Raw genomic sequence first — 69,527 nt, 5'->3', positions numbered from 1 at the left:
CTCTCCCGTCGATACCGGGGCCAAAAACCTTGTGTGGAGTCAGGGCCGGAACCGAGGATTCCTCTCAGGGGCTGATATGGATCTGTGGGTACTTCTGCAGTCTCCCCATGGGAGTCAGGCCTCGTCTCGAGTGGGGGCATGCACGTGCGCTTTCCTTCCAGGCTGTAGCAGCAATGTCACGCTTTCTGTCGCGTGGATCAAAGGATCTGTGGTTTTCCCTCGAGGCTTTCCCTCGAGGCTTTCCCACAGGGCTGTCCCACGTGCCACCGTGGTGTGAGTCGATCCTCGGCGTGAAAGATGAGCCAGTGCAGGGCAAAGAGCTTCCTCTGGAATGGACTGAGACATCTGGGGGACTCTTGGAATGGTCGTACGACCATGGAGTTCCTCTCGCCTTTCCTGTTGAGAGTGCCTCCTCTTGAGATGCGACGGGAACGCCGGGAATTCTTTCCCGTTGAAAGCAGGGAAAGGATCGCTCATCTCGAGCTAGGAGGGGGAAACGGGGCTCCTCTGGATGTGGGCGGGACCATCGTGCTTCCTCTAGAGTGGAGACGGGTATGGCGGTGAACTTCTTGAGTTGCAGCAAGGGTGTGAAAGACCCTTTCGTAGTTCCAGAGTTTAGGTGTCATTAGTCTCCAGACGCATCATCGGAAATAGGCCTCATCTCGCATGGAAGGGAGAACTTCCTGGATTTTCTCGAGTTGCGGCAGGTGTTCTCGAGTTACGACGGGGACCTCAGGGACCCGCCCTGGTGGCCTCAGGAGAGGCCAGTCCCCATGCGACTTGCTAGGGGGCCTCTCGGGATTCCTCTCCCGTCGATACCGGGGCCAAAAACCTTGTGTGGAGTCAGGGCCGGAACCGAGGATTCCTGTCAGGGGCTGACATGGATCTTTGGGTACTTCTGGAGTCTCCCCAGGGGAGTCAGGCCTCGTCTCGAGTCGGGGCATGCACGTGCACTTTCCTTCCAGGCTGTAGCAGCAATGTCACGCTTCCGGTGGCGTGGATCAAAGGATCTGTGGTTTTCCCTCGAGGCTTTCCCTCGAGGCTTTCCCACAGGGCTGTCCCACGTGCCACGGTGGTGTGAGTCGATCCTCGGCGTGAAAGATGAGCCAGTGCAGGGCAAAGATCTTCCTCTGGAATGGACTGAGACATCTGGGGGACTCTTGGAATGGTGGTACGACCATGGAGTTCCTCTCTCCTTTCCTGTTGAGAGTGCCTCCACTTCAGATGCGACGGGAACGCCGGGAATTCTTTCCCATTGAAAGCAGGGAAAGGATTCCTCATCTCGAGCTACGAGGGGGAAAGGGGGCTCCTCTGGATGTGGGCGGGACGATCGTGCTTCCTCTCGAGTGGAGACGGGTATGGCGGTGAACTTCTTGAGTTGCAGCAAGGGTGTGAAAGACCCTTTCGAAGTTCCAGAGGTTAGGTGTCATTAGTCTCCAGACGCCTCATCGGAAATAGGCCTCATCTCGCCTGGAAGGGAGAACTTCCTGGATTAGCTCGAGTTGCGGCAGGTGTTCTCGAGTTACGACGGGGACCTCAGGGACCCGCCCTGGTGGCCTCAGGAGAGGCCAGTCCCCATGCGAGTTGCTAGGGGGCCTCTCGGGATTCCTCTCCCGTCGATACCGGGGCCAAAAACCTTGTGTGGAGTCAGGGCCGGAACCGAGGATTCCTCTCAGTGGCTGACATGGATCTTTGGGTATTTCTGGAGTCTCCCCATGGGAGTCAGGCCTCGTCTCGAGTGGGGGCATGCACGGGCGCTTTCCTTCAAGGCTGTAGCAGCAATGTCATGCTTCCCGTGTCGTGAATCAAACGATCTGTGGTTTTCCCTCGAGGCTTTCCCTCGAGGCTTTCCCACAGGGCTGTCCCACGTGCCACCGTGGTGTGAGTCGATCCTCGGCGTGAAAGATGAGCCAGTGCAGGGCAAAGAGGTTCCTCTGGAATGGACTGAGACATCTGGGGGACTCTTGGAATGGTGGTACGACCATGGAGTTCCTCTCGCCTTTCCTTTGAGAGTGCCTCCTCTTGAGATGCGACGGGAACGCCGGGAATTCTTTCCCATTGAAAGCAGGGAAAGGATCCCTCATCTCGAGCTACGAGGGGGAAACGGGGCTCCTCTGGATGTGGGCGGGACCATCGTGCTTCCTCTCGAGTGGAGACGGGTGTGTGGGTGAACTTCTTGAGTTGCAGCAAGGGTGTGAAAGACCCTTTCGAAGTTCCAGAGGTTAGGTGTCATTAGTCTCCAGACGCCTCATCGGAAATAGGCCTCATCTCGCCTGGAAGGGGGAACTTCCTGGAATTTCTCGAGTTGTGGCAGGTGTTCTCGAGTTACTACGGGGACCTCAGGGACCCGCCCTGGTGGCCTCAGGAGAGGCCAGTCCCCATGCGAGTTGCTAGGGGGCCTCTCGGGATTCCTCTCCCGTCGATACCGGGGCCAAAAACCTTGTGTGGAGTCAGGGCCTGAACCGAGGATTGCTCTCAGGGGCTGACATGGATCTTTGGGTACTTCTGGAGTCTCCCCAGGGGAGTCAGGCCTCGTATCGAGTCGGGGCATGCACGTGCACTTTCCCTCCAGGCTGTAGCAGCAATGTCACGCTTCCCGTGGCGTGGATCAAAGGATCTGTGGTTTTCCCTCGAGGCTTTCCCTCGAGGCTTTCCCACAGGGCTGTCCCACGTGCCACCTTGGTGTGAGTCGATCCTCGGCGTGAAAGATGAGCCAGTGCAGGGCAAAGAGCTTCCTCTGGAATGGACTGAGACATCTGGGGGACTCTTGGAATGGTGGTACGACCATGGAGTTCCTCTCGCCTTTCCTGTTGAGAGTGCCTCCGCTTGAGATGCGACGGGAACGCCGGGAATTCTTTCCCATTGAAAGCAGGGAAAGGATTCCTCATCTCGAGCTACGAGGGGGAAAGGGGGCTCCTCTGGATGTGGGCGGGACGATCGTGCTTCCTCTCGAGTGGAGCCGGGTATGGCGGTGAACTTCTTGAGTTGCAGCAAGGGTGTGAAAGACCCTTTCGAAGTTCCAGAGGTTAGGTGTCATTAGTCTCCAGACGCCTCATCGGAAATAGGCCTCATCTCGCCTGGAAGGGGGAACTTCCTGGAATATCTCGAGTTGCGGCAGGTGTTCTCGAGTTAAGACGGGGACCTCAGGGACCCGCCCTGGTGGCCTCAGGAGAGGCCAGTCCCCATGCGAGTTGCTAGGGGGCCTCTCGGGATTCCTCTCCCGTCGATACCGGGGCCAAAAACCTTGTGTGGAGTCAGGGCCGGAACCGAGGATTCCTATCAGGGGCTGACATGGATCTTTGGGTACTTCTGGAGTCTCCCCAGGGGAGTCAGGCCTCGTCTCGAGTCGGGGCATGCACGTGCACTTTCCTTCCAGGCTGTAGCAGCAATGTCACGCTTCCCGTGGCGTGGATCAAAGGATCTGTGGTTTTCCCTCGAGGCTTTCCCTCGAGGCTTTCCCACAGGGCTGTCCCACGTGCCACCGTGGTGTGAGTCGATCCTCGGCGTGAAAGATGAGCCAGTGCAGGGCAAAGATCTTCCTCTGGAATGGACTGAGACATCTGGGGGACTCTTGGAATGGTGGTACGACCATGGAGTTCCTCTCTCCTTTCCTGTTGAGAGTGCCTCCGCTTCAGATGCGACGGGAACGCCGGGAATTCTTTCCCATTGAAAGCAGGGAAAGGATTCCTCATCTCGAGCTACGAGGGGGAAAGGGGGCTCCTCTGGATGTGGGCGGGACGATCGTGCTTCCTCTCGAGTGGAGACGGGTATGGCGGTGAACTTCTTGAGTTGCAGCAAGGGTGTGAAAGACCCTTTCGAAGTTCCAGGGTTTAGGTGTCATTAGTCTCCAGACGCCTCATCGGAAATAGGCCTCATCTCGCCTGGAAGGGAGAACTTCCTGGATTTGCTCGAGTTGCGGCAGGTGTTCTCGAGTTACGACGGGGACCTCAGGGACCCGCCCTGGTGGCCTCAGGAGAGGCCAGTCCCCATGCAAGTTGCTAGGGGGCCTCTCGGGATTCCTCTCCCGTCGATACCGGGGCCAAAAACCTTGTGTGGAGTCAGGGCCGGAACCGAGGATTCCTCTCAGTGGCTGACATGGATCTTTGGGTCCTTCTGGAGTCTCCCCATGGGAGTCAGGCCTCGTCTCGAGTGGGGGCATGCACGTGCGCTTTCCTTCCAGGCTGTAGCAGCAATGTCACGCTTCCCATCGCGTGGATCAAAGGATCTGTGGTTTTCCCTCGAGGCTTTCCCTCGAGGCTTTCCCACAGGGCTGTCCCACGTGCCACCGTGGTGTCAGTCGATCCTCGGAGTGAAAGATGAGCCAGTGCAGGGCAAAGAGGTTCCTCTGGAATGGACTGAGACATCTGGGGGACTCTTGGAATGGTGGTACGACCATGGAGTTCCTCTCGCCTTTCCTGTTGAGAGTGCCTCCTCTTGAGATGCGACGGGAACGCCGGGAATTCTTTCCCGTTGAAAGCAGGGAAAGGATCGCTCATCTCGAGGTAGGAGGGGGAAACGGGGCTCCTCTGGATGTGGGCGGGACCATCGTGCTTCCTCTAGAGTGGAGACGGGTATGGCGGTGAACTTCTTGAGTTGCAGCAAGGGTGTGAAAGACCCTTTCGAAGTTCCAGAGTTTAGGTGTCATTAGTCTCCAGACGCCTCATCGGAAATAGGCCTCATCTCGCCTGGAAGGGAGAACTTCCTGGATTTTCTCGAGTTGCGGCAGGTGTTCTCGAGTTACGACGGGGACCTCAGGGACCCGCCCTGGTGGCCTCAGGAGAGGCCAGTCCCCATGCGAGTTGCTAGGGGGCCTCTCGGGATTCCTCTCCCGTCGATACCGGGGCCAAAAACCTTGTGTGGAGTCAGGGCCGGAACCGAGGAATCCTCTCAGGGGCTGACATGAATCTTTGGGTACTTCTGGAGTCTCCCCATGGGAGTCAGGCCTCGTCTCGAGTGGGGGCAAGCACGTGCGCTTTCCGTCCAGGCTGTAGCAGCAATGTCACGCTTCCCGTGGCGTGGATCAAAGGATCTGTGTTTTTCCCTCGAGGCTTTCCCTCGAGGCTTTCCCACAGGGCTGTCCCACGTGCCACCGTGGTGTGAGTCGATCCTCGGCGTGAAAGATGAGCCAGTGCAGGGCAAAGAGGTTCCTCTGGAATGGACTGAGACATCTGGGGGACTCTTGGAATGGTGGTACGACCATGGAGCTCCTCTCGCCTTTCCTGTTGAGAGTGCCTCCTCTTGAGATGCGACGGGAACGCCGGGAATTCTTTCCCGTTGAAAGCAGGGAAAGGATCCCTCATCTCGAGCTACGAGGGGGAAACGGGGCTCCTCTGGATGTGGGCGGAACCATCGTGCTTCCTCTCGAGTGGAGACGGGTGTGTGGGTGAACTTCTTGAGTTGCAGCAAGGGTGTGAAAGACCCTTTCGAAGTTCCAGATGTTAGGTGTCATTAGTCTCCAGACGCCTCATCGGAAATAGGCCTCATCTCGCCTGGAAGGGGGAACTTCCTGGAATTTCTCGAGTTGTGGCAGGTGTTCTCGAGTTACTACGGGGACCTCAGGGACCCGCCCTGGTGGCCTCAGGAGAGGCCAGTCCCCATGCGAGTTGCTAGGGGTCCTCTCGGGATTCCTCTCCCGTCGATACCGGGGCCAAAAACCTTGTGTGGAGTCAGGGCCTGAACCGAGGATTGCTCTCAGGGGCTGACATGGATCTTTGGGTACTTCTGGAGTCTCCCCAGGGGAGTCAGGCCTCGTCTCGAGTCGGGGCATGCACGTGCACTTTCCTTCCAGGCTGTAGCAGCAATGTCACGCTTCCCGTGGCGTGGATCAAAGGATCTGTGGTTTTCCCTCGAGGCTTTCCCTCGAGGCTTTCCCACAGGGCTGTCCCACGTGCCACCTTGGTGTGAGTCGATCCTCGGCGTGAAAGATGAGCCAGTGCAGGGCAAAGAGCTTCCTCTGGAATGGACTGAGACATCTGGGGGACTCTTGGAATGGTGGTACGACCATGGAGTTCCTCTCGCCTTTCCTGTTGAGAGTGCCTCCGCTTGAGATGCGACGGGAACGCCGGGAATTCTTTCCCATTGAAAGCAGGGAAAGGATTCCTCATCTCGAGCTACGAGGGGGAAAGGGGGCTCCTCTGGATGTGGGCGGGACGATCGTGCTTCCTCTCGAGTGGAGCCGGGTATGGCGGTGAACTTCTTGAGTTGCAGCAAGGGTGTGAAAGACCCTTTCGAAGTTCCAGAGGTTAGGTGTCATTAGTCTCCAGACGCCTCATCGGAAATAGGCCTCATCTCGCCTGGAAGGGGGAACTTCCTGGAATATCTCGAGTTGCGGCAGGTGTTCTCGAGTTAAGACGGGGACCTCAGGGACCCGCCCTGGTGGACTCAGGAGAGGCCAGTCCCCATGCGAGTTGCTAGGGGGCCTCTCGGGATTCCTCTCCCGTCGATACCGGGGCCAAAAACCTTGTGTGGAGTCAGGGCCGTAACCGAGGATTCCTCTCAGGGGCTGACATGGATCTTTGGGTACTTCTGGAGTCTCCCCAGGGGAGTCAGGCCTCGTCTCGAGTGGGGGCATGCACGTGCGCTTTCCTTTCAGGCTGTAGCAGAAATGTCACGCTTCCCGTGGCGTGGATCAAAGGATCTGTGGTTTTCCCTCGAGGCTTTCCCTCGAGGCTTTCCCACAGGGTTGTCCCACGTGCCACCGTGGTGTGAGTCGATCCTCGGCGTGAAAGATGAGCCAGTGCAGGGCAAAGAGGTTCCTCTGGAATGGACTGAGACATCTGGGGGACTCTTGGAATGGTGGTACGACCATGGAGTTCCTCTCGCCTTTCCTTTGAGAGTGCCTCCTCTTGAGATGCGACGGGAACGCCGGGAATTCTTTCCCGTTGAAAGCAGGGAAAGGATCCCTCATCTCGAGCTACGAGGGGGAAACGGGGCTCCTCTGGATGTGGGCGGGACCATCGTGCTTCCTCTCGAGTGGAGACGGGTGTGGCGGTGAACTTCTTGAGTTGCAGCAAGGGTGTGAAAGACCCTTTCGAAGTTCCAGAGGTTAGGTGTCATTAGTCTCCAGACGCCTCATCGGAAATAGGCCTCATCTCGCCTGGAAGGGGGAACTTCCTGGAATTTCTCGAGTTGTGGCAGGTGTTCTCGAGTTACTACGGGGACCTCAGGGACCCGCCCTGGTGGCCTCAGGAGAGGCCAGTCCCCATGCGAGTTGCTAGGGGGCCTCTCGGGATTCCTCTCCCGTCGATACCGGGGCCAAAAACCTTGTGTGGAGTCAGGGCCTGAACCGAGGATTCCTCTCAGGGGCTGACATGGATCTTTGGGTACTTCTGGAGTCTCCCCAGGGGAGTCAGGCCTCGTCTCGAGTCGGGGCATGCACGAGCACTTTCCTTCCAGGCTGTAGCAGCAATGTCACGCTTCCCGTGGCGTGGATCAAAGGATCTGTGGTTTTCCCTCGAGGCTTTCCCTCGAGGCTTTCCCACAGGGTTGTCCCACGTGCCACAGTGGTGTGAGTCGATCCTCGGCGTGAAAGATGAGCCAGTGCAGGGCAAAGAGGTTCCTCTGGAATGGACTGAGACATCTGGGGGACTCTTGGAATGGTGGTACGACCATGGAGTTCCTCTCGCCTTTCCTTTGAGAGTGCCTCCTCTTGAGATGCGACGGGAACGCCGGGAATTCTTTCCCGTTGAAAGCAGGGAAAGGATCCCTCATCTCGAGCTACGAGGGGGAAACGGGGCTCCTCTGGATGTGGGCGGGACCATCGTGCTTCCTCTCGAGTGGAGACGGGTGTGGCGGTGAACTTCTTGAGTTGCAGCAAGGGTGTGAAAGACCCTTTCGAAGTTCCAGAGGTTAGGTGTCATTAGTCTCCAGACGCATCATCGGAAATAGGCCTCATCTCGCCTGGAAGGGGGAACTTCCTGGAATTTCTCGAGTTGTGGCAGGTGTTCTCGAGTTACTACGGGGACCTCAGGGACCCGCCCTGGTGGCCTCAGGAGAGGCCAGTCCCCATGCGAGTTGCTAGGGGGCCTCTCGGGATTCCTCTCCCATCGATACCGGGGCCAAAAACCTTGTGTGGAGTCAGGGCCTGAACCGAGGATTCCTCTCAGGGGCTGACATGGATCTTTGGGTACTTCTGGAGTCTCCCCAGGGGAGTCAGGCCTCGTCTCGAGTCGGGGCATGCACGTGCACTTTCCTTCCAGGCTGTAGCAGCAATGTCACGCTTCCCGTGGCGTGGATCAAAGGATCTGTGGTTTTCCCTCGAGGCTTTCCCTCGAGGCTTTCCCACAGGGCTGTCCCACGTGCCACCTTGGTGTGAGTCGATCCTCGGCGTGAAAGATGAGCCAGTGCAGGGCAAAGAGCTTCCTCTGGAATGGACTGAGACATCTGGGGGACTCTTGGAATGGTGGTACGACCATGGAGTTCCTCTCGCCTTTCCTGTTGAGAGTGCCTCCGCTTGAGATGCGACGGGAACGCCGGGAATTCTTTCCCATTGAAAGCAGGGAAAGGATTCCTCATCTCGAGCTACGAGGGGGAAAGGGGGCTCCTCTGGATGTGGGCGGGACGATCGTGCTTCCTCTCGAGTGGAGCCGGGTATGGCGGTGAACTTCTTGAGTTGCAGCAAGGGTGTGAAAGACCCTTTCGAAGTTCCAGAGGTTAGGTGTCATTAGTCTCCAGACGCCTCATCGGAAATAGGCCTCATCTCGCCTGGAAGGGGGAACTTCCTGGAATATCTCGAGTTGCGGCAGGTGTTCTCGAGTTAAGACGGGGACCTCAGGGACCCGCCCTGGTGGCCTCAGGAGAGGCCAGTCCCCATGCGAGTTGCTAGGGGGCCTCTCGGGATTCCTCTCCCGTCGATACCGGGGCCAAAAACCTTGTGTGGAGTCAGGGCCGTAACCGAGGATTCCTCTCAGGGGCTGACATGGATCTTTGGGTACTTCTGGAGTCTCCCCAGGGGAGTCAGGCCTCGTCTCGAGTGGGGGCATGCACGTGCGCTTTCCTTCCAGGCTGTAGCAGAAATGTCACGCTTCCCGTGGCGTGGATCAAAGGATCTGTGGTTTTCCCTCGAGGCTTTCCCTCGAGGCTTTCCCACAGGGTTGTCCCACGTGCCACCGTGGTGTGAGTCGATCCTCGGCGTGAAAGATGAGCCAGTGCAGGGCAAAGAGGTTCCTCTGGAATGGACTGAGACATCTGGGGGACTCTTGGAATGGTGGTACGACCATGGAGTTCCTCTCGCCTTTCCTTTGAGAGTGCCTCCTCTTGAGATGCGACGGGAACGCCGGGAATTCTTTCCCGTTGAAAGCAGGGAAAGGATCCCTCATCTCGAGCTACGAGGGTGAAACGGGGCTCCTCTGGATGTGGGCGGGACCATCGTGCTTCCTCTCGAGTGGAGACGGGTGTGGCGGTGAACTTCTTGAGTTGCAGCAAGGGTGTGAAAGACCCTTTCGAAGTTCCAGAGGTTAGGTGTCATTAGTCTCCAGAAGCCTCATCGGAAATAGGCCTCATCTCGCCTGGAAGGGGGAACTTCCTGGAATTTCTCGAGTTGTGGCAGGTGTTCTCGAGTTACTACGGGGACCTCAGGGACCCGCCCTGGTGGCCTCAGGAGAGGCCAGTCCCCATGCGAGTTTCTAGGGGGCCTCTCGGGATTCCTCTCCCGCCGATACCGGGGCCAAAAACCTTGTGTGGAGTCAGGGCCTGAACCGAGGATTCCTCTCAGGGGCTGACATGGATCTTTGGGTACTTCTGGAGTCTCCCCAGAGGAGTCAGGCCTCGTCTCGAGTCGGGGCATGCACGTGCACTTTCCTTCCAGGCTGTAGCAGCAATGTCACGCTTCCCGTGGCGTGGATCAAAGGATCTGTGGTTTTCCCTCGAGGCTTTCCCTCGAGGCTTTCCCACAGGGCTGTCCCACGTGCCACTGTGGTGTGAGTCGATCCTCGGCGTGAAAGATGAGCCAGTGCAGGGCAAAGAGGTTCCTCTGGAATGGACTGAGACATCTGGGGGACTCTTGGAATGGTGGTACGACCATGGAGTTCCTCTCGCCTTTCCTGTTGAGAGTGCCTCCGCTTGAGATGCGACGGGAACGCCGGGAATTCTTTCCCATTGAAAGCAGGGAAAGGATTCCTCATCTCGAGCTACGAGGGGGAAAGGGGGCTCCTCTGGATGTGGGCGGGACGATCGTGCTTCCTCTCGAGTGGAGCCGGGTATGGCGGTGAACTTCTTGAGTTGCAGCAAGGGTGTGAAAGACCCTTTCGAAGTTCCAGAGGTTAGGTGTCATTAGTCTCCAGACGCCTCATCGGAAATAGGCCTCATCTCGCCTGGAAGGGGGAACTTCCTGGAATATCTCGAGTTGCGGCAGGTGTTCTCGAGTTAAGACGGGGACCTCAGGGACCCGCCCTGGTGGCCTCAGGAGAGGCCAGTCCCCATGCGAGTTGCTATTGGGCCTCTCGGGATTCCTCTCCCATCGATACCGGGGCCAAAAACCTTGTGTGGAGTCAGGGCCTGAACCGAGGATTCCTCTCAGGGGCTGACATGGATCTTTGGGTACTTCTGGAGTCTCCCCAGGGGAGTCAGGCCTCGTCTCGAGTCGGGGCATGCACGTGCACTTTCCTTCCAGGCTGTAGCAGCAATGTCACACTTCCCGTGGCGTGGATCAAAGTATCTGTGGTTTTCCCTCGAAGCTTTCCCTCGAGGCTTTCCCACAGGGCTGTCCCACATGCCACCGTGGTGTGAGTCGATCCTCGGCGTGAAAGATGAGCCAGTGCAGGGCAAAGAGGTTCCTCTGGAATGGACTGAGACATCTGGGGGACTCTTGGAATGGTGGTACGACCATGGAGTTCCTCTCGCCTTTCCTGTTGAGAGTGCCTCCCCTTGAGATGCGACGGGAACGCCGGGAATTCTTTCCCATTGAAAGCAGGGAAAGGATTCCTCATCTCGAGCTATGAGGGGGAAAGGGGGCTCCTCTGGATGTGGGCGGGACGATCGTGCTTCCTCTCGAGTGGAGACGGGTATGGCGGTGAACTTCTTGAGTTACAGCAAGGGTGTGAAAGACCCTTTCGAAGTTCCAGAGGTTAGATGTCATTAGTCTCCAGACGCCTCATCGGAAATAGGCCTCATCTCGCCTGGAAGGGAGAACTTCCTGGATTTTCTCGAGTTGCGGCAGGTGTTCTCGAGTTACGACGGGGACCTCAGGGACCCGCCCTGGTGGCCTCAGGAGAGGCCAGTCCCCATGCGAGTTGCTAGGGGGCCTCTCGGGATTCCTCTCCCGTCGATACCGGGGCCAAAAACCTTGTGTGGAGTCAGGGCCGGAACCGAGGATTCCTCTCAGTGGCTGACATGTATCTTTGGGTACTTCTGGAGTCTCCCCAGGGGAGTCAGGCCTCGTCTCGAGTGGGGGCATGCACGTGTGCTTTCCTTCAAGGCTGTAGCAGCAATGTTACGCTTCCCGTGGCGTGAATCAAACGATCTGTGGTTTTCCCTCGAGGCTTTCCCTCGAGGCTTTCCCACAGGGCTGTCCCACGTGCCACCGTGGTGTGAGTCGATCCTCGGCGTGAAAGATGAGCCAGTGCAGGGCAAAGAGGTTCCTCTGGAATGGACTGAGACATCTGGGGGACTCTTGGAATGGTGGTACGACCATGGAGTTCCTCTCTCCTTTCCTGTTGAGAGTGCCTCCTCTTGAGATGCGACGGGAACGCCGGGAAATCTTTCCCGTTGAAAGCAGGGAAAGGATCCCTCATCTCGAGCTCCGAGGGGGAAACGGGGCTCCTCTGGTTGTGGGCGGGACCAACGTGCTTCCTCTCGAGTGGAGACGGGTATGGCGGTGAACTTCTTGAGTTGCAGCAAGGGTGTGAAAGACCCTTTCGAAGTTCCAGAGGTTAGGTGTCATTAGTCTCCAGACGCCTCATCGGAAATAGGCCTCATCTCGCCTGGAAGGGGGAACTTCCTGGAATTTCTCGAGTTGTGGCAGGTGTTCTCGAGTTACGACGGGGACCTCAGGGACCCGCCCTGGTGGCCTCAGGAGAGGCCAGTCCCCATGCGAGTTGCTAGGGGGCCTCTCGGGATTCCTCTCCCGTCGATACCGGGGCCAAAAACCTTGTGTGGAGTCAGGGCCTGAACCGAGGATTCCTCTAAGGGGCTGACATGAATCTTTGGGTACTTCTGGAGTCTCCCCAGGGGAGTCAGGCCTCGGCTCGAGTGGGGGCATGCACGTGCGCTTTCCTTCCAGGCTGTAGCAGCAATGTCACGCTTCCCGTCGCGTGGATCAAAGGATCTGTGGTTTTCCCTCGAGGCTTTCCCTCAAGGCTTTCCCACAGGGCTGTCCCACGTGCCACCGTGGTGTGAGTCGATCCTCGGCGTGAAAGATGAGCCAGTGTACGGCAAAGAGGTTCCTCTGGAATGGACTGAGACACCTCGGGGACTCTTGGAATGGTGGTACGACCATGGAGTTCCTCTCGCCTTTCCTGTTGAGAGTGCCTCCTCTTGAGATGTGACGGGAAGGCCGGGAATTCTTTGCGTTGAAAGCAGGGAAAGAATCCCTCATCTCGAGCTTCGAGGGGGAAACGGGGCTCCTCTCGATGTGGGCGGGACCATCGTGCTTCCTCTCGAGTGGAGACGGGTATGGCGGTGAACTTCTTGAGTTGCAGCAAGGGTGTGAAAGACCCTTTCGAAGTTCCAGAGGTTAGGTGTCATTCGTCTCCAGACGCATCATCGGAAATAGGCCTCATCTCGCCTAGAAGGGAGAACTTCCTGGATATTCTCGAGTTGTGGCAGGTGTTCTCGAGTTATGACGGGGACTTCAGGGACCCGCCCTGGTGGCCTCAGTAAAGGCCAGTCCCCATGCGAGTTGCTAGGGGGCCTCTCGGGATTCCTCTCCCGTCGATACCGGGGCCAAAAACCTTGTCTGGAGTCAGGGCCGGAACCGAGGATTCCTTTCAGTGGCTGATATGGATCTTTGGGTACTTCTGGAGTCTCGCCAGGGGAGACAGGCCTCATCTCGAGTGGGGGCATGCACGTGCGCTTTCCTTCCAGGCTGTAGCAGCAATGTCACGCTTCCCATCGCGTGGATCAAAGGATCTGTGGTTTTCCCTCGAGGCTTTCCCACAGGGCTGTCCCACGTGCCACCGTGGTGTGAGTCGATCCTCGGCGTGAAAGATGAGCCAGTGCAGGGCAAAGAGGTTCCTCTGGAATGGACTGAGACATCTGGGGGACTCTTGAAATGGTGGTACGACCATGCAGTTCCTCTCGCCTTTCTTGTTGAGAGTGCCTCCTCTTGAGATGCGACGGGAACGCCGGGAATTCTTTCCCGTTGAAAGCAGGGAAAGGATCCCTCATCTCGAGCTACGAGGGGGAAACGGGGCTCCTCTGGATGTGGGCGGGACCATCGTGCTTCCTCTCGAGTGGAGACGGGTATGGCGGTGAACTTCTTGAGTTGCAGCAAGGGTGTGAAAGACCCTTTCGAAGTTCCAGAGGTTAGGTGTCATTAGTCTCCAGACGCCTGATCGGAAATAGGACTCATCTCGCCTGGAAGGGAGAACTTCCTGGATTTTCTCGAGTTGCGGCAGGTGTTCTCGAGTTACGACGGGGACATCTGGGACCCGCCCTTGTGGCCTCAGGATAGGCCAGTCCCCAGGCGAGTTGCTAGGGGGCCTCTCGGGATTCCTCTCCCGTCGATACCGGGGCCAAAATCCTTGTGTGGAGTCAGGGCCGGAAACGAGGATTCCTCTCAGGGGCTGACATGGATCTTTGGGTACTTCTGGAGTCTCACCAGGGGAGTCAGGCCTCGTCTCGAGTGGGGCCATGCACGTGCGCTTTCCTTCCAGGCTGTAGTAGCAATGTCACGCTTCCCATCGCGTGGATCAAAGGATCTGTGGTTTTCCCTCGAGGCTTTCCCTCGAGTCTTTCCCACAGGGCTGTCCCACGTGCCACTGTGGTGTGAGTCGATCCTCGGCGTGAAAGATGAGCCAGTGCAGAGCAAAGAGGTTCCTCTGGAATGGACTGAGACATCTGGGGGACTCTTGGAATGGTGGTACGACAATGGAGTTCCTCTCGCCTTTTCTGTTGAGAGTGCCTCCTCTTGAGAAGCGACGGGAACGCCTGGAATTCTTTCCCGTTGAAAGCAGGGAAAGGATCGCTCATCTCGAGCTACGAGGGGGAAACGGGGCTCCTCTGGATGTGGGCGGGACCATCGTGCTTCCTCTAGAGTGGAGACGGGTATGGCGGTGAACTTCTTGAGTTGCAGCAAGGGTGTGAAAGACCCTTTCGAAGTTCCAGAGTTTAGGTGTCATTAGTCTCCAGACGACTCATCGGAAATAGGCCTCATCTCGCCTGGAAGGGAGAACTTCCTGGATATTCTCGAGTTGCGGCAGGTGTTCTCGAGTTACGACGGGGACCTCAGGGACCCGCCCTGGTGGCCTCAGGAGAGGCCAGTCCCCATGCGAGTTGCTAGGGGGCCTCTCGGGATTCCTCTCCCGTCGATACCGGGGCCAAAAACCTTGCGTGGAGTCAGGGCCGGAACCGAGGATTCCTCTCAGGGGCTGACATGGATCTTTGGGTACTTCTGGAGTCTCCCCAGGGGAGTCAGGCCTCGTCTCGTGTCGGGGCATGCACGTGCACTTTCCTTCCAGCCTGTAGCAGCAATGTCACGCTTCCCGTGGGGTGGATCAAAGGATCTGTGGTTTTCCCTCGAAGCTTTCCCTCGAGGCTTTCCCACAGGGCTGTCCCACGTGCCACCGTGGTGTGAGTCGATCCTCGGCGTGAAAGATGAGCCAGTGCAGGGCAAAGAGGTTCCTCTGGAATGGACTGAGACATCTGGGGGACTCTTGGAATGGTGGTACGACCATGGAGTTCCTCTCGCCTTTCCTGTTGAGAGTGCCTCCGCTTGAGATGCGACGGGAACGCCGGGAATTCTTTCCCATTGAAAGCAGGGAAAGGATTCCTCATCTCGAGCTACGAGGGGGAAAGGGGGATCCTCTGGATGTGGGCGGGACGATCGTGCTTCCTCTCGAGTGGAGACGGGTATGGCGGTGAACTTCTTGAGTTGCAGCAAGGGTGTGAAAGACCCTTTCGAAGTTCCAGAGGTTAGGTGTCATTAGTCTCCAGACGCCTCATCGGAAATAGGCCTCATCTCGCCTGGAAGGGAGAACTTCCTGGATTTTCTCGAGTTGCGGCAGGTGTTCTCGAGTTACGACGGGGACCTCAGAGACCCGCCCTGGTGGCCTCAGGAGAGGCCAGTCCCCATGCGAGTTGCTAGGGGGACTCTCGGGATTCCTCTCCCGTCGATACCCGGGCCAATAACCTTGTGTGGAGTCAGGGCCGGAACCGAGGATTCCTCTCAGGGGCTGATATGGATCTTTGGGTACTTCTGGAATCTCGCCAGGGGAGACAGGCCTTATCTCGAGTGGGTGCATGCACGTGCGCTTTCCTCCCAGGCTGTAGCAGCAATGTCACGCTTCCCGTGGCGTGGATCAAAGGATCTGTGGTTTTCCCTCGAGGCTTTCCCTCGAGGCTTTCCCACAGGGCTGTCCCACGTACCAACGTGGTGTGAGTCGATCCTCGGCGTGAAAGATGAGCCAGTGCAGGGCAAAGAGGTTCCTCTGGAATGGACTGAGACATCTCGGGGACTCTTGGAATGGTGGTACGACCATGGAGTTCCTCTCGCCTTTCCTGTTGAGAGTGCCTCCTCTTGAGATGTGACGGGAACGCTGGGAATTCTTTGCGTTGAAAGCAGGGAAAGGATCCCTCATCTCGAGCTTCGAGGGGGAAACGGGGCTCCTCTCGATGTGGGCGGGACCATCGTGCTTCCTCTCGAGTGGAGACGGGTATGGCGGTGAACTTCTTGAGTTGCAGCAAGGGTGTGAAAGACCCTTTCGAAGTTCCAGAGGTTAGGTGTCATTCGTCTCCAGACGCCTCATCGGAAATAGGCTTCATCTCGCCTGGAAGGGAGAACTTCCTGGATTTTCTCGAGTTGCGGCAGGTGTTCTCGAGTTACGACGGGGACCTCAGGGACCCGCCCTGGTGGCCTCAGGGGAGGCCAGTACCCATGCGAGTTGCTAGGGGGCCTCTCGGGATTAATCTCCCGTCGATACCGGGGCCAAAAACCTTGTGTGGAGTCAGGGCCGGAACCGAGGATTCCTCTCAGGGGCTGACATGGATCTTTGGGTAATTCTGGAGTCTCTCCAGGAGAGTCAGGCCTCGGCTCGAGTGGGGGCATGCACGTGCGATTTCATTCCAGGCTGTAGCAGCAATGTCACGCATCCCGTCGCGTGGAGTAATGGATCTGTGCTTTTCCCTCGAGGCTTTCCCACAGGGCTGTCCCACTTGCCACCGTGGTGTGAGTCGATCCTCGGCGTGAAAGATGAGCCAGTGCAGGGCAAAGAGGTTCCTCTGGAATGGACTGAGACATCTGGGGGACTCTTGGAATGGTGGTACGACCATGGAGTTCCGCTCGCCTTTCCTGTTGAGAGTGCCTCCTCTTGAGATGCGACGGGAACGCCGGGAATTCTTTCCCGTTGAAAGCAGGGAAAGGATCCCTCATCTCGAGCTACGAGGTGGAAACGGGGCTCCTCTGGATGTGGGCGGGACCATCGTGCTTATTCTCGAGTGGAGACGGGTATGGCGGTGAACTTCTTGAGTTGCAGCAAGGGTATGAAAGACCCTTTCGAAGTTCCAGAGGTTAGGTGTCATTAGTCTCCAGACGCCTCATCGGAAATAGGCCTCATCTCGCCTGGAAGGGAGAACTTCCTGGATTTTCTCGAGTTGCGGCAGGTGTTCTCGAGTTACGACGGGGACCTCAGGGACCCGCCCTGGTGGCCTCAGGAGAGGCCAGTCCCCATGCGAGTTGCTGGGAGGCCTCTCGGGATTCCTCTCCCGTCGATACCGGGGCCAAAAACCTTGTGTGGAGTCAGGGCCGGAACCGAGGATTCCTCTCAAGGGCTGACATGGATCTTTGGGTACTTCTGGAGTCTCCCCAGGGGAGTCAGGCCTCGTCTCGAGTGGGGGCATGCACGTGAGCTTTCCTTCCAGACTGTAGCAGCAATGTCCAGCTTCCCGTCGTGTGGATCAAAGGATCTGTGGTTTTCCCTGGAGACTTTCTTTCTAGGCTTTCCCACCGGGCTGTCCCACGTGCCACCGTGGTGTGAGTCGATCCTCGGCGTGAAAGATGAGCCAGTGCAGGTCAAAGAGGTTCCTCTGGAATGGACTGAGACATCTAGGGGACTCTAGGAATGGTGGTAGGACCATTGAGTTCCTCTCGCCTTTCCTGTTGAGAGTGCCTCCTCTTGAGATGCGACGGGAATGCTGGGAATTTTTTCCTGTTGAAAGCAGGGAAACGATCCCTCATCTCGAGCTACGAGGGGGAAACGGGGCTCCTCTGGATGTGGGCGGGACCATCGTGCTTCCTCTCGAGTGGAGACGGGTATGGCGGTGAACTTCTTGAGTTGCAGCAAGGGTGTGAAAGACCCTTTCGAAGTTCCAGAGGTTAGGTGTCATTAGTCTCCAGACGCCTCATCGGAAATAGGCCTCATCTCGCCTGGAAGGGAGAACTTCCTGGATTTTCTCGAGTTGCGGCAGGTGTTCTCGAGTTACGACGGGGACCTCAGGGACACGCCCTGGTGGCCTCAGGAACGGCCAGTCCCCATGCGAGTTGCTAGGGGGCCTCTCGGGATTCCTCTCCCATCAATACTGGGGCCAAAAACATTGTGTGGAGTCAGGGCCGGAACCGAGGATTCCTCTCAGGGGCTGACATGGATCTTTGGGTACTTCTGGAGTCTCCCCAGGGGAGTCAGGCCTCGTCTCGAGTGGGGGCATGCACGTGCGCTTTCCTTCCAGGCTGTAGCAGCAATGTCACGCTTTCCGTGGCGTGGATCAAAGGATCTGTGGTTTTCCCTCGAGGCTTTCCCTCGAGGCTTTCCCACAGGGCTGTCCCACGTGCCACTGTGGTGTGAGTCGATCCTCGGCGTGAAAGATTAGCCAGTGCAGGGCAAAGAGGTTCCTCTGGAATGGACTGAGACATCTGGGGGACTCTTGGAATGGTGGTACGACCATGGTGTTCCTCTCGCCTTTCCTGTTGAGAGTGCCTCCTCTTGACATGAGACGGGAACGCCAGGAATTCTTTTCCGTTGAAAGCAGGGAAAGGATCCCTCATCTCGAGCTCCGAGGGGGAAACGGGGCTCCTCTGGATGTGGGCGGGACCATCGTGCTTCCTCCCGAGTGGAGACGGGTATGGCGGTGAACTTCTTGAGTTGCAGCAAGGGTGTGAAAGACCCTTTCGAAGTTCCAGAGGTTAGGTGTCATTAGTCTCCAGACGCCTCATCGGAAATAGGCCTCATCTCGCCTGGAAGGGAGAACTTCCTGGATTTTCTCGAGTTGCGGCAGGTGTTCTCGAGTTACGACGGGGACCTCAGGGACCCGCCCTGGTGGCCTCAGGAACGGCCAGTCCCCATGCGAGTTGCTAGGGGGCCTCTCGGGATTCCTCTCCCATCAATACTGGGGCCAAAAACATTGTGTGGAGTCAGGGCCGGAACCGAGGATTCCTCTCAGGGGCTGACATGGATCTTTGGGTACTTCTGGAGTCTCCCCAGGGGAGTCAGGCCTCGTCTCGAGTGGGGGCATGCACGTGCGCTTTCCTTCCAGGCTGTAGCAGCAATGTCACGCTTTCCGTGGCGTGGATCAAAGGATCTGTGGTTTTCCCTCGAGGCTTTCCCTCGAGGCTTTCCCACAGGGCTGTCCCACGTGCCACTGTGGTGTGAGTCGATCCTCGGCGTGAAAGATTAGCCAGTGCAGGGCAAAGAGGTTCCTCTGGAATGGACTGAGACATCTGGGGGACTCTTGGAATGGTGGTACGACCATGGTGTTCCTCTCGCCTTTCCTGTTGAGAGTGCCTCCTCTTGACATGAGACGGGAACGCCAGGAATTCTTTTCCGTTGAAAGCAGGGAAAGGATCCCTCATCTCGAGCTCCGAGGGGGAAACGGGGCTCCTCTGGATGTGGGCGGGACCATCGTGCTTCCTCCCGAGTGGAGACGGGTATGGCGGTGAACTTCTTGAGTTGCAGCAAGGGTGTGAAAGACCCTTTCGAAGTTCCAGAGGTTAGGTGTCATTAGTCTCCAGACGCCTCATCGGAAATAGGCCTCATCTCGCCTGGAAGGGAGAACTTCCTGGATTTTCTCGAGTTGCGGCAGGTGTTCTCGTGTTACGACGGGGACCTCAGGGACCCGCCCTGGTGGCCTCAGGAGAGGCCAGTCCCCATGCTAGTTGCTAGGGGGCCCCTCGGGATTCCTCTCCCGTCGATACCGGGGCCAAAAACCTTGTGTGGAGTCAGGGCCAGAACCGAGGATTCCTCTCAGGGGCTGACATGGATCTTTGGGTACTTCTGGAGTCTCCCCAGGGGAGTCAGGCCTCGTCTCGAGTGGGCGCATGCACGTGCGCTTTCCTTCCAGGCTCTAGCAGCAATGTCCCGCTTCCCGTCGCGTGGATCAAAGAATCTGTGGTTTTTCCTCGAGGCTTTCCCATGAGGCTTTCCCACAGGGCTGTCCCACGTGCCACCGTGGTGTGAGTCGATCCTCGGCGTGAAAGATGAGCCAGTGCAGGGCAAAGAGGTTCCTCTGGAATGGACTGAGACATCTGGGGGACTCTTGGAATGGTGGTACGACCATGGAGTTCCTCTCGCCTTTCCTGTTGAGAGTGCCTCCTCTTGAGATGCGACGGGAACGCTGGGAATACTTTCCCGTTGAAAGCAGGGAAAGGATCCCTCATCTCGAGCTACGAGGGGGAAACGGGGCTCCTCTGGATGTGGGCGGGACCATCGTGCTTCCTCTGGAGTTAAGACGGGTATGGCGGTGAACTTCTTGAGTTGCAGCTAGGGTGTGAAAGACCCTTTCGAAGTTCCAGAGGTTAGGTGTCATTAGTCTCCAGACGCCTCATCGGAAATAGGCCTCATCTCGCCTGGAAGGGAGAACTTCCTGGATTTTCTCGAGTTGCGGCAGGTGTTCTCGAGTTACGACGGGGACCTCAGGGACCCGCCCTGGTGGCCTCAGGAGAGGCCATTCCCCATGCGAGTTGCTAGGGGGCCTCTCGGGATTCCTCTCCTGTCGATACCGGGACCAAAAACCTTGTGTGGAGTCAGGGCCGGAACCGAAGATTCCTCTCAAGGGTGACATGGATCTTTGGGTACTTCTGGAGTCTCCCTAGGGGAGTCAGGCCTCGTCTCGAGTGGGGGCATGCACGTGCGCTTTCCTTCCAGGCTGTAGCAGCAATGTCACGCTTCCCGTCGCATTTATCAAAGGATCTGTGGCTTTCCCTCGAGGCTTTCCCTCGAGGCTTTCCCACACGGCTGTCCCACGTGCCACCGTGGAGTTAGTCGATCCTCGGCGTGAAAACTGAGCCAGTGCAGGGCAAAGAGGTTCCTCTGGAATGGACTGAGACATCTAGGGGACTCTAGGAATGGTGGTACGACCATTGAGTTCCTCTCGCCTTTCCTGTTGAGAGTGCCTCCTCTTGAGATGCGACGGGAACGCCGGGAATTCTTTCCCGTTGAAAGCAGGGAAAGGATCCCTCATCTCGATCTCCGAGGGGGAAACGGGGCTCCTCTGGATGGGGGCGGGACCATCGTTCTTCCTCTCGAGTGGAGACGGGTATGGCGGTGAACTTCTTGAGTTGCAGCAAGGGTGTGAAAGACCCTTTCGAAGTTCCAGAGGTTAGGTGTCATTAGTCTCCAGACGCCTCATCGGAAATAGGCCTCATCTCGCTGGAAGGGAGAACTTCCTGGATTTTCTCGAGTTGCGGCAGGTGTTCTCGAGTTACGACGGGGACCTCAGGGACCCGCCCTGGTGGCCTCAGGAGAGGCCAGTCCCCATGCGAGTTGCTAGGGGGCCTCTCGAGATTCCTCTCCCGTCGATACCGGGGCCAAACACCTTGTGTGGAGTCAGGGCCGGAACCGAGGATTCCTCTCAGGGGCTGACATGGATGTTTGGGTACTTCTGGAGTCTCCCCAGGGGAGTCAGGCCTCGGCTCGAGTGGGGGCATGCACGTGCGCTTTCCTTCCAGGCTGTAGCAGCAATGTCAAGCTTCCCGTGGTGTGGATCAAAGGATCTGTGGTTTTCCCTCGAGGCTTTCCCTCGAGGCTTTCCCACAGGGCTGTCCCACGTGCCACCGTGGTGTGAGTCGATCCTCGGCGTGAAAGATGAGCCAGTGCAGGGCAAAGAGGTTCCTCTGGAATGGACTGAGACATCTCGGGGACTCTTGGAATGGTGGTACGACCATGGAGTTCCTCTCGCCTTTCCTGTTGAGAGTGCCTCCTCTTGAGATGTGACGGGAACGCCGGGAATTCTTTGCGTTGAAAGCAGGGAAAGGATCCCTCATCTCGAGCTACGAGGGGGAAACGGGGCTCCTCTCGATGTGGGCGTGACCATCGTGCTTCCTCTCGAGTGGAGACGGGTATGGCGGTGAACTTCTTGAGTTGCAGCAAGGGTGTGAAAGACCCTTTCGAAGTTCCAGAGGTTAGGTGTCATTTGTCTCCAGACGCCTCATCGGAAATAGGCTTCATCTCGCCTGGAAGGGAGAACTTCCTGGATTTTCTCGAGTTGCGGCAGGTGTTCTCGAGGTACGACGGGGACCTCAGGGACCCGCCCTGGTGGCCTCAGGGGAGGCCAGTACCCATGCCAGTTGCTAGGGGGCCTCTCGGGATTAATCTCCCGTCGATACCGGGGCCAAAAACCTTGTGTGGAGTCAGGGCCGGAACCGAGGATTCCTCTCAGGGGCTGACATGGATGTTTGGGTACTTCTGGAGTCTCCCCAGGGGAGTCAGGCCTCGTCTCGAGTGGGGGCATGCACGTGCGATTTCCTTCCAGGCTGTAGCAGCAATGTCACGCATCCCGTCGCGTGGAGTAATGGATCTGTGGTTTTCCATCGAGGCTTTCCCACAGGGCTGTCCCACGTGCCACCGTGGTGTGAGTCGATCCTCGGCGTGAAAGATGAGCCAGTGCAGGGCAAAGAGGTTCCTCTGGAATGGACTGAGACATCTGGGGGACTCTTGGAATGGTGGTACGACCATGGAGTTCCGCTCGCCTTTCCTGTTGAGAGTGCCTCCTCTTGAGATGCGACGGGAACGCCGGGAATTCTTTCCCGTTGAAAGCAGGGAAAGGATCCCTCATCTCGAGCTACGAGGGGGAAACGGGGCTCCTCTGGATGTGGGCGGGACCATCGTGCTTCCTCTCGAGTGGAGACGGGTATGGCGGTGAACTTCTTGAGTTGCAGCAAGGGTGTGAAAGACCCTTTCGAAGTTCCAGAGGTTAGGTGTCATTAGTCTCCAGACGCCTCATCGGAAATAGGCGTCATCTCGCCTGGAAGGGAGAACTTCCTGGATTTTCTCGAGTTGCGGCAGGTGTTCTCGAGTTACGACGGGGACCTCAGGGACCCGCCCTGGTGGCCTCAGGAGAGGCCAGTCCCCATGCGAGTTGCTAGGGGGCCTCTCGGGATTCCTCTCCCGTCGATACCGGGGCCAAAAACCTTGTGTGGAGTCAGGGCCGGAACCGAGGATTCCTCTCAGGGGCTGACATGGATCTTTGGGTACTTCTGGAGTCTCCCCAGGGGAGTCAGGCCTCGTCTCGAGTGGGGGCATGCACGTGCGCTTTCCTTCCAGGCTGTAGCCGCAATGTCACGCTTCCCGTCGCGTGGATCAAAGGTTTTGTGGTTTTCCCTCGAGGCTTTCCCTCGAGGCTTTCCCACAGGGCTGTCCCACGTGCCACCGTGTTGTGAGTCGATCCTCGGCGTGAAAGATGAGCCAGTGCAGGTCAAAGAGGTTCCTCTTGAATGGACTGAGACATCTGGGGGACTCTTGGAATGGTGGTACGACCATGGAGTTCCTCTCGGCTTTTCTGTTGAGAGTGCCTCCTCTTGAGATGCGACGGAAACGCCTGGAATTCTTTCCCGTTGAAAGCAGGGAAAGGATCCCTCATCTCGAGCTCCGAGGGGGAAACGGGGCTCCTCTGGATGTGGGCGAGACCATCGTGCTTCCTCTCGAGTGGAGACGGGTATGGCGGTGAACTTCTTGAGTTGCAGCAAGGGTGTGAAAGACCCTTTCGAAGTTCCAGAGGTTAGGTGTCATTAGTCTCCAGACGCCTCATCGGAAATAGGCCTCATCTTGCCTGGAAGGGAGAACTTCCTGGATTTTCTCGAGTTGCGGGAGGTGTTCTCGAGTTAAGACGGGGACCTCAGGGACCCGTCCTAGTGGCCTCAGCAAAGGCCAGTCCCCATGCGAGTTGCTAGGGGGCCTCTCGGGATTCCTCTCCCGTCGATACCGGGGCCAAAAACCTTGTGTGGAGTCAGGGCCGGAACCGAGGATTCCTCTCAGGGGTGACATGGTTCTTTGGGTACTTCTGGAGACTCCCCAGGGGAGTCAGGCCTCGTCTCGAGTGGGGGCATGCACGTGCGCTTTCCTTCCAGGCTGTAGCAGCAATGTCACGCTTCCCGTCGCGTGGATCAAAGGATCTGTGGTTTTCCCTCGAGGCTTTCCCTCGAGGCTTTCCCACAGGACTGTCCCACGTGCCACCGTGGTGTGAGTGGATCCTCGGCGTGAAAGATGAGCCAGTGCAGGGCAAAGAGGTTCCTCTTGAATTGACTGAGACATCGGGGGGACTCTTGGAATGGTGGTACGACCATGGAGTTCCTCTCGATTTTTCTGTTGAGAGTGCCTCCTCTTGAGATGCGACGGGAACGCTGGGAATTCTTTCCCGTTGAAAGCAGGGAAAGGATCCCTCATCTCGAGCTACGAGGGGGAAACGGGGCTCCTCTGGATGTAGGCGGGACCATCGTGCTTCCTCTAGAGTGGAGACGGGTATGGCGGTGAACTTCTTGAGTTGCAGCAAGGGTGTGAAAGACCCTTTCGACGTTCCAGAGGTTAGGTGTCATTAGTCTCCAGACGCCTCATCGGAAATAGGCCTCATCTCGCCTGGAAGGGAGAACTTCCTGGATTTTCTCGAGTTGCGGGAGGTGTTCTAGAGTTAAGACGGGGACCTCAGGGACCCGCCCTGGTGGCCTCAATAGAGAACAGTCCCCATGCGTCTTGCTAGGTGGCCTCTCGTGATTCTTCTCCCGTCGATACCGGGGCCAAAAAACTTGTGTGGAGTCAGGGCCGGAACCGAGGATTCCTCTCAGGGGCTGACATGGATCTTTGGGTACTTCTGGAGTCTCCCCAGCTGAGTCAGGCCTCGTCTCGAGTGGGGACATGCACGTGCGCTTTCCTTCGAGGCTGTAGCAGCAATGTCACGCTTCCCGTGGCGTGGATCAAAGGATCTGTGGTTTTCCCTCGAGGCTTTCCCTCGAGGCTTTCCCACAGGGCTGTCCCACGTGCCACCGTGGTGTGAGTCGATCCTCGGCGTGAAAGATGAGCCAGTGCAGGGCAAAGAGGTTCGTCTGGAATGGACTGAGACATCTGGGGGACTCTTGGAATGGTGGTACGACCATGGAGTTCCTCTCGCCTTTCCTGTTGAGAGTGCCTCCTCTTGAGATGTGACGGGAACGCCGGGAATTCTTTCCCGTTGAATGCAGGGAAAGGATCCCTCATCTCGAGCTACGAGGGGGAAACGGGGCTCCTCTGGATGTGGGCGGGACCGTCGTGCTTCCTCTCGAGTGGAGATGGGTATGGCGGTGAACTTCTTGAGTTGCAGCAAGGGTGTGAAAGACCCTTTCGAAGTTCCAGAGGTTAGGTGTCATTAGTCTCCAGACGCCTCATCGGAAATAGGCCTCATCTGGCCTGTAAGGGAGAACTTCCTGGATTTTCTTGAGTTGCGGCAGGTGTTCTCAAGTTACGACGGGGACCTCAGGGACCCGCCCTGTTGGCCTCAGGAGAGGCCAGGTCCATGCGAGTTGCTAGGTGGCCTCTCGGGATTCCTCTCCTGTCGATACCGGGGCCAAAAATCTTGTGTGGAGTCAGGGCCGGAACCGAGGATTCCTCTCAGGGTTGACATGGATCTTTGGGTACTTCTGGAGTCTCCCCAGGGGAGTCAGGCCTCGTCTCGAGCGGGGGCATGCACGTGCGCTTTCCTTCCAGGCTGTAGCAGCAATGTGACGCTTCCCGTCGCGTGGATCAAAGGATCTGTGGTTTTCCCTCGAGGCATTCCCTCCAGGCTTTCCCACAGGGCTGTCCCACGTGCCACCGTGGTGTGAGTCGATCCTCGGCGTGAAAGATGAGCCAGTGCAGGGCAAAGAGGTTCCTCTGGAATGGACTGAGATATCTGGGGGACTCTTGGAATGGTGGTACGACCATGGAGTTCCTCTCGCCTTTCCTGTTGAGAGTGCCTCCTCTTGAGATGTGACGGGAACGCTGGGAATTCTTTCCCGTTCAAAGCAGGGAAAGGATCCCTCATCTCGAGCTCCGAGGGGGAAACGGGGCTCTTCTGGATGTGGGCGAGACCATCGTGATTCCTCTCGAGTGGAGACGGTTATGGCGGTGAACTTCTTGAGTTGCAGCAAGGGTGTGAAAGACCCTTTCGAAGTTCCAGAGGTTAGGTGTCATTAGTCTCCAGACGCCTCATCGGAAATAGGCCTCATCTTGCCTGGAAGGGAGAACTTCCTGGATTTTCTCGAGTTGCGGGAGGTGTTCTCGAGTTAAGACGGGGACCTCAGGGACCCGTCCTGGTGGCCTCAGCAAAGGCCAGTCCCCATGCGAGTTGCTAGGGGGCCTCTCGGGATTCCTCTCCCGTCGATACCGGGGCCAAAAACCTTGTGTGGAGTCAGGGCCGGAACCGAGGATTCCTCTCAGGGGTGACATGGTTCTTTGGGTACTTCTGGAGACTCCCCAGGGGAGTCAGGCCTCGTTTCGAGTGGGGGCATGCACGTGCGCTTTCCTTCCAGGCTGTAGCAGCAATGTCACGCTTCCCGTCGCGTGGATCAAAGGATCTGTGGTTTTCCCTCGAGGCTTTCCCTCGAGGCTTTCCCACAGGACTGTCCCACGTGCCACCGTGGTGTGAGTCGATCCTCTGCGTGAAAGATGAGCCAGTGCAGGTCAAAGAGGTTCCTCTTGAATGGACTGAGACATCTGGGGGACTCTTGGAATGGTGGTACGACCATGGAGTTCCTCTCGCCTTTTCTGTTGAGAGTGCCTCCTCTTGAGATGCGACGGGAACGCTGGGAATTCTTTCCCGTTGAAAGCAGGGAAAGGATCCCTCATCTCGAGCTCCGAGGGGGAAACGGGGCTCCTCTGGATGTGGGCGGGACCATCGTGCTTCCTCTAGACTGGAGACGGGTATGGCGGTGAACTTCTTGAGTTGCAGCAAGGGTGTGAAAGACCCTTTCGAAGTTCCAGAGGTTAGGTGTCATTAGTCTCCAGACGCCTCATCGGAAATAGGCCTCATCTCGCCTGGAAGGGAGAACTTCCTGGATTTTCTCGAGTTGCGGGAGGTGTTCTAGAGTTAAGACGGGGACCTCAGGGACCCGCCCTGGTGGCCTCAATAGAGAACAGTCCCCATGCGTCTTGCTAGGTGGCCTCTCGTGATTCTTCTCCCGTCGATACCGGGGCCAAAAAACTTGTGTGGAGTCAGGGCCGGAACCGAGGATTCCTCTCAGGGGCTGACATGGATCTTTGGGTACTTCTGGAGTCTCCCCAGGGGAGTCAGGCCTCGTCTCGAGTGGGGGCATGCACGTGCGCTTTCCTTCCAGGCTGTAGCAGCAATGTCATTCTTCCCGTCGCATTTATGAAAGGATCTGTGGCTTTCCCTCGAGGCTTTCCCTCGAGGCTTACCCACAGGGCTGTCCCACGTGGCACCGTGGTGTGAGTCGATCCTCGGCGTGAAAGATGAGCCAGTACAGGTCAAAGAGGTTCCTCTGGAATGGACTGAGACATCTAGGGGACTCTAGGAATGGTGGTACGACCATGGAGTTCCTCTCGCCTTTCCTGTTGAGATTGCCTCCTCTTGAGATGCGACGGGAATGCCGGGAATTTTTTCCCGTTGAAAGCAGGGAAACGATCCCTCATCTCGAGCTCCGAGGGGGAAACGGGGCTCCTCTGGATGTGGGCGGGAACATCGTGCTTCCTCTCGAGTGGAGACTGGTATGGCGGTGAACTTCTTGAGTTGCAGCAAGGGTGTGAAAGACCCTTTCGAAGTTCCAGAGGTTAGGTGTCATTAGTCTCCAGACGCCTCATCGGAAATAGGCCTCATCTCGCCTGGAAGGGAGAACTTCCTGGATTTTCTCGAGTTGCGGCAGGTGTTCTCGAGTTACGACGGGGACCTCAGGGACCCGCCCTGGTGGCCTAAGGAACGGAGAGTCCCCATGCGAGTTGCTAGGGGGCCTCTCGGGATTCCTCTCCCATCGATACTGGGGCCAAAAACCTTGTGTGGAGTCAGGGCCGGAACCGAGGATTCCTCTCAGGGGCTGACATGGATCTTTGGGTACTTCTGGAGTCTCCCCAGGGGAGTCAGGCCTCGTCTCGAGTGGGGGCATGCACGTGCGCTTTCCTTCCAGGCTGTAGCAGCAATGTCACTTTTCCTGTCGCGTGGATCAAAGGATCTGTGGTTTTCCCTCGAGGCTTTCCCTCGAGGCTTTCCCACAGGGCTGTCCCACGTGCCACTGTGGTGTGAGTCAATCCTCGGCGTGAAAGATGAGCCAGTGCAGGGCAAAGAGGTTCCTCTGGAATGGACTGAGACATCTGGGGGACTCTTTGAATGGTGGTACGACCATGGAGTTCCTCTCGCCTTTCCTGTTGAGAGTGCCTCCTCTTGAGATGCGACGGGAACGCCAGGAATTCAATTCCGTTGAAAGCAGGGAAAGGATCCCTCATCTCGAGCTCCGAGGGGGAAACGGGGCTCCTCTGGATGTGGGCGGGACCATCGTGCTTCCTCCCGAGTGGAGACGGGTATGGCGGTGAAATTCTTGAGTTGCAGCAAGGTTGTGAATGACCCTTTCGAAGTTCCAGAGGTTAGGTGTTATTAGGCTCCAGACGCCTCATCGGAAATAGGCCTCATCTCGCCTGGAAGGGAGAACTTCCTGGATTTGCTCGAGTTGCGGCAGGTGTTCTCGAGTTACGACGGGGACCTCAGGGACCCGCCCTGGTGGCCTCAGGAGAGGCCAGTCCCCATGCGAGTTGCTAGGGGGCCTCTCGGGATTCCTCTCCCGTTGATACCGGGGCCAAAATCCTTCTGTGGAGTCAGGACCGGAACCGAGGATTCCTGTCAGGGGCTGACATGGATCTTTGGGTACTTCTGGAGTCTCCCCAGGGGAGTCAGACCTCGTCTCGAGTGGGGGCATGCTCGTGCGTTTTCCTTCCAGGCTGTAGCAGCAATGTCACGCTTCCCGTGGCGTGGATCAAAGGATCTGTGGTTTTCCCTCGAGGCTTTCCCTCGAGGCTTTCCCACAGGGCTGTCCCACGTGCCACCGTGGTGTGAGTCGATCCTCGGCGTGAAAGATGAGCCAGTGCAGGGCAAAGAGGTTCCTCTGGAATGGACTGAGACATCTGGGGGACTCTTGGAATGGTGGTACGACCATGGAGTTCCTCTCGCCTTTCCTGTTGAGAGTGCCTCCTCTTGAGATGCGACGGGAACGCCGGGAATTCTTTCCCGTTGAAAGCAGGGAAAGGATCCCTCATCTCGAGCTAAGAGGGGGAAACGGGACTCCTCTGGATGTGGGCGGGACCATCGTGCTTCCTCCCGAGTGGAGACGGGTATGGCGGTGAACTTCTTGAGTTGCAGCAAGGGTGTGAATGACCCTTTCGAAGTTCCAGAGGTTAGGTGTCATTAGGCTCCAGACGCCTCATCGGAAATAGGCCTCATCTCGCCTGGAAGGGAGAACTTCCTGGATTAGCTCGAGTTGCGGCAGGTGTTCTCGAGTTACGACGGGGACCTCAGGGACCCGCCCTGGTGGCCTCAGGAGAGGCCAGTCCCCATGCGAGTTGCTAGGGGGCCTCTCGGGATTCCTCTCCCGTCGATACCGGGGCCAAAAACCTTCTGTGGAGTCAGGCCCGGAACCGAGGATTCCTGTCAGGGGCTGACATGGATCTTTGGGTACTTCTGGAGTCTCCCCAGGGGAGTCAGGCCTCGACTTGAGTGGGAGCATGCACGTGCGCTTTCCTTCCAGGCTGTAGCAGCAATGTCACGCTTCCCGTGGCGTGGATCAAAGGATCTGTGGTTTTCCCTCGAGGCTTTCCCTCGAGGCTTTCCCACAGGGCTGTCCCACGTGCCACCGTGGTGTGAGTCGATCCTCGGCGTGAAAGATGAGCCAGTGCAGGGCAAAGAGGTTCCTCTGGAATGGACTGAGACATCTGGGGGACTCTTGGAATGGTGGTACGACCATGGAGTTCCGCTCGCCTTTCCTGTTGAGAGTGCCTCCTCTTGAGATGCGACGGGAACGCCGGGAATTCTTTCCCGTTGAAAGCAGGGAAAGGATCCCTCATCTCGAGCTAAGAGGGGGATACGGGGCTCCTCTGGATGTGCGCGGGATCATCGTGCTTCCTCTCGAGTGGAGATGGGTATGGCGGTGAACTTCTTGAGTTGCCGCAAGGGTGTGAAAGACCCTTTCGAATTTCCAGAGATTAGGTGTCATTAGTCTCCAGACGCCTCATCGGAAATAGGCCTCATCTCGCCTGGAAGGGGGAACTTCCTGGAATTTCTCGAGTTGCGGCAGGTGTTCTCGAGTTACGACGGGGACCTCAGGGACCCGCCCTGGTTGCCTCAGGAGAGGCCAGTCCCCATGCGAGTTGCTAGGGGGCCTCTCGGGATTCCTCTCCCGTCGATACCCGGGCCAAAAACCTTGTGTGGAGTCAGGGCCGGAACCGAGGATTTCTCTCACGGGCTGATATGGATCTTTGGGTACTTCTGGAGTCTCGCCAGGGGAGACAGGCCTCATCTCGAGTGGGGGCATGCTCGTGCGTTTTCCTTCCAGGCTGTAGCAGCAATGTCACGCTTCCCATCGCGTGGATCAAAGGATCTGTGGTTTTCCCTCGAGGCTTTCCCTCGAAGCTTTCCCACAGGGCTGTCCCACGTGCCACCGTGGTGTGAGTCGATCCTCGGCGTGAAAGATGAGCCAGTGCAGGGCAAAGAGGTTCCTCTGGAATGGACTGAGACATCTGGGGGACTCTTGGAATGGTGGTACGACCATGGAGTTACTCTCGCCTTTCCTGTTGAGAGTGCCTCCTCTTGAGATGCGAAGGGAACGCCGGGAATTCTTTCCCGTTGAAAGCAGGGAAAGGATCCCTCATCTCGAGCTAAGAGGGGGATACGGGGCTCCTCTGGATGTGCGCGGGATCATCGTGCTTCCTCTCGAGTGGAGATGGGTATGGCTGTGAACTTCTTGAGTTGCCGCAAGGGTGTGAAAGACCCTTTCGAATTTCCAGAGGTTAGGTGTCATTACTCTCCAGACGCCTCATCGGAAATTGGCCTCATCTCGCCTGTAAGGGAGAACTTCCTGGATTTTCTCGAGTTGCGGCAGGTGTTCTCGAGATACGACGGGGACATCAGGGACCCGCTCTGGTGGCCTCTGGAAAAGCCAGTCCCCATGCGAGTTGCTAGGGGGCCTCTAGGGATTCCTCTCCCGTCGATACTGGGGCCAAAAACCTTGTGTGGAGTCAGGGCTGGAACCGAGGATTCCTCTCAGGGGCTGACATGAATCTTTGGGTACTTCTGGAGTCTCCCCAGGGGAGTCAGGCCTCGTCTCGAGTGGGGGCATGGACGTGTGCTTTCCTTCCAGACTGTAGCAGCAATGTCACGCTTCCCGTCGCGTGGATCAAAGGATCTGTGGTTTTCCCTCGAGGCTTTCCCACAGGGCTGCCCCACGTGCCACCTTGGTGTGAGTCGATCCTCGGCGTGAAAGATGAGCCAGTGCAGGGCAAAGAGGTTCCTCTGGAATAGACTGAGACATCTGGGGGACTCTTGGAATGGTGGTACGACCATGGAGTTCCTCTCGCCTTTCCTGTTGAGAGTGCCTCCTCTTGAGATGCGACGGGAAAGCTGGGAATTCTTTCCCGTTGAAAGCAGGGAAAGGATCCCTCATCTCGAGCTCCGAGGGGGAAACGGGGCTCTTCTGGATGTGGGCGAGACCATCGTGATTCCTCTCGAGTGGAGACGGTTATGGCGGTGAACTTCTTGAGTTGCAGCAAGGGTGTGAAAGACCCTTTCGAAGTTCCAGAGGTTAGGTGTCATTAGTCTCCAGACGCCTCATCGGAAATAGGCCTCATCTTGCCTGGAAGGGAGAACTTCCTGGATTTTCTCGAGTTGCGGGAGGTGTTCTCGAGTTAAGACGGGGACCTCAGGGACCCGCCCTGGTGGCCTCAGCAAAGGCCAGTCCCCATGCGAGTTGCTAGGGGGCCTCTCGGGATTCCTCTCCCGTCGATACCGGGGCCAAAAACCTTGTGTGGAGTCAGGGCCGGAACCGAGGATTCCTCTCAGGGGTGACATGGTTCTTTGGGTACTTCTGGAGACTCCCCAGGGGAGTCAGGCCTCGTCTCGAGTGGGGGCATGCACGTGCGCTTTCCTTCCAGGCTGTAGCAGCAATGTCACGCTTCCCGTCGCGTGGATCAAAGGATCTGTGGTTTTCCCTCGAGGCTTTCCCTCGAGGCTTTCCCACAGGACTGTCCCACGTGCCACCGTGGTGTGAGTCGATCCTCTGCGTGAAAGATGAGCCAGTGCAGGTCAAAGAGGTTCCTCTTGAATGGACTGAGACATCTGGGGGACTCTTGGAATGGTGGTACGACCATGGAGTTCCTCTCGCCTTTTCTGTTGAGAGTGCCTCCTCTTGAGATGCGACGGGAACGCTGGGAATTCTTTCCCGTTGAAAGCAGGGAAAGGATCCCTCATCTCGAGCTCCGAGGGGGAAACGGGGCTCCTCTGGATGTGGGCGGGACCATCGTGCTTCCTCTAGACTGGAGACGGGTATGGCGGTGAACTTCTTGAGTTGCAGCAAGGGTGTGAAAGACCCTTTCGAAGTTCCAGAGGTTAGGTGTCATTAGTCTCCAGACGCCTCATCGGAAATAGGCCTCATCTCGCCTGGAAGGGAGAACTTCCTGGATTTTCTCGAGTTGCGGGAGGTGTTCTAGAGTTAAGACGGGGACCTCAGGGACCCGCCCTGGTGGCCTCAATAGAGAACAGTCCCCATGCGTCTTGCTAGGTGGCCTCTCGTGATTCTTCTCCCGTCGATACCGGGGCCAAAAAACTTGTGTGGAGTCAGGGCCGGAACCGAGGATTCCTCTCAGGGGCTGACATGGATCTTTGGGTACTTCTGGAGTCTCCCCAGGGGAGTCAGGCCTCGTCCCGAGTGGGGGCATGCACGTGCGCTTTCCTTCCAGGCTGTAGCAGCAATGTCATTCTTCCCGTCGCATTTATGAAAGGATCTGTGGCTTTCCCTCGAGGCTTTCCCTCGAGGCTTTCCCACAGGGCTGTCCCACGTGGCACCGTGGTGTGAGTCGATCCTCGGCGTGAAAGATGAGCCAGTGCAGGTCAAAGAGGTTCCTCTGGAATGGACTGAGACATCTAGGGGACTCTAGGTATGGTGGTACGACCATGGAGTTCCTCTCGCCTTTCCTGTTGAGATTGCCTCCTCTTGAGATGCGACGGGAATGCCGGGAATTTTTTCCCGTTGAAAGCAGGGAAACGATCCCTCATCTCGAGCTCCGAGGGGGAAACGGGGCTCCTCTGGATGTGGGCGGGACCATCGTGCTTCCTCTCGAGTGGAGACTGGTATGGCGGTGAACTTCTTGAGTTGCAGCAAGGGTGTGAAAGACCCTTTCGAAGTTCCAGAGGTTAGGTGTCATTAGTCTCCAGACGCCTCATCGGAAATAGGCCTCATCTCGCCTGGAAGGGAGAACTTCCTGGATTTTCTCGAGTTGCGGCAGGTGTTCTCGAGTTACGACGGGGACCTCAGGGACCCGCCCTGGTGGCCTAAGGAACGGAGAGTCCCCATGCGAGTTGCTAGGGGGCCTCTCGGGATTCCTCTCCCATCGATACTGGGGCCAAAAACCTTGTGTGGAGTCAGGGCCGGAACCGAGGATTCCTCTCAGGGGCTGACATGGATCTTTGGGTACTTCTGGAGTCTCCCCAGGGGAGTCAGTACTCGTCTCGAGTGGGGGCATGCACGTGCGCTTTCCTTCCAGGCTGTAGCAGCAATGTCACTTTTCCTGTCGCGTGGATCAAAGGATCTGTGGTTTTCCCTCGAGGCTTTCCCTCGAGGCTTTCCCACAGGGCTGTCCCACGTGCCACTGTGGTGTGAGTCAATCCTCGGCGTGAAAGATGAGCCAGTGCAGGGCAAAGAGGTTCCTCTGGAATGGACTGAGACATCTGGGGGACTCTTTGAATGGTGGTACGACCATGGAGTTCCTCTCGCCTTTCCTGTTGAGAGTGCCTCCTCTTGAGATGCGACGGGAACGCCAGGAATTCAATTCCGTTGAAAGCAGGGAAAGGATCCCTCATCTCGAGCTCCGAGGGGGAAACGGGGCTCCTCTGGATGTGGGCGGGACCATCGTGCTTCCTCCCGAGTGGAGACGGGTATGGCGGTGAAATTCTTGAGTTGCAGCAAGGTTGTGAATGACCCTTTCGAAGTTCCAGAGGTTAGGTGTTATTAGGGTCCAGACGCCTCATCGGAAATAGGCCTCATCTCGCCTGGAAGGGAGAACTTCCTGGATTTGCTCGAGTTGCGGCAGGTGTTCTCGAGTTACGACGGGGACCTCAGGGACCCGCCCTGGTGGCCTCAGGAGAGGCCAGTCCCCATGCGAGTTGCTAGGGGGCCTCTCGGGATTCCTCTCCCGTTGATACCGGGGCCAAAATCCTTCTGTGGAGTCAGGCCCGGAACCGAGGATTCCTGTCAGGGGCTGACATGGATCTTTGGGTACTTCTGGAGTCTCCCCAGGGGAGTCAGACCTCGTCTCGAGTGGGGGCATGCTCGTGCGTTTTCCTTCCAGGCTGTAGCAGCAATGTCACGCTTCCCGTGGCGTGGATCAAAGGATCTGTGGTTTTCCCTCGAGGCTTTCCCTCGAGGCTTTCCCACAGGGCTGTCCCACGTGCCACCGTGGTGTGAGTCGATCCTCGGCGTGAAAGATGAGCCAGTGCAGGGCAATGAGCTTCCTCTCGAATGGACTGAGACATCTGGGGGACTCTTGGAATGGTGGTACGACCATGGAGTTCCTCTCGCCTTTCCTGTTGAGAGTGCCTCCTCTTGAGATGCGACGGGAACGCCGGGAATTCTTTCCCGTTGAAAGCAGGGAAAGGATCCCTCATCTCGAGCTAAGAGGGGGAAACGGGACTCCTCTGGATGTGGGCGGGACCATCGTGCTTCCTCCCGAGTGGAGACGGGTATGGCGGTGAACTTCTTGAGTTGCAGCAAGGGTGTGAATGACCCTTTCGAAGTTCCAGAGGTTAGGTGTCATTAGGCTCCAGACGCCTCATCGGAAATAGGCCTCATCTCGCCTGGAAGGGAGAACTTCCTGGATTTTCTCGAGTTGCGGCAGGTGTTCTCGAGTTACGACGGGGACCTCAGGGACCCGCCCTGGTGGCCTCAGGAGAGGCCAGTCCCCATGCGAGTTGCTAGGGGGCCTCTCGGGATTCCTCTCCCGTCGATACCGGGGCCAAAAACCTTCTGTGGAGTCAGGCCCGGAACCGAGGATTCCTGTCAGGGGCTGACATGGATCTTTGGGTACTTCTGGAGTCTCCCCAGGGGAGTCAGGCCTCGACTTGAGTGGGAGCATGCACGTGCGCTTTCCTTCCAGGCTGTAGCAGCAATGTCACGCTTCCCGTGGCGTGGATCAAAGGATCTGTGGTTTTCCCTCGAGGCTTTCCCTCGAGGCTTTCCCACAGGGCTGTCCCACGTGCCACCGTGGTGTGAGTCGATCCTCGGCGTGAAAGATGAGCCAGTGCAGGGCAAAGAGGTTCCTCTGGAATGGACTGAGACATCTGGGGGACTCTTGGAATGGTGGTACGACCATGGAGTTCCGCTCGCCTTTCCTGTTGAGAGTGCCTCCTCTTGAGATGCGACGGGAACGCCGGGAATTCTTTCCCGTTGAAAGCAGGGAAAGGATCCCTCATCTCGAGCTAAGAGGGGGATACGGGGCTCCTCTGGATGTGCGCGGGATCATCGTGCTTCCTCTCGAGTGGAGATGGGTATGGCGGTGAACTTCTTGAGTTGCCGCAAGGGTGTGAAAGACCCTTTCGAATTTCCAGAGATTAGGTGTCATTAGTCTCCAGACGCCTCATCGGAAATAGGCCTCATCTCGCCTGGAAGGGGGAACTTCCTGGAATTTCTCGAGTTGCGGCAGGTGTTCTCGAGTTACGACGGGGACCTCAGGGACCCGCCCTGGTTGCCTCAGGAGAGGCCAGTCCCCATGCGAGTTGCTAGGGGGCCTCTCGGGATTCCTCTCCCGTCGATACCCGGGCCAAAAACCTTGTGTGGAGTCAGGGCCGGAACCGAGGATTTCTCTCACGGGCTGATATGGATCTTTGGGTACTTCTGGAGTCTCGCCAGGGGAGACAGGCCTCATCTCGAGTGGGGGCATGCTCGTGCGTTTTCCTTCCAGGCTGTAGCAGCAATGTCACGCTTCCCATCGCGTGGATCAAAGGATCTGTGGTTTTCCCTCGAGGCTTTCCCTCGAAGCTTTCCCACAGGGCTGTCCCACGTGCCACCGTGGTGTGAGTCGATCCTCGGCGTGAAAGATGAGCCAGTGCAGGGCAAAGAGGTTCCTCTGGAATGGACTGAGACATCTGGGGGACTCTTGGAATGGTGGTACGACCATGGAGTTACTCTCGCATTTCCTGTTGAGAGTGCCTCCTCTTGAGATGCGACGGGAACGCCGGGAATTCTTTCCCGTTGAAAGCAGGGAAAGGATCCCTCATCTCGAGCTAAGAGGGGGATACGGGGCTCCTCTGGATGTGCGCGGGATCATCGTGCTTCCTCTCGAGTGGAGATGGGTATGGCTGTGAACTTCTTGAGTTGCCGCAAGGGTGTGAAAGACCCTTTCGAATTTCCAGAGGTTAGGTGTCATTACTCTCCAGACGCCTCATCGGAAATTGGCCTCATCTCGCCTGTAAGGGAGAACTTCCTGGATTTTCTCGAGTTGCGGCAGGTGTTCTCGAGATACGACGGGGACATCAGGGACCCGCTCTGGTGGCCTCTGGAAAAGCCAGTCCCCATGCGAGTTGCAAGGGGGCCTCTAGGGATTCCTCTCCCGTCGATACTGGGGCCAAAAACCTTGTGTGGAGTCAGGGCTGGAACCGAGGATTCCTCTCAGGGGCTGACATGAATCTTTGGGTACTTCTGGAGTCTCCCCAGGGGAGTCAGGCCTCGTCTCGAGTGGGGGCATGGACGTGTGCTTTCCTTCCAGACTGTAGCAGCAATGTCACGCTTCCCGTCGCGTGGATCAAAGGATCTGTGGTTTTCCCTCGAGGCTTTCCCACAGGGCTGCCCCACGTGCCACCTTGGTGTGAGTCGATCCTCGGCGTGAAAGATGAGCCAGTGCAGGGCAAAGAGGTTCCTCTGGAATAGACTGAGACATCTGGGGGACTCTTGGAATGGTGGTACGACCATGGAGTTCCTCTCGCCTTTCCTGTTGAGAGTGCCTCCTCTTGAGATGCGACGGGAAAGCTGGGAATTCTTTCCCGTTGAAAGCAGGGAAAGGATCCCTCATCTCGAGCTACGAGGGGGAAACGGGGCTCCTCTGGATGTGGGCGGGACCATCGTGCTTCCTCTCGAGTGGAGACGGGTATGGCGGTGAACTTCTTGAGTTGCAGCAATTGTGTGAAAGACCCTTTCGAAGTTCCAGAGGTTAGGTGTCATTAGTCTCCAGACGCCTCATCGGAAATAGGCCTCATATCGCCTGGAAGGGAGAACTTCCTGGATTTTCTCGAGTTGCGGCAGGTGTTCTCGAGTTACGACGGGGACCTCAGGGACCCGTCCTGGTGGCCTCAGCAAAGGCCAGTCCCCATGCGAGTTGCTAGGGGGCCTCTCGGGATTCCTCTCCCGTCGATACCGGGGCCAAAAACCTTGTGTGGAGTCAGGGCCGGAACCGAGGATTCCTCTCAGGGGTGACATGGTTCTTTGGGTACTTCTGGAGTCTCCCCAGGGGAGTCAGGCCTCCTCTCGAGTGGGGGCATGCACGTGCGCTTTCCTTCCAGGCTGTAGCAGCAATGTCACGCTTCCCGTCGCGTGGATCAAAGGATCTGTGGTTTTCCCTCGAGGCTTTCCCTCGAGGCTTTCCCACAGGGCTGTCCCACGTGCCACCGTGGTGTGAGTCGATCCTCGGCGTGAAAGATGAGCCAGTGCAGGGCAAAGAGGTTCCTCTGGAATGGACTGAGACATCTGGGGGAGTCTTGGAATGGTGGTACGACCATGGAGTTACTCTCGCCTTTCCTGTTGAGAGTGCCTCCTCTTGAGATGCGACGGGAACGCCGGGAATTCTTTCCCGTTGAAAGCAGGGAAAGGATCCCTCATCTCGAGCTCCGAGGGGGAAACGGGGCTCCTCTGGATGTGGGCGGGACCATCGTACTTCCTCTCGAGTGGAGACGGGTATGGCGGTGAACTTCTTGAGTTGCAGCAAGGGTGTGAAAGACCCTTTCGAAGTTCCAGAGGTTAGGTGTCATTAGTCTCCAGACGCCTCATCGGAAATAGGCCTCATCTCGCCTGCAAGGGAGAACTTCCTGGATTTTCTCGAGTTGCGGCAGGTGTTCTCGAGTTACGACGGGGACCTCAGGGACCCGCCCGGGTGGCCTCAAGAGAGGCCAGTCCCCATGCGAATTGCTAGGGGGCCTCTCTGGATTCCTCTCCCGTCGATACCGGGGCCAAAAACCTTTTGTGGTGTCAGGGCCGGGACCGAGGATTTCTCTCAGGGGTGACAAGGATCTTTGGGTACTTCTTTAGTCTCCCCAGGGGAGTCAGGCCTCCTCTCGAGTGGGGGCATGCACGTGCGCTTTCCTTCCAGGCTGTAGCAGCAATGTCACGCTTCCCGTCGCGTGGATCAAAGGATCTGTGGTTTTCCCTCGAGGCTTTCCCTCGAGGCTTTCCCACAGGGCTGTCCCACGTGCCACCGTGGTGTGAGTCGATCCTCGGCGTGAAAGATGAGCCAGTGCAGGGCAAAGAGGTTCCTCTGGAATGGACTGAGTCATCTGGGGGACTCTTGGAATGGTGGTACGACCATGGAGTTCCTCTCGCCTTTCCTGTTGAGAGTGCCTCCTCTTGAGATGCGACGGGAACGCCGGGAATTCTTTCCCGTTGAAAGCAGGGAAAGGATCCCTCATCTCGAGCTACGAGGGGGAAACGGGGCTCCTCTGGATGTGGGCGGGACCATCGTGCTTCCTCTCGAGTGGAGACGGGTATGGCGGTGAACTTCTTGAGTTGCAGCAAGGGTGTGAAAGACCCTTTCGAAGTTCCAGAGGTTAGGTGTCATTAGTCTCCAGAAGCCTCATCGGAAATAGGCCTCATCTCGCCTGCAAGGGAGAACTTCCTGGATTTTCTCGAGTTGCGGCAGGTGTTCTCGAGTTACGACGGGGACCTCAGGGACCCGCCCTGGTTGCCTCAGGAGAGGCCAGTCCCCATGCGAGTTGCTAGGGGGCCTCTCGGGATTCCTCTCCCTTCGATACCGGGGCCAAAAACCTTGTGTGGAGTCAGGGCCGGAACCGAGGATTCCTCTCAGGGGTGACATGTATCTTTGGGTACTTCTGGAGTCTCCCCAGGGGAGTCAGGCCTCGTCTCGTGTGGGGGCATGCACGTGCGCTTTCCTTCCAGGCTGTAGCAGCAATGTCACGCTTCCCGTCGAGTGGATCAAAGGATCTGTGGTTTTCCCTCGAGGCTTTCCCTCGAGGCTTTCCCAGAAGGCTGTCCCACGTGCCACCGTGGTGTGAGTCGATCCTCGGCGTGAAAGATGAGCCAGTGCAGGGCAATGAGGTTCCTCTGGAATGGACTGAGACATCTCGGGGACTCTTGAAATGGTGGTACGACCATGGAGTTCCTCTCGCCTTTCCTGTTGAGAGTGCCTCCTCTTGAGATGCGACGGGAACGCTGGGAATTCTTTCCCGTTGAAAGCAGGGAAAGGATCCCTCATCTCGAGCTACGAGGGGGAAACGGGGCTCCTCTGGATGTGGGCGGGACCATCGTGCTTCCTCTCGAGTGGAGACGGGTATGGCGGTGTACTTCTTGAGTTGCAGCAAGGGTGTGAAAGACCCTTTCGAAATTCCAGAGGTTAGGTGTCATTAGTCTCCAGACGCCTCATCGGAAATAGGCCTCATCTCACCTGGAAGGGAGAACTTCCTGGATTTTCTCGAGTTGCGGCAGGTGTTCTCGAGTTACGACGGGGACCTCAGGGACCCGCCCTGGTGGCCTCAGGAGAGGCCAGTCCCCATGCGAGTTGCTAGGGGGCCTCTCGGGATTCCTCTCCCGTCGATACCGGGGCCAATAACCTTGTGTGGAGTCAGGGCCCGAACCGAGGATTCCTCTCAGGGGCTGACATGGATCTTTGAGTACTTCTGGAGTCTCCCCAGGGGAGTCAGGCCTCGTCTCGAGTGGGGGCATGCACGTGCGCTTTCCTTCCAGACTGTAGCAGCAATGTCATACTTCCCGTCGCGTGGATCAAAGGATTTGTGGTTTTCCCTCGAGGCTTTCCCTCGAGGCTTTCCCACAGGGCTGTCCCACGTGCCACCGTGGTGTGAGTCGATCCTCGGCGTGAAAGATGAGCCAGTGCAGGGCAAAGAGGTTCCTCTGGAATGGACTGAGACATCTGGGGGACTCTTGGAATGGTGGTACGACCATGGAGTTCCTCTCGCCTTTCCTGTTGAGAGTGCCTCCTCTTGAGATGCGACGGGAACGCCGGGAATTCTTTCCCGTTGAAAGCAGGGAAAGGATCCCTCATCTCGAGCTACGAGGGGGAAACGGGGCTCCTCTGGATGTGGGCGGGACCATCGTGCTTCCTCTCGAGTGGAGACGGGTATGGCGGTGAACTTCTTGAGTTGCAGCAAGGGTGTGAAAGACCCTTTCGAAATTCCAGAGGTTAGGTGTCATTAGTCTCCAGACGCCTCATCGGAAATAGGCCTCATCTCGCCTGGAAGGGAGAACTTCCTGGATTTTCTCGAGTTACGGCAGGTGTTCTCGAGTTACGACGGGGACCTCAGGGACCCGCCCTGGTGGCCTAAGGAGAGGCCAGTCCCCATGCGAGTTGCTAGGGGGCCTCTCGGGATTCCTCTCCCGTCGATACCGGGGCCAAAAACCTTGTGTGGAGTCAGGGCCGGGACCGAGGATTCCTCTCAGGGGTGACATGGATCTTTTGGTACTTCTGGAGTCTCCCCAGGGGAGTCAGGCCTCCTCTCGAGTGGGGCCATGCACGTGCGCTTTCCTTCCAGGCTGTAGCAGCAATGTCACGCTTCCCGTCGCGTGGATCAAAGGATCTGGGGTTTTCCCTCGAGGCTTTCCCTCGAGGCTTTCCCACAGGGCTGTCCCACGTGCCACCGTGGTGTGAGTCGATCCTCGGCGTGAAAGATGAGCCAGTGCAGGGCAAAGAGGTTCCTCTGGAATGGACTGAGACATCTGGGGGACTCTTGGAATGGTGGTACGACCATGGAGTTCCTATCGCCTTTTCTGTTGAGAGTGCCTCCTCTTGAGATGCGACGGGAACGCCGGGAATTCTTTCCCGTTGAAAGCAGGGAAAGGATCCCTCATCTCGAGCTACGAGGGGGAAACGGGGCTCCTCTGGATGTGGGCGGGACCATCGTGCTTCCTCTCGAGTGGAGACGGGTATGGCGGTGAACTTCTTGAGTTGCAGCAAGGGTGTGAAAGACCCTTTCGAAATTCCAGAGGTTAGGTGTCATTAGTCTCCAGACGCCTCATCGGAAATAGGCCTCATCTCGCCTGCAAGGGAGAACTTCCTGGATTTTCTCGAGTTGCGGCAGGTGTTCTCGAGTTACGACGGGGACCTTAGGGACCCGCCCTGGTTGCCTCAGGAGAGGCCAGTCCCCATGCGAGTTGCTAGGGGGCCTCTCGGGATTCCTCTCCCGTCGATACCGGGGCCAAAAACCTTGTGTGGAGTCAGGGCCGGAACCGAGGATTACTCTCAGGGGTGACATGTATCTTTGGGTACTTCTGGAGTCTTCCCAGGGGAGTCAGGACTCGTCTCGAGTGGGGGCATGCACGTGCGCTTTCCTTCCAGGCTGCAGCAGCAATGTCACGCTTCCCGTCGCGTGGATCAAAGGATCTGTGGTTTTCCCTCGAGGCTTTCCCTCGAGGCTTTCCCACGTGCCACCGTTGTGTGAGTCGATCCTCGGCGTGAAAGATGAGCCAGTGCAGGGCAAAAGGTTCCTCTGGAATGGACTGAGACATCTGGGGGACTCTTGGAATGGTGGTACGACCATGGAGTTCCTCTCGCCTTTCCTGTTGAGAGTGCCTCCTCTTGAGATGCGACGGGAACGCCGGGAATTCTTTCCCGTTGAAAGCAGGGAAAGGATCCCTCATCTCGAGCTACGAGGGGGAAACGGGGCTCCTCTGGATGTGGGCGGGACCATCGTGCTTCCTCTCGAGTGGAGACGGGTATGGCGGTGAACTTCTTGAGTTGCAGCAAGGGTGTGAAAGACCCTTTCGAAGTTCCAGAGGTTAGGTGTCATTAGTCTCCAGACGCCTCATCGGAAATAGGCCTCATCTCGCCTGGAAGGGAGAACTTCCTGGATTTTCTCGAGTTGCGGCAGGTGTTCTCGAGTTACGACGGGGACCTCAGGGACCCGCCCTGGTGGCCTCAGGAGAGGCCAGTCCCCATGCGAGTTGCTAGGGGGCCTCTCGGGATTCCTCTCCCGTCGATACCGCGGCCAAAAACCTTGTGTGGAGTCAGGGCCGGAACCGAGGATTCCTCTCAGGGGTGACATGTATCTTTGGGTACTTCTGCAGTCTCCCCAGGGGAGTCAGGCCTCGTCTCGAGTGGGGGCATGCACGTGCGCTTTCCTTCCAGGCTGTAGCAGCAATGTCACGCTTCCCGTCGAGTGGATCAAAGGATCTGTGGTTTTCCCTCGAGGCTTTCCCTCGAGGCTTTCCCACAAGGCTGTCCCACGTGCCACCGTGGTGTGAGTCGATCCTCGGCGTGAAAGATGAGCCAGTGCAGGGCAAAGAGGTTCCTCTGGAATGGACTGAGACATCTGGGGGACTCTTGGAATGGTGGTACGACCATGGAGTTCCTCTCGCCTTTCCTGTTGAGAGTGCCTCCTCTTGAGATGCGACGGGAACGCTGGGAATTCTTTCCCGTTGAAAGCAGGGAAAGGATCCCTCATCTCGAGCTACGAGGGGGAAACGGGGCTCCTCTGGATGTGGGCGGGACCATCGTGCTTCCTCTCGAGTGGAGACGGGTATGGCGGTGTACTTCTTGAGTTGCAGCAAGGGTGTGAAAGACCCTTTCGAAATTCCAGAGGTTAGGTGTCATTAGTCTCCAGACGCCTCATCGGAAATAGGCCTCATCTCACCTGGAAGGGAGAACTTCCTGGATTTTCTCGAGTTGCGGCAGGTGTTCTCGAGTTACGACGGGGACCTCAGAGACCCGCCCTGGTGGCCTCAGGAGAGGCCAGTCCCCATGCGAGTTGCTAGGGGGCCTCTCGGGATTCCTCTCCCGTCGATACCGGGGCCAATAACCTTGTGTGGAGTCAGGGCCCGAACCGAGGATTCCTCTCAGGGGCTGACATGGATCTTTGAGTACTTCTGGAGTCTCCCCAGGGGAGTCAGGCCTCGTCTCGAGTGGGGGCATGCACGTGCGCTTTCCTTCCAGACTGTAGCAGCAATGTCATACTTCCCGTCGCGTGGATCAAAGGATTTGTGGTTTTCCCTCGAGGCTTTCCCTCGAGGCTTTCCCACAGGGCTGTCCCACGTGCCACCGTGGTGTGAGTCGATCCTCGGCGTGAAAGATGAGCCAGTGCAGGCAAAGAGGTTCCTCTGGAATGGACTGAGACATCTGGGGGACTCTTGGAATGGTGGTACGACCATGGAGTTCCTCTCGCCTTTCCTGTTGAGAGTGCCTCCTCTTGAGATGCGACGGGAACGCCGGGAATTCTTTCCCGTTGAAAGCAGGGAAAGGATCCCTCATCTCGAGCTACGAGGGGGAAACGGGGCTCCTCTGGATGTGGGCGGGACCATCGTGCTTCCTCTCGAGTGGAGACGGGTATGGCGGTGAACTTCTTGAGTTGCAGCAAGGGTGTGAAAGACCCTTTCGAAATTCCAGAGGTTAGGTGTCATTAGTCTCCAGACGCCTCATCGGAAATAGGCCTCATCTCGCCTGGAAGGGAGAACTTCCTGGATTTTCTCGAGTTACGGCAGGTGTTCTCGAGTTACGACGGGGACCTCAGGGACCCGCCCTGGTGGCCTCAGGAGAGGCCAGTCCCCATGCGAGTTGCTAGGGGGCCTCTCGGGATTCCTCTCCCGTCGATACCGGGGCCAAAAACCTTGTGTGGAGTCAGGGCCGGGACCGAGGATTCCTCTGAGGGGTGACATGGATCTTTGGGTACTTCTGGAGTCTCCCCAGGGGAGTCAGGCCTCCTCTCGAGTGGGGCCATGCACGTGCGCTTTCCTTCCAGGCTGTAGCAGCAATGTCACGCTTCCCGTCGCGTGGATCAAAGGATCTGGGGTTTTCCCTCGAGGCTTTCCCTCGAGGCTTTCCCACAGGGCTGTCCCACGTGCCACCGTGGTGTGAGTCGATCCTCGGCGTGAAAGATGAGCCAGTGCAGGGCAAAGAGGTTCCTCTGGAATGGACTGAGACATCTGGGGGACTTTTGGAATGGTGGTACGACCATGGAGTTCCTATCGCCTTTTCTGTTGAGAGTGCCTCCTCTTGAGATGCGACGGGAACGCCGGGAATTCTTTCCCGTTGAAAGCAGGGAAAGGATCCCTCATCTCGAGCTACGAGGGGGAAACGGGGCTCCTCTGGATGTGGGCGGGACCATCGTGCTTCCTCTCGAGTGGAGACGGGTATGGCGGTGAACTTCTTGAGTTGCAGCAAGGGTGTGAAAGACCCTTTCGAAATTCCAGAGGTTAGGTGTCATTAGTCTCCAGACGCCTCATCGGAAATAGGCCTCATCTCGCCTGCAAGGGAGAACTTCCTGGATTTTCTCGAGTTGCGGCAGGTGTTCTCGAGTTACGACGGGGACCTTAGGGACCCGCCCTGGTTGCCTCAGGAGAGGCCAGTCCCCATGCGAGTTGCTAGGGGGCCTCTCGGGATTCCTCTCCCGTCGATACCGGGGCCAAAAACCTTGTGTGGAGTCAGGGCCGGAACCGAGGATTACTCTCAGGGGTGACATGTATCTTTGGGTACTTCTGGAGTCTTCCCAGGGGAGTCAGGACTCGTCTCGAGTGGGGGCATGCACGTGCGCTTTCCTTCCAGGCTGCAGCAGCAATGTCACGCTTCCCGTCGCGTGGATCAAAGGATCTGTGGTTTTCCCTCGAGGCTTTCCCTCGAGGCTTTCCCACGTGCCACCGTTGTGTGAGTCGATCCTCGGCGTGAAAGATGAGCCAGTGCAGGGCAAAAGGTTCCTCTGGAATGGACTGAGACATCTGGGGGACTCTTGGAATGGTGGTACGACCATGGAGTTCCTCTCGCCTTTCCTGTTGAGAGTGCCTCCTCTTGAGATGCGACGGGAACGCCGGGAATTCTTTCCCGTTGAAAGCAGGGAAAGGATCCCTCATCTCGAGCTACGAGGGGGAAACGGGGCTCCTCTGGATGTGGGCGGGACCATCGTGCTTCCTCTCGAGTGGAGACGGGTATGGCGGTGAACTTCTTGAGTTGCAGCAAGGGTGTGAAAGACCCTTTCGAAGTTCCAGAGGTTAGGTGTCATTAGTCTCCAGACGCCTCATCGGAAATAGGCCTCATCTCGCCTGGAAGGGAGAACTTCCTGGATTTTCTCGAGTTGCGGCAGGTGTTCTCGAGTTACGACGGGGACCTCAGGGACCCGCCCTGGTGGCCTCAGGAGAGGCCAGTCCCCATGCGAGTTGCTAGGGGGCCTCTCGGGATTCCTCTCCCGTCGATACCGCGGCCAAAAACCTTGTGTGGAGTCAGGGCCGGAACCGAGGATTCCTCTCAGGGGTGACATGTATCTTTGGGTACTTCTGGAGTCTCCCCAGGGGAGTCAGGCCTCGTCTCGAGTGGGGGCATGCACGTGCGCTTTCCTTCCAGGCTGTAGCAGCAATGTCACGCTTCCCGTCGCGTGGATCAAAGGATCTGTGGTTTTCCCTCGAGGCTTTCCCTCGAGGCTTTCCCACAGGGCTGTCCCACGTGCCACCGTGGTGTGAGTCGATCCTCGGCGTGAAAGATGAGCCAGTGCAGGGCAAAGAGGTTCCTCTGGAATGGACTGAGTCATCTGGGGGAGTCTTGGAATGGTGATACGACCATGGAGTTACTCTCGCCTTTCCTGTTGAGAGTGCCTCCTCTTGAGATGCGACGGGAACGCCGGGAATTCTTTCCCGTTGAAAACAGGGAAAGGATCCCTCATCTCGAGCTCCGAGGGGGAAACGGGGCTCCTCTGGATGTGGGCGGGACCATCGTACTTCCTCTCGAGTGGAGACGGGTATGGCGGTGAACTTCTTGAGTTGCAGCAAGGGTGTGAAAGACCCTTTCGAAGTTCCAGAGGTTAGGTGTCATTAGTCTCCAGACGCCTCATCGGAAATAGGCCTCATCTCGCCTGCAAGGGAGAACTTCCTGGATTTTCTCGAGTTGCAGCAGGTGTTCTCGAGTTACGACGGGGACCTCAGGGACCCGCCCGGGTGGCCTCAAGAGAGGCCAGTCCCCATGCGAGTTGCTAGGGGGCCTCTCTGGATTCCTCTCCCGTCGATCCCGGGGCCAAAAACCTTGTGTGGTGTCAGGGCCGGGACCGAGGATTTCTCTCAGGGGTGACAAGGATCTTTGGGTACTTCTTTAGTCTCCCCAGGGGAGTCAGGCCTCCTCTCGAGTGGGGGCATGCACGTGCGCTTTCCTTCCAGGCTGTAGCAGCAATGTCACGCTTCCGTCGCGTGGATCATAGGATCTGTGGTTTTCCCTCGAGGCTTTCCCTCGAGGCTTTCCCACAGGGCTGTCCCACGTGCCACCGTGGTGTGAGTCGATCCTCGGCGTGAAAGATGAGCCAGTGCAGGGCAAAGAGGTTCCTCTGGAATGGACTGAGACATCTGGGGGACTCTTGGAATGGTGGTACGACCATGGAGTTCCTCTCGCCTTTCCTGTTGAGAGTGCCTCCTCTTGAGATGAGACGGGAACGCCGGGAATTCTTTCCCGTTGAAAGCAGGGAAAGGATCCCTCATCTCGAGCTACGAGGGGGAAACGGGGCTCCTCTGGATGTGGGCGGGACCATCGTGCTTCCTCTCGAGTGGAGACGGGTATGGCGGTGAACTTCTTGAGTTGCAGCAAGGGTGTGAAAGACCCTTTCGAAGTTCCAGAGGTTAGGTGTCATTAGTCTCCAGAAGCCTCATCGGAAATAGGCCTCATCTCGCCTGCAAGGGAGAACTTCCTGGATTTTCTGGAGTTGCGGCAGGTGTTCTCGAGTTACGACGGGGACCTCAGGGACCCGCCCTGGTTGCCTCAGGAGAGGCCAGTCCCCATGCGAGTTGCTAGGGGGCCTCTCGGGATTCCTCTCCCTTCGATACCGGGGCCAAAAACCTTGTGTGGAGTCAGGGCCGGAACCGAGGATTCCTCTCAGGGGTGACATGTATCTTTGGGTACGTCTGGAGTCTCCCCAGGGGAGTCAGGCCTCGTCTCGTGTGGGGGCATGCACGTGCGCTTTCCTTCCAGGCTGTAGCAGCAATGTCACGCTTCCCGTCGAGTGGATCAAAGGATCTGTGGTTTTCCCTCGAGGCTTTCCCTCGAGGCTTTCCCACAAGGCTGTCCCACGTGCCACCGTGGTGTGAGTCGATCCTCGGCGTGAAAGATGAGCCAGTGCAGGGCAAAGAGGTTCCTCTGGAATGGACTGAGACATCTGGGGGACTCTTGGAATGGTGGTACGACCATGGAGTTCCTCTCGCCTTTCCTGTTGAGAGTGCCTCCTCTTGAGATGCGACGGGAACGCTGGGAATTCTTTCCCGTTGAAAGCAGGGAAAGGATCCCTCATCTCGAGCTACGAGGGGGAAACGGGGCTCCTCTGGATGTGGGCGGGACCATCGTGCTTCCTCTCGAGTGGAGACGGGTATGGCGGTGTACTTCTTGACTTGCAGCAAGGGTGTGAAAGACCCTTTCGAAATTCCAGAGTTTAGGTGTCATTAGTCTCCAGACGCCTCATCGGAAATAGGCCTCATCTCGCCTGGAAGGGAGAACTTCCTGGATTTTCTCGAGTTACGGCAGGTGTTCTCGAGTTACGACGGGGACCTCAGGGACCCGCCCTGGTGGCCTCAGGAGAGGCCAGTCCCCATGCGAGTTGCTAGGGGGCCTCTCGGGATTCCTCTCCCGTCGATACCGGGGCCAAGAACCTTGTGTGGAGTCAGGGCCCGAACCGAGGATTCCTCTCAGGGGCTGACATGGATCTTTGGGTACTTCTGGAGTCTCCCCAGGGGAGTCAGGCCTCGTCTCGAGTGGGGGCATGCACGTGTGCTTTCCTTCCAGGCTGTAGCCGCAATGTCACGCTTCCCGTCGCGTGGATCAAAGGATCTGTGGTTTTCCCTCGAGGCTTTCCCTCGAGGCTTTCCCACAGGGCTGTCCCACGTGCCACCGTGGTGTGAGTCGATCCTCGGCGTGAAAAATGAGCCAGTGCAGGGCAGAGAGGTTCCTCTGGAATGGACTGAGACATCTGGGGGACTCTTGGAATGGTGGTACGACCATGGAGTTCCTCTCGCCTTTCCTGTTGAGAGTGCCTCCTCTTGAGATGCGACGGGAACGCCGGGAATTCTTTCCCGTTGAAAGCAGGGAAAGGATCCCTCATCTCGAGCTACGAGGGGGAAACGGGGCTCCTCTGGATGTGGGCGGGACCATCGTGCTTCCTCTCGAGTGGAGACGGGTATGGCGGTGAACTTCTTGAGTTGCAACAAGGGTGTGAAAGACCCTTTCGAAGTTCCAGAGGTTAGGTGTCATTAGTCTCCAGACGCCTCATCAGAAATAGGCCTCATCTCGCCTGGAAGGGAGAACTTCCTGGATTTTCTCGAGTTGCGGCAGGTGTTCTCGAGTTACGACGGGGACCTCAGGGACCCGCCCTGGTTGCCTCAGGAGAGGCCAGTCCCCATGCGAGTTGCTAGGGGGCCTCTCGGGATTCCTCTCCCGCCGATACCGGGGCCAAAAACCTTGTGTGGAGTCAGGGCCGGAACCGAGGATTCCTGTCAGGGGTGACATGTATCTTTGGGTACTTCTGGAGTCTCCCCAGGGGAGTCAGGCCTCGTCTCGAGTGGGGGCATGCACGTGCGCTTTCCTTCCAGGCTGTAGCAGCAATGTCACGCTTCCCGTCGAGTGGATCAAAGGATCTGTGGTTTTCCCTCGAGGCTTTCCCTCGAGGCTTTCCCACAAGGCTGTCCCACGTGCCACCGTGGTGTGAGTCGATCCTCGGCGTGAAAGATGAGCCAGTGCAGGGCAAAGAGGTTCCTCTGGAATGGACTGAGACATCTGGGGGACTCTTGGAATGGTGGTACGACCATGGAGTTCCTCTCGCCTTTCCTGTTGAGAGTGCCTCCTCTTGAGATGCGACGGGAACGCTGGGAATTCTTTCCCGTTGAAAGCAGGGAAAGGATCCCTCATCTCGAGCTACGAGGGGGAAACGGGGCTCCTCTGGATGTGGTCGGGACCATCGTGCTTCCTCTCGAGTGGAGACGGGTATGGCGGTGTACTTCTTGAGTTGCAGCAAGGGTGTGAAAGACCCTTTCGAAATTCCAGAGGTTAGGTGTCATTAGTCTCCAGACGCCTCATCGGAAATAGGCCTCGTCTCACCTGGAAGGGAGAACTTCCTGGATTTTCTCGAGTTGCGGCAGGTGTTCTCGAGTTACGACGGGGACCTCAGGGACCCGCCCTGGTGGCCTCAGGAGAGGCCAGTCCCCATGCGAGTTGCTAGGGGGCCTCTCGCGATTCCTCTCCCGTCGATACCGGGGCCAATAACCTTGTGTGGAGTCAGGGCCCGAACCGAGGATTCCTCTCAGGGGCTGACATGGATCTTTGAGTACTTCTGGAGTCTCCCCAGGGGAGTCAGGCCTCGTCTCGAGTGGGGGCATGCACGTGCGCTTTCCTTCCAGACTGTAGCAGCAATGTCATACTTCCCGTCGCGTGGATCAAAGGATTTGTGGTTTTCCCCCGAGGCTTTCCCTCGAGGCTTTCCCACAGGGCTGTCCCACGTGCCACCGTGGTGTGAGTCGATCCTCGGCGTGAAAGATGAGCCAATGCAGGGCAAAGAGGTTCCTCTGGAATGGACTGAGACATCTGGGGGACTCTTGGAATGGTGGTACGACCATGGAGTTCCTCTCGCCTTTCCTGTTGAGAGTGCCTCCTCTTGAGATGCCACGGGAACGCCGGGAATTCTTTCCCGTTGAAAGCAGGGAAAGGATCCCTCATCTCGAGCTACGAGGGGGAAACGGGGCTCCTCTGGATGTGGGCGGGACCATCGTGCTTCCTCTCGAGTGGAGACGGGTATGGCGGTGAACTTCTTGAGTTGCAGCAAGGGTGTGAAAGACCCTTTCGAAATTCCAGAGGTTAGGTGTCATTAGCCTCCAGACGCCTCATCGGAAATAGGCCTCATCTCGCCTGGAAGGGAGAACTTCCTGGATTTTCTCGAGTTACGGCAGGTGTTCTCGAGTTACGACGGGGACCTCAGGGACCCGCCCTGGTGGCCTAAGGAGAGGCCAGTCCCCATGCGAGTTGCTAGGGGGCCTCTCGGGATTCCTCTCCCGTCGATACCGGGGCCAAGAATCTTGTGTGGAGTCAGGGCCCGAACCGAGGATTCCTCTCAGGGGCTGACATGGATCTTTGAGTACTTCTGGAGTCTCCCCAGGGGAGTCAGGCCTCGTCTCGAGTGGGGGCATGCACGTGTGCTTTCCTTCCAGGCTGTAGCAGCAATGTCACGCTTCCCGTCGCGTGGATCAAAGGATCTGCGGTTTTCCCTCGAGGCTTTCCCTCGAGGCTTTCCCACAGGGCTGTCCCACGTGCCACCGTGGTGTGAGTCGATCCTCGGCGTGAAAAATGAGCCAGTGCAGGGCAAAGAGGTTCCTCTGGAATGGACTGAGACATCTGGGGGACTCTTGGAATGGTGGTACGACCATGGAGTTCCTCTCGCCTTTCCTGTTGAGAGTGCCTCCTCTTCAGATGCGACGGGAACGCCGGGAATTCTTTCCCGTTGAAAGCAGGGAAAGGATCCCTCATCTCGAGCTCCGAGGGGGAAACGGGGCTCCTCTGGATGTGGGCGGGACCATCGTGCTTCCTCTCGAGTGGAGACGGGTATGGCGGTGAACTTCTTGAGTTGCAGCAAGGGTGTGAAAGACCCTTTCGAAGTTCCAGAGGTTAGGTGTCATTAGTCTCCAGACGCCTCATCGGAAATAGGCCTCATCTCGCCTGGAAGGGAGAACTTCCTGGATTTTCTCGAGTTGCGGCAGGTGTTCTCGAGTTACGACGGGGACCTCAGGGACCCGCCCTGGTGGCCTCAGGAGAGGCCAGTCCCCATGCGAGTTGCTAGGGGGCCTCTCGGGATTCCTCTCCCGTCGATACCGGGGCCAAAAACCTTGTGTGGAGTCAGGGCCGGGACCGAGGATTCCTCTCAGGGGTGACATGGATCTTTGGGTACTTCTGGAGTCTCCCCAGGGGAGTCAGGCCTCGTCTCGAGTGGGGGCATGCACATGCGCTTTCCTTCCAGGCTGTAGCAGCAATGTCACGCTTCCCGTCGCGTGGATCAAAGGATCTGTGGTTTTCCCTCGAGGCTTTCCCTCGAGGCTTTCCCACAGGGCTGTCCCACGTGCCACCGTGGTGTGAGTCGATCCTCGGCGTGAAAGATGAGCCAGTGCAGGGCAAAGAGGTTCCTCTGGAATGGACTGAGTCATCTGGGGGAGTCTTGGAATGGTGATACGACCATGGAGTTACTCTCGCCTTTCCTGTTGAGAGTGCCTCCTCTTGAGATGCGACGGGAACGCCGGGAATTCTTTCCCGTTGAAAACAGGGAAAGGATCCCTCATCTCGAGCTCCGAGGGGGAAACGGGGCTCCTCTGGATGTGGGCGGGACCATCGTACTTCCTCTCGAGTGGAGACGGGTATGGCGGTGAACTTCTTGAGTTGCAGCAAGGGTGTGAAAGACCCTTTCGAAGTTCCAGAGGTTAGGTGTCATTAGTCTCCAGACGCCTCATCGGAAATAGGCCTCATCTCGCCTGCAAGGGAGAACTTCCTGGATTTTCTCGAGTTGCGGCAGGTGTTCTCGAGTTACGACGGGGACCTCAGGGACCCGCCCGGGTGGCCTCAAGAGAGGCCAGTCCCCATGCGAGTTGCTAGGGGGCCTCTCTGGATTCCTCTCCCGTCGATCCCGGGGCCAAAAACCTTGTGTGGTGTCAGGGCCGGGACCGAGGATTTCTCTCAGGGGTGACAAGGATCTTTGGGTACTTCTTTAGTCTCCCCAGGGGAGTCAGGCCTCCTCTCGAGTGGGGGCATGCACGTGCGCTTTCCTTCCAGGCTGTAGCAGCAATGTCACGCTTCCGTCGCGTGGATCATAGGATCTGTGGTTTTCCCTCGAGGCTTTCCCTCGAGGCTTTCCCACAGGGCTGTCCCACGTGCCACCGTGGTGTGAGTCGATCCTCGGCGTGAAAGATGAGCCAGTGCAGGGCAAAGAGGTTCCTCTGGAATGGACTGAGACATCTGGGGGACTCTTGGAATGGTGGTACGACCATGGAGTTCCTCTCGCCTTTCCTGTTGAGAGTGCCTCCTCTTGAGATGCGACGGGAACGCCGGGAATTCTTTCCCGTTGAAAGCAGGGAAAGGATCCCTCATCTCGAGCTACGAGGGGGAAACGGGGCTCCTCTGGATGTGGGCGGGACCATCGTGCTTCCTCTCGAGTGGAGACGGGTATGGCGGTGAACTTCTTGAGTTGCAGCAAGGGTGTGAAAGACCCTTTCGAAGTTCCAGAGGTTAGGTGTCATTAGTCTCCAGAAGCCTCATCGGAAATAGGCCTCATCTCGCCTGCAAGGGAGAACTTCCTGGATTTTCTGGAGTTGCGGCAGGTGTTCTCGAGTTACGACGGGGACCTCAGGGACCCGCCCTGGTTGCCTCAGGAGAGGCCAGTCCCCATGCGAGTTGCTAGGGGGCCTCTCGGGATTCCTCTCCCTTCGATACCGGGGCCAAAAACCTTGTGTGGAGTCAGGGCCGGAACCGAGGATTCCTCTCAGGGGTGACATGTATCTTTGGGTACTTCTGGAGTCTCCCCAGGGGAGTCAGGCCTCGTCTCGTGTGGGGGCATGCACGTGCGCTTTCCTTCCAGGCTGTAGCAGCAATGTCACGCTTCCCGTCGCGTGGATCAAAGGATCTGTGGTTTTCCCTCGAGGCTTTCCCTCGAGGCTTTCCCACAAGGCTGTCCCACGTGCCACCGTGGTGTGAGTCGATCCTCGGCGTGAAAGATGAGCCAGTGCAGGGCAAAGAGGTTCCTCTGGAATGGACTGAGACATCTGGGGGACTCTTGGAATGGTGGTACGACCATGGAGTTCCTCTCGCCTTTCCTGTTGAGAGTGCCTCCTCTTGAGATGCGACGGGAACGCTGGGAATTCTTTCCCGTTGAAAGCAGGGAAAGGATCCCTCATCTCGAGCTACGAGGGGGAAACGGGGCTCCTCTGGATGTGGGCGGGACCATCGTGCTTCCTCTCGAGTGGAGACGGGTATGGCGGTGTACTTCTTGACTTTCAGCAAGGGTGTGAAAGACCCTTTCGAAATTCCAGAGTTTAGGTGTCATTAGTCTCCAGACGCCTCATCGGAAATAGGCCTCATCTCGCCTGGAAGGGAGAACTTCCTGGATTTTCTCGAGTTACGGCAGGTGTTCTCGAGTTACGACGGGGACCTCAGGGACCCGCCCTGGTGGCCTCAGGAGAGGCCAGTCCCCATGCGAGTTGCTAGGGGGCCTCTCGGGATTCCTCTCCCGTCGATACCGGGGCCAAGAACCTTGTGTGGAGTCAGGGCCCGAACCGAGGATTCCTCTCAGGGGCTGACATGGATCTTTGGGTACTTCTGGAGTCTCCCCAGGGGAGTCAGGCCTCGTCTCGAGTGGGGGCATGCACGTGTGCTTTCCTTCCAGGCTGTAGCCGCAATGTCACGCTTCCCGTCGCGTGGATCAAAGGATCTGTGGTTTTCCCTCGAGGCTTTCCCTCGAGGCTTTCCCACAGGGCTGTCCCACGTGCCACCGTGGTGTGAGTCGATCCTCGGCGTGAAAAATGAGCCAGTGCAGGGCAGAGAGGTTCCTCTGGAATGGACTGAGACATCTGGGGGACTCTTGGAATGGTGGTACGACCATGGAGTTCCTCTCGCCTTTCCTGTTGAGAGTGCCTCCTCTTGAGATGCGACGGGAACGCCGGGAATTCTTTCCCGTTGAAAGCAGGGAAAGGATCCCTCATCTCGAGCTACGAGGGGGAAACGGGGCTCCTCTGGATGTGGGCGGGACCATCGTGCTTCCTCTCGAGTGGAGACGGGTATGGCGGTGAACTTCTTGAGTTGCAACAAGGGTGTGAAAGACCCTTTCGAAGTTCCAGAGGTTAGGTGTCATTAGTCTCCAGACGCCTCATCAGAAATAGGCCTCATCTCGCCTGGAAGGGAGAACTTCCTGGATTTTCTCGAGTTGCGGCAGGTGTTCTCGAGTTACGACGGGGACCTCAGGGACCCGCCCTGGTTGCCTCAGGAGAGGCCAGTCCCCATGCGAGTTGCTAGGGGGCCTCTCGGGATTCCTCTCCCGCCGATACCGGGGCCAAAAACCTTGTGTGGAGTCAGGGCCGGAACCGAGGATTCCTCTCAGGGGTGACATGTATCTTTGGGTACTTCTGGAGTCTCCCCAGGGGAGTCAGGCCTCGTCTCGAGTGGGGGCATGCACGTGCGCTTTCCTTCCAGGCTGTAGCAGCAATGTCACGCTTCCCGTCGAGTGGATCAAAGGATCTGTGGTTTTCCCTCGAGGCTTTCCCTCGAGGCTTTCCCACAAGGCTGTCCCACGTGCCACCGTGGTGTGAGTCGATCCTCGGCGTGAAAGATGAGCCAGTGCAGGGCAAAGAGGTTCCTCTGGAATGGACTGAGACATCTGGGGGACTCTTGGAATGGTGGTACGACCATGGAGTTCCTCTCGCCTTTCCTGTTGAGAGTGCCTCCTCTTGAGATGCGACGGGAACGCTGGGAATTCTTTCCCGTTGAAAGCAGGGAAAGGATCCCTCATCTCGAGCTACGAGGGGGAAACGGGGCTCCTCTGGATGTGGGCGGGACCATCGTGCTTCCTCTCGAGTGGAGACGGGTATGGCGGTGTACTTCTTGAGTTGCAGCAAGGGTGTGAAAGACCCTTTCGAAATTCCAGAGGTTAGGTGTCATTAGTCTCCAGACGCCTCATCGGAAATAGGCCTCATCTCACCTGGAAGGGAGAACTTCCTGGATTTTCTCGAGTTGCGGCAGGTGTTCTCGAGTTACGACGGGGACCTCAGGGACCCGCCCTGGTGGCCTCAGGAGAGGCCAGTCCCCATGCGAGTTGCTAGGGGGCCTCTCGGGATTCCTCTCCCGTCGATACCGGGGCCAAGAACCTTGTGTGGAGTCAGGGCCCGAACCGAGGATTCCTCTCAGGGGCTGACATGGATCTTTGAGTACTTCTGGAGTCTCCCCAGGGGAGTCAGGCCTCGTCTCGAGTGGGGGCATGCACGTGCGCTTTCCTTCCAGACTGTAGCAGCAATGTCATACTTCCCGTCGCGTGGATCAAAGGATTTGTGGTTTTCCCCCGAGGCTTTCCCTCGAGGCTTTCCCACAGGGCTGTCCCACGTGCCACCGTGGTGTGAGTCGATCCTCGGCGTGAAAGATGAGCCAATGCAGGGCAAAGAGGTTCCTCTGGAATGGACTGAGACATCTGGGGGACTCTTGGAATGGTGGTACGACCATGGAGTTCCTCTCGCCTTTCCTGTTGAGAGTGCCTCCTCTTGAGATGCCACGGGAACGCCGGGAATTCTTTCCCGTTGAAAGCAGGGAAAGGATCCCTCATCTCGAGCTACGAGGGGGAAACGGGGCTCCTCTGGATGTGGGCGGGACCATCGTGCTTCCTCTCGAGTGGAGACGGGTATGGCGGTGAACTTCTTGAGTTGCAGCAAGGGTGTGAAAGACCCTTTCGAAATTCCAGAGGTTAGGTGTCATTAGTCTCCAGACGCCTCATCGGAAATAGGCCTCATCTCGCCTGGAAGGGAGAACTTCCTGGATTTTCTCGAGTTACGGCAGGTGTTCTCGAGTTACGACGGGGACCTCAGGGACCCGCCCTGGTGGCCTAAGGAGAGGCCAGTCCCCATGCGAGTTGCTAGGGGGCCTCTCGGGATTCCTCTCCCGTCGATACCGGGGCCAAGAACCTTGTGTGGAGTCAGGGCCCGAACCGAGGATTCCTCTCAGGGGCTGACATGGATCTTTGAGTACTTCTGGAGTCTCCCCAGGGGAGTCAGGCCTCGTCTCGAGTGGGGGCATGCACGTGTGCTTTCCTTCCAGGCTGTAGCAGCAATGTCACGCTTCCCGTCGCGTGGATCAAAGGATCTGCGGTTTTCCCTCGAGGCTTTCCCTCGAGGCTTTCCCACAGGGCTGTCCCACGTGCCACCGTGGTGTGAGTCGATCCTCGGCGTGAAAAATGAGCCAGTGCAGGGCAAAGAGGTTCCTCTGGAATGGACTGAGACATCTGGGGGACTCTTGGAATGGTGGTACGACCATGGAGTTCCTCTCGCCTTTCCTGTTGAGAGTGCCTCCTCTTCAGATGCGACGGGAACGCCGGGAATTCTTTCCCGTTGAAAGCAGGGAAAGGATCCCTCATCTCGAGCTCCGAGGGGGAAACGGGGCTCCTCTGGATGTGGGCGGGACCATCGTGCTTCCTCTCGAGTGGAGACGGGTATGGCGGTGAACTTCTTGAGTTGCAGCAAGGGTGTGAAAGACCCTTTCGAAGTTCCAGAGGTTAGGTGTCATTAGTCTCCAGACGCCTCATCGGAAATAGGCCTCATCTCGCCTGGAAGGGAGAACTTCCTGGATTTTCTCGAGTTGCGGCAGGTGTTCTCGAGTTACGACGGGGACCTCAGGGACCCGCCCTGGTGGCCTCAGGAGAGGCCAGTCCCCATGCGAGTTGCTAGGGGGCCTCTCGGGATTCCTCTCCCGTCGATACCGGGGCCAAAAACCTTGTGTGGAGTCAGGGCCGGGACCGAGGATTCCTCTCAGGGGTGACATGGATCTTTGGGTACTTCTGGAGTCTCCCCAGGGGAGTCAGGCCTCCTCTCGAGTGGGGCCATGCACGTGCGCTTTCCTTCCAGGCTGTAGCAGCAATGTCACGCTTCCCGTCGCGTGGATCAAAGGATCTGTGGTTTTCCCTCGAGGCTTTCCCTCGAGGCTTTCCCACAGGGCTGTCCCACGTGCCACCGTGGTGTGAGTCGATCCTCGGCGTGAAAGATGAGCCAGTGCAGGGCAAAGATGTTCCTCTGGAATGGACTGAGACATCTGGGGGACTCTTGGAATGGTGGTACGACCATGGAGTTCCTATCGCCTTTTCTGTTGAGAGTGCCTCCTCTTGAGATGCGACGGGAACGCCGGGAATTCTTTCCCGTTGAAAGCAGGGAAAGGATCCCTCATCTCGAGCTACGAGGGGGAAACGGGGCTCCTCTGGATGTGGGCGGGACCATCGTGCTTCCTCTCGAGTGGAGACGGGTATGGCGGTGAACTTCTTGAGTTGCAGTAAGGGTGTGAAAGACCCTTTCGAAGTTCCAGAGGTTAGGTGTCATTAGTCTCCAGACGCCTCATCGGAAATAGGCTTCATCTCGCCTGGAAGGGAGAACTTCCTGGATTTTCTCGAGATGCGGCAGGTGTTCTCGAGTTACGACGGGGACCTCAGGGACCCGCCCTGGTGGCCTCAGGAACGGCCAGTCCCCATGCGAGTTGCTAGGGGGCCTCTCGGGATTCCTCTCCCGTCGATACCGGGGCCAAAAACCTTGTGTGTAGTCAGGGCCGGAACCGAGGATTCCTCTCAGGGGTGACATGGATCTTTGGGTACTTCTGGAGTCTCCCCAGGGGAGTGAGGCCTCGTCTCGAGTGGGGGCACGCACGTGCGCTTTCCTTCCAGGCTGTAGCAGCAATGTCACGCTTCTCGTCGCGTGGATCAAAGGATCTGTGGTTTTCCCTCGAGGCTTTGCCTCGAGGCTTTCCCACAGGGTTGTCCCACGTGCCGCCGTGGTGTGAGTCGATCCTCGGCGTGAAAGATGAGCCAGTGGAGGGCAAAGAGGTTCCTCTGGAATGGACTGAGACATCTGGGGGACTCTTGGAATGGTGGTACGACCATGGAGTTCTTATCGCCTTTCCTGTTGAGAGTGCCTCCTCTTGAGATGCGACGGAAATGCCGGGAATTCTTTCCCGTTAAAAGCAGGGAAAGGATCCCTCATCTCGAGCTACGAGGGCAAACGGGGCTCCTCTGGATGTGGGCGGGACCATCGTGCTTCCTCTCGAGTGGAGACGGGTATGGCGGTGAACTTCTTGTGTTGCAGCAAGGGTGTGAAAGACCCTTTCGAAGTTCCAGAGGTTAGGTGTCATTAGTCTCCAGACGCCTCATTGGAAATAGGCCTCATCTCGCCTGGAAGGGAGAACATCCTGGATTTTCGCGAGTTGCGTCAGGTGTTCTCGAGTTACGACGGGGACCTCAGGGACCCGCCCTGGTGGCCTCCGGAGAGGCCAGTCCCCATGCGAGTTGCTAGGGGGCCTCTCAGTATTCCACTCCTGTCGATACCGGGGCCAAAAACCTTGTTTGGAGTCAGGGCCAGAACCGAGGATTCGTCTCAGGGGCTGACATGGATCTTTGGGTACTTCTGGAGTCTCCCCACTGGAGTCAGGCCTCGTTTCGAGTGGGGGCTTGCACGAGCGCTTTTCTTCCAGGCTGTAGCAGCAATGTCACGCTTACCTTCGCGTGGATCAAAGGATCTGTGGTTTTCCCTCGAGGCTTTCCCTCGAGGCTTTCCCACATGGCTGTCCCACTTGCCACCGTGGTGTGAGTCGATCCTCGGCGTGAAAGATGAGCCAGTGCAGGGCAAAGAGGTTCCTCTGGAATGGACTGAGACATCTGGGGGATTCTTGGAATGGTGGTACGACCATAGAGTTCCTCTCGCCTTTCCTGTTGAGAGTGCCTCCTCTTGAGATGCGAGGGGAATGCCGGGAATTCTTTCCCGTTGAAAGCAGGGAAAGGATCCCTCATCTCGAGCTACGAGGGGGAAACGGGGCTCCTCTGGATATGGGCGGGACCATCGTGCTTCCTCTCGAGTGGAGACGGGTATGGCGGTGAACTTCTTGAGTTGCAGCAAGGGTGTGAAAGACCCTTTCGAAGTTCCAGAGGTTAGGTGTCATTACTCTCCAGACGCCTCATTGGAAATAGGCCTCATCTCGCCTGGAAGGGAGAACTTCCTGGATTTTCTCGAGTTGCGGCAGGAGTTCTCGAGTTACGACGGGGACCTCAGGGACCCGCCATGGTGGCCTCAGGAAAGGCCAGTCCCCATGCGAGTTGCTAGGGGGCCTCTCAGGATTCCTCTCCCGTCGATACCGGGGCCAAAAACCTTGTGTGGAGTCAGGGCCGGAACCGAGGTTTTCTCTCAGGCGTGACATGGAACTTTGGGTATTTCTGGAGTCTCCCCAGGGGAGTCAGGCCTCGTCTCGAGTGGGGGCATGCACGTGCACTTTCCTTCCAGGCTGTAGCAGCAATGTCACGCTTCCCGTCGCGTGGATCAAAGGATCTGTGGTTTTCCCTCGAGGCTTTCCCACAGGGCTGTCCCACGTGCCACCGTGGTGTGAGTCGATCCTCGGCGTGAAAGATGAGCCAGTGCAGGGCAAAGAGGTTCCTCTGGAATGGACTGAGACATCTGGGGGACTCTTGGAATGGTGGTACGACCATGGAGTTCCTATCGCCTTTTCTGTTGAGAGTGCCTCCTCTTGAGATGCGACGGGAACTCCGGGAATTCATTCCCGTTGAAAGCAGGGAAAGGATCCCTCATCTCGAGCTACGAGGGGGAAACGGGGCTCCTCTGGATGTGGGCGGGACCATCGTGCTTCCTCTCGAGTGGAGACGGGTATGGCGGTGAACTTCTTGAGTTGCAGCAAGGGTGTGAAAGACCCTTTCGAAGTTCCAGAGGTTAGGTGTCATTAGTCTCCATATGCCTCATCGGAAATAGGCTTCATCTCGCCTGGAAGGGAGAACTTCCTGGATTTTCTCGAGATGCGGCAGGTGTTCTCGCGTTACGACGGGGAACTCAGGGACCCGCCCTGGTGGCCTCAGGAACGGCCAGTCCCCATGCGAGTTGCTAGGGGGCCTCTCGGGATTCCTCTCCCGTCGATACCGGGGCCAAAAACCTTGTGTGGAGTCAGGGCCGGAACCGAGGATTCCTCTCAGGGGTGACATGGATCTTTGGGTATTTCTGGAGTCTCCCCAGGGGAGTGAGGCCTCGTCTCGAGTGGGGGCATGCACGTGCGCTTTCCTTCCAGGCTGTAGCAGCAATGTCACGCTTCCCGTCGCGTGGATCAAAGGATCTGTGGTTTTCCCTCGAGGCTTTCCCACAGGGCTGTCCCACGTGCCACCGTGGTGTGAGTCGATCCTCGGCGTGAAAGATGAGCCAGTGCAGGGCAAAGAGGTTCCTCTGGAATGGACTGAGACATCTGGGGGACTCTTGGAATGGTGGTACGACCATGGAGTTCCTCTCGCCTTTCCTGTTGAGAGTGCCTCCTCTTGAGATGCGACGGGAACGCCGGGAATTCTTTCCCGTTGAAAGCAGGGAAAGGATCCCTCATCTCGAGCTACGAGGGGGAAACGGGGCTCCTCTGGATGTGGGCGGGACCATCGTGCTTCCTCTCGAGTGGAGACGGGTATGGCGGTGAACTTCTTGAGTTGCAGCAAGGGTGTGAATGACCCTTTCGAAGTTCCAGAGGTTAGGTGTCATTAGTCTCCAGACGCCTCATTGGAAGTAGGCCTCATCTCGCCTGGAAGGGAGAACTTCCTGGATTTTCTCGAGTTGCGGCAGGTGTTCTCGAGTTACGACGGGGACCTCAGGGACCCGCCATGGTGGCCTCAGGAAAGGCCAGTCCCCATGCGAGTTGCTAGGGGGCCTCTCAGGATTCCTCTCCCGTCGATACCGGGGCCAAAAACCTTCTGTGAAGTCAGGGCCGGAACCGGGGATTCCTCTCAGGGGCTGACATGGATCTTTGGGTACTTCTGGAGTCTCCCCAGGGGAGTCAGGCCTCGTCTCGAGTGGGGGCATGTACGTGCGCTTTCCTTCCAGGCTGTAGCAGCAATGTCACGCTTCTCGTCGCGTGGATCAAAGGATCTGTGGTTTTCCCTCGAGGCTTTCCCTCGAGGCTTTCCCACAGGGCTGTCCCACGTGCCACCGTGGTGTGAGTCGATCCTCGGCGTGAAAGATGAGCCAGTGCAGGGCAAAGAGGTTCCTCTGGAATGGACTGAGACATCTGGGGGATTCTTGGAATGGTGGTACGACCATAGAGTTCCTCTCGCCTTTCCTGTTGAGAGTGCCTCCTCTTGAGATGCGACGGGAATGCCGGGAATTCTTTCCCGTTGAAAGCAGGGAAAGGATCCCTCATCTCGAGCTACGAGGGGGAAACGGGGCTCCTCTGGATATGGGCGGGACCATCGTGCTTCCTCTCGAGTGGAGACGGGTATGGCGGTGAACTTCTTGAGTTGCAGCAAGGGTGTGAAAGACCCTTTCGAAGTTCCAGAGGTTAGGTGTCATTACTCTCCAGACGCCTCATTGGAAATAGGCCTCATCTCGCCTGGAAGGGAGAACTTCCTGGATTTTCTCGAGTTGCGGCAGGAGTTCTCGAGTTACGACGGGGACCTCAGGGACCCGCCATGGTGGCCTCAGGAAAGGCCAGTCCCCATGCGAGTTGCTAGGGGCCTCTCAGGATTCCTCTCCCGTCGATACCGGGGCCAAAAACCTTGTGTGGAGTCAGGGCCGGAACCGAGGTTTTCTCTCAGGGGTGACATGGAATTTTGGGTATTTCTGGAGTCTCCCCAGGGGAGTCAGGCCTCGTCTCGAGTGGGGGCATGCACGTGCGCTTTCCTTCCAGGCTGTAGCAGCAATGTCACGCTTCCCGTCGCGTGGATCAAAGGATCTGTGGTTTTCCCTCGAGGCTTTCCCACAGGGCTGTCCCACGTGCCACCGTGGTGTGAGTCGATCCTCGGCGTGAAAGATGAGCCAGTGCAGGGCAAAGAGGTTCCTCTGGAATGGACTGAGACATCTGGGGGACTCTTGGAATGGTGGTACGACCATGGAGTTCCTCTCGCCTTTCCTGTTGAGAGTGCCTCCTCTTGAGATGCGACGGGAACGCCGGGAATTCTTTCCCGTTGAAAGCAGGGAAAGGATCCCTCATCTCGAGCTACGAGGGGGAAACGGGGCTCCTCTGGATGTGGACGGGACCATCGTGCTTCCTCTAGAGTGGAGACGGGTATGGCGGTGAACTTCTTGAGTTGCAGCAAGGGTGTGAATGACCCTTTCGAAGTTCCAGAGGTTAGGTGTCATTAGTCTCCAGACGCCTCATTGGAAGTAGGCCTCATCTCGCCTGGAAGGGAGAACTTCCTGGATTTTCTCGAGTTGCGGCAGGTGTTCTCGAGGTACGACGGGGACCTCAGGGACCCGCCCTGGTGGCCTCAGGAAAGGCCAGTCCCCATGCGAGTTGCTAGGGGGCCTATCAGGATTCCTCTCCCGTCGATACCGGGGCCAAAAACCTTCTGTGAAGTCAGGGCCGGAACCGGGGATTCCTCTCAGGGGCTGACATGGATCTTTGGGTACTTCTGGAGTCTCCCCAGGGGAGTCAGGCCTCGTCTCGAGTGGGGGCATGCACGTGCGCTTTCCTTCCAGGCTGTAGCAGCAATGTCACGCTTCTCGTCGCGTGGATCAAAGGATCTGTGGTTTTCCCTCGAGGCTTTCCCTCGAGGCTTTCCCACAGGGCTGTCCCACTTGCCACCGTGGTGTGAGTCGATCCTCGGCGTGAAAGATGAGCCAGTGCAGTGCAAAGAGGTTCCTCTGGAATGGACTGAGACATCTGGGGGATTCTTGGAATGGTGGTACGACCATAGAGTTCCTCTCGCCTTTCCTGTTGAGAGTGCCTCCTCTTGAGATGCGACGGGAATGCCGGGAATTCTTTCCCGTTGAAAGCAGGGAAAGGATCCCTCATCTCGAGCAACGAGGGGCAAACGGGGCTCCTCTGGATATGGGCGGGACCATCGTGCTTCCTCTCGAGTGGAGACGGGTATGGCGGTGAACTTCTTGAGTTGCAGCAAGGGTGTGAAAGACCCTTTCGAAGTTCCAGAGGTTAGGTGTCATTAGTCTCCAGACGCCTCATAGGAAATAGGCCTCATCTCGCCTGGAAGGGAGAACTTCCTGGATTTTCTCGAGTTGCGGCAGGTGTTCTCGAGTTACGACGGAGACCTCAGGGACCCGCCATGGTGGCCTCAGGAAAGGCCAGTCCCCATGCGAGTTGCTAGGGGGCCTCTCAGGATTCCTCTCCCGTCGATACCGGGGCCAAAAACCTTGTGTGGAGTCAGGGCCGGAACCGAGGTTTTCTCTCAGGGGTGACATGGAACTTTGGGTATTTCTGGAGTCTCCCCAGGGGAGTCAGGCCTCGTCTCGAGTGGGGGCATGCACGTGCGCTTTCCTTCCAGGCTTTAGCAGCAATGTCACGCTTCCCGTCGCGTGGATCAAAGGATCTGTGGTTTTCCCTCGAGGCTTTCCCTCGAGGCTTTCCCACAGGGCTGTCCCACTTGCCACCGTGGTGTGAGTCGATCCTCGGCGTGAAAGATGAGCCAGTGCAGGGCAAAGAGGTTCCTCTGGAATGGACTGAGACATCTGGGGGATTCGTGGAATGGTGGTACGACCATAGAGTACCTCTCGCCTTTCCTGTTGAGAGTGCCTCCTCTTGAGATGCGACGGGAATGCCGGGAATTCTTTCCCGTTGAAAGCAGGGAAAGGATCCCTCATCTCGAGCTACGAGGGGGAAACGGGGCTCCTCTGGATATGGGCGGGACCATCGTGCTTCCTCTCGAGTGGAGACGGGTATGGCGGTGAACTTCTTGAGTTGCAGCAAGGGTGTGAAAGACCCTTTCGAAGTTCCAGAGGTTAGGTGTCATTAGTCTCCAGACGCCTCATAGGAAATAGGCCTCATCTCGCCTGGAAGGGAGAACTTCCTGGATTTTCTCGAGTTGCGGCAGGTGTTCTCGAGTTACGACGGGGACCTCAGGGACCCGCCATGGTGGCCTCAGGAAAGGCCAGTCCCCATGCGAGTTGCTAGGGGGCCTCTCAGGATTCCTCTCCCGTCGATTCCGGGGCCAAAAACCTTGTGTGGAGTCAGGGCCGGAACCGAGGTTTTCTCTCATGGGTGACATGGAACTTTGGGTATTTCTGGAGTCTCCCCAGGGTAGTCAGGCCACGTCTCGAGTGGGGGCATGCACGTGCGCTTTCCTTCCAGGCTGTAGCAGCAATGTCAAGCTTCCAGTCGCGTGGATCAAAGGATCTGTGGTTTTCCCTCGAGGCTTTCCCACAGGGCTGTCCCACGTGCCACCATGGTGTGAGTCGATCCTCGGCGTGAAAGATGAGCCAGTGCAGGGCAAAGAGGTTCCTCTGGAATGGACTGAGACATCTGGGGGACTCTTGGAATGGTGGTACGACCATGGAGTTCCTCTCGCCTTTCCTGTTGAGAGTGCCTCCTCTTGAGATGCGAGGGGAATGCCGGGAATTCTTTCCCGTTGAAAGCAGGGAAAGGATCCCTCATCTCGAGCTACGAGGGGCAAACGGGGCTCCTCTGGATATGGGCGGGACCATCGTGCTTCCTCTCGAGTGGAGACGGGTATGGCGGTGAACTTCTTGAGTTGCAGCAAGGGTGTGAAAGACCCTTTCGAAGTTCCAGAGGTTAGGTGTCATTAGTCTCCAGACGCCTCATCGGAAATAGGCCTCATCTCGCCTGGAAGGGAGAACTTCATGGATTTTCTCGAGTTGCGGCAGGTGTTCTCGAGTTACGACGGGGACCTCAGGGACCCGCCCTGGTGGCCCCAGGAGAGGCCAGTCCCCATGCGAGTTGCTACGGGGCCTCTCGGGATTCCTCTCCCGTCGATACTGGGGCCAAAAACCTTGTGTGGAGTCAGGGCCGGAACCGGGGATTCCTCTCAGGGGCTGACATGGATCTTTGGGTACTTCTGGAGTCTCCCCAGGGGAGTCAGGCCTCGTTTCGAGTGGGGGCATGCACGTGCGCTTTCCTTCCAGGCTGTAGCAGCAATGTCACACTTCCCGTCGCGTGGATCAAAGGATCTGTGGTTTTCCCTCGAGGCTTTCCCTCGAGGCTTTCCCACAGGGCTGTCACACGTGCCACCGTGGTGTGAGTCGATCCTCGGCGTGAAAGATGAGCCAGTGCAGGGCAAAGAGGTTCCTCTGGAATGGACTGAGACATCTGGGGGACTCTTGGAATGGTGGTACGACCATGGAGTTCCTATCGCCTTTTCTGTTGAGAGTGCCTCCTCTTGAGATGCGACGGGAACGCCGGGAATTCTTTCCCGTTGAAAGCAGGGAAAGGATCCCTCATCTCGAGCTACGAGGGGGAAACGGGGCTCCTCTGGATGTGGGCGGGACCATCGTGCTTCCTCTCGAGTGGAGACGGGTATGGCGGTGAACTTCTTGAGTTGCAGCAAGGGTGTGAAAGACCCTTTCGAAGTTCCAGAGGTTAGGTGTCATTAGTCTCCAGACGCCTCATCGGAAATAGGCCTCATCTCGCCTGGAAGGGAGAACTTCATGGATTTTCTCGAGTTGCGGCAGGTGTTCTCGTGTTACGACGGGGACCTCAGGGACCCGCCCTGGTGGCCTCAGGAGAGGCCAGTCCCCATGCGATTTGCTAGGGGGCCTCTCGGGATTCCTCTCCCGTCGATACCGGGGCCAAAAACCTTGTGTGGAGTCAGGGTCGGAACCGAGGTTTCCTCTCAGGGGTGACATGGAACTTTGGGTATTTCTGGAGTCTCCCCAGGGGAGTCAGGCCTCGTCTCGAGTGGGGGCATGCACGTGCGCTTTCCTTCCAGGCTGTAGCAGCAATGTCACGCTTCCCGTCGCGTGGATCAAAGGATCTGTGGTTTTCCCTCGAGGCTTTCCCTCGAGGCTTTCCCACAGGGCTGTCCCACGTGCCACCGTGGTGTGAGTCGATCCTCGGCGTGAAAGATGAGCCAGTGCAGGGCAAAGAGGTTCCTCTGGAATGGACTGAGACATCTGGGGGACTCTTGGAATGGTGGTACGACCATGGAGTTCCTCTCGCCTTTCCTGTTGAGAGTGCCTCCTCTTGAGATGCGACGGGAACGCCGGGAATTCTTTCCCGTTGAAAGCAGGGAAAGGATCCCTCATCTCGAGCTACGAGGGGGAAACGGGGCTCCTCTGGATGTGGGCGGGACCATCGTGCTTCCTCTCGAGTGGAGACGGGTATGGCGGTGAACTTCTTGAGTAGCAGCAAGGGTGTGAAAGACCCTTTCGAAGTTCCAGAGGTTAGGTGTCATTAGTCTCCAGACGCCTCATAGGAAATAGGCCTCATCTCGCCTGGAAGGGAGAACTTCCTGGATTTTCTCGAGTTGCGGTAGGTGTTCTCGAGTTACGACGGGGACCTCAGGGACCCGCCATGGTGGCCTCAGGAAAGGCCAGTCCCCATGCGAGTTGCTAGGGGGCCTCTCAGGATTCCTCTCCCGTCGATACCGGGGCCAAAAACCATGTGTGGAGTAAGGGCCGGAACCGAGGTTTTCTCTCAGGGGTGACATGGAACTTTGGGTATTTCTGGAGTCTCCCCAGGGGAGTCAGGCCTCGTCTCGAGTGGGGGCATGCACGTGCGCTTTCCTTCCAGGCTGTAGCAGCAATGTCACGCTTCCCGTCGCGTGGATCAAAGGATCTGTGGTTTTCCCTCGAGGCTTTCCCACAGGGCTGTCCCACGTGCCACCGTGGTGTGAGTCGATCCTCGGCGTGAAAGATGAGCCAGTGCAGGGCAAAGAGGTTCCTCTGGAATGGACTGAGATATCTGGGGGACTCTTGGAATGGTGGTACGACCATGGAGTTCCTCTCGCCTTTCCTGTTGAGAGTGCCTCCTCTTGAGATGCGACGGGAACGCCGGGAATTCTTTCCCGTTGAAAGCAGGGAAAGGATCCCTCATCTCGAGCTACGAGGTGAAAACGGGGCTCCTCTGGATGTGGGCGGGACCATCGTGCATCCTCTCGAGTGGAGACGGGTATGGCGGTGAACTTCTTGAGTTGCAGCAAGGGTGTGAAAGACCCTTTCGAAGTTCCAGAGTTTAGGTGTCATTAGTCTCCAGACGCCTCATCGGAAATAGGCCTCATCTCGCCTGGAAGGGAGAACTTCCTGGATTTTCTCGAGTTGCGGCAGGTGTTCTCTTGTTACGACGGGGACCTCAGGGACCCGCCCTGGTGGCCTCAGGAGAGGCCAGTCCCCATGCGATTTGCTAGGGGGCCTCTCGGGATTCCTCTCCCGTCGAAACCGGGGCCAAAAACCTTGTGTGGAGTCAGGGTCGGAACCGAGGTTTCCTCTCAGGGGTGACATGGAACTTTGGGTATTTCTGGAGTCTCCCCAGGGGAGTCAGGCCTCGTCTCGAGTGGGGGCATGCACGTGCGCTTTCCTTCCGGGCTGTAGCAGCAATGTCACGTTTCCCGTCGCGTGGATCAAAGGATCTGTGGTTTTCCCTCGAGGCTTTCCCTCGAGGCTTTCCCACAGGGCTGTCCCACGTGCCACCGTGGTGTGAGTCGATCCTCGGCGTGAAAGATGAGCCAGTGCAGGGCAAAGAGGTTCCTCTGGAATGGACTGAGACATCTGGGGGACTCTTGGAATGGTGGTACGACCATGGAGTTCCTCTCGCCTTTCCTGTTGAGAGTGCCTCCTCTTGAGATGCGACGGGAACGCCGGGAATTCTTTCCCGTTGAAAGCAGGGAAAGGATCCCTCATCTCGAGCTACGAGGGGGAAACGGGGCTCCTCTGGATGTGGGCGGGACCATCGTGCTTCCTCTCGAGTGGAGACGGGTATGGCGGTGAACTTCTTGAGTTGCAGCAAGGGTGTGAAAGACCCTTTCGAAGTTCCAGAGGTTAGGTGTCATTAGTCTCCAGACGCCTCATCTGAAATAGGCCTCATCTCGCCTGGAAGGGAGAACTTCCTGGATTTTCTCGAGTTGCGGCAGGTGTTCTCGTGTTACGACGGGGACCTCAGGGACCCGCCCTGGTGGCCTCAGGAGAGGCCAGTCCCCATGCGATTTGCTAGGGGGCCTCTCGGGATTCCTCTCCCGTCGATACCGGGGCCAAAAACCTTGTGTGGAGTCAGGGTCGGAACCGAGGTTTCCTCTCAGGGGTGACATGGAACTTTGGGTATTTCTGGAGTCTCCCCAGGGGAGTCAGGCCTCGTCTCGAGTGGGGGCATGCACGTGCGCTTTCCTTCCAGGCTGTAGCAGCAATGTCACGCTTCCCGTCGCGTGGATCAAAGGATCTGTGGTTTTCCCTCGAGGCTTTCCCTCGAGGCTTTCCCACAGGGCTGTCCCACGTGCCACCGTGGTGTGAGTCGATCCTCGGCGTGAAAGATGAGCCAGTGCAGGGCAAAGAGGTTCCTCTGGAATGGACTGAGACATCTGGGGGACTCTTGGAATGGTGGTACGACCATGGAGTTCCTCTCGCCTTTCCTGTTGAGAGTGCCTCCTCTTGAGATGCGACGGGAACGCCGGGAATTCTTTCCCGTTGAAAGCAGGGAAAGGATCCCTCATCTCGAGCTACGAGGGGGAAACGGGGCTCCTCTGGATGTGGGCGGGACCATCGTGCTTCCTCTCGAGTGGAGACGGGTATGAAGGTGAACTTCTTGAGTAGCAGCAAGGGTGTGAAAGACCCTTTCGAAGTTCCAGAGGTTAGGTGTCATTAGTCTCCAGACGCCTCATAGGAAATAGGCCTCATCTCGCCTGGAAGGGAGAACTTCCTGGATTTTCTCGAGTTGCGGCAGGTGTTCTCGAGTTACGACGGGGACCTCAGGGACCCGCCATGGTGGCCTCAGGAAAGGCCAGTCCCCATGCGAGTTGCTAGGGGGCCTCTCAGGATTCCTCTCCCGTCGATACCGGGGCCAAAAACCTTGTGTGGAGTAAGGGCCGGAACCGAGGTTTTCTCTCAGGGGTGACATGGAACTTTGGGTATTTCTGGAGTCTCCCCAGGGGAGTCAGGCCTCGTCTCGAGTGGGGGCATGCACGTGCGCTTTCCTTCCAGGCTGTAGCAGCAATGTCACGCTTCCCGTCGCGTGGATCAAAGGATCTGTGGTTTTCCCTCGAGGCTTTCCCACAGGGCTGTCCCACGTGCCACCGTGGTGTGAGTCGATCCTCGGCGTGAAAGATGAGCCAGTGCAGGGCAAAGAGGTTCCTCTGGAATGGACTGAGACATCTGGGGGACTCTTGGAATGGTGGTACGACCATGGAGTTCCTCTCGCCTTTCCTGTTGAGAGTGCCTCCTCTTGAGATGCGACGGGAACGCCGGGAATTCTTTCCCGTTGAAAGCAGGGAAAGGATCCCTCATCTCGAGCTACGAGGGGGAAACGGGGCTCCTCTGGATGTGGGCGGGACCATCGTGCTTCCTCTCGAGTGGAGACGGGTATGGCGGTGAACTTCTTGAGTTGCAGCAAGGGTGTGAAAGACCCTTTCGAAGTTCCAGAGGTTAGGTGTCATTAGTCTCCAGACGCCTCATCGGAAATAGGCGTCATCTCGCCTGGAAGGGAGAACTTCCTGGATTTTCTCGAGTTGCGGCAGGTGTTCTCGTGTTACGACGGGGACCTCAGGGACCCGCCCTGGTGGCCTCAGGAGAGGCCAGTCCCCATGCGATTTGCTAGGGGGCCTCTCGGGATTCCTCTCCCGTCGATACCGGGGCCAAAAACCTTGTGTGGAGTCAGGGTCGGAACCGAGGTTTCCTCTCAGGGGTGACATGGAACTTTGGGTATTTCTGGAGTCTCCCCAGGGGAGTCAGGCCTCGTCTCGAGTGGGGGCATGCACGTGCGCTTTCCTTCCAGGCTGTAGCAGCAATGTCACGCTTCCCGTCGCGTGGATCAAAGGATCTGTGGTTTTCCCTCGAGGCTTTCCCTCGAGGCTTTCCCACAGGGCTGTCCCACGTGCCACCGTGGTGTGAGTCGATCCTCGGCGTGAAAGATGAGCCAGTGCAGGGCAAAGAGGTTCCTCTGGAATGGACTGAGACATCTGGGGGACTCTTGGAATGGTGGTACGACCATGGAGTTCCTCTCGCCTTTCCTGTTGAGAGTGCCTCCTCTTGAGATGCGACGGGAACGCCGGGAATTCTTTCCCGTTGAAAGCAGGGAAAGGATCCCTCATCTCGAGCTACGAGGGGGAAACGGGGCTCCTCTGGATGTGGGCGGGACCATCGTGCTTCCTCTCGAGTGGAGACGGGTATGACGGTGAACTTCTTGAGTAGCAGCAAGGGTGTGAACGACCCTTTC

Source organism: Capricornis sumatraensis, chromosome 5, assembly GCF_032405125.1.
Source record: "Capricornis sumatraensis isolate serow.1 chromosome 5, serow.2, whole genome shotgun sequence".
In the NCBI taxonomy this organism is placed as follows: Eukaryota; Metazoa; Chordata; class Mammalia; order Artiodactyla; family Bovidae; genus Capricornis; species Capricornis sumatraensis.
Note: the sequence above shows the minus strand (reverse complement) of the source record.